The 62,465-nt window shown below is 39.0% G+C and overlaps 3 protein-coding genes and 1 pseudogene across 7 annotated transcripts in view; 3 read left to right on the top strand and 1 right to left on the bottom strand.

The window, feature by feature from the left end:
• Window positions 1-3,763: 3,763 nt before the first annotated feature.
• LOC113634231 lies at window positions 3,764-23,462 on the top strand (annotated as a pseudogene).
• A 1,485-nt stretch (window positions 23,463-24,947) lies between these two features.
• LOC113634203 (ferritin, heavy subunit-like) lies at window positions 24,948-25,862 on the top strand. Its single transcript, XM_027132994.2, has one exon. The coding sequence runs from the start codon at window positions 25,149-25,151 to the stop codon at window positions 25,677-25,679; it is 531 nt and encodes a 176-aa protein (XP_026988795.1). The 5' UTR covers window positions 24,948-25,148; the 3' UTR covers window positions 25,680-25,862.
• Window positions 25,863-29,168: 3,306 nt separating this feature from the next.
• Window positions 29,169-32,439, top strand: snai3 (snail family zinc finger 3). Its single transcript, XM_027133074.2, has 3 exons — window positions 29,169-29,354; window positions 31,202-31,792; window positions 32,035-32,439. The coding sequence occupies exons 1-3, from the start codon at window positions 29,276-29,278 to the stop codon at window positions 32,214-32,216; spliced, it is 852 nt and encodes a 283-aa protein (XP_026988875.1). The 5' UTR covers window positions 29,169-29,275; the 3' UTR covers window positions 32,217-32,439.
• An 11,706-nt stretch (window positions 32,440-44,145) lies between these two features.
• LOC113634210 (E3 ubiquitin-protein ligase RNF166) overlaps window positions 44,146-62,465 on the bottom strand; it is a 30,050-nt gene continuing 11,730 nt past the window's right edge. For all 5 annotated transcript variants that reach the window (XM_027133009.2, XM_027133010.2, XM_027133008.2 and 2 more), the window contains 5 exons: window positions 54,609-54,765; window positions 53,495-53,607; window positions 49,881-49,995; window positions 49,423-49,530; window positions 44,146-49,225 (listed from right to left, as the gene is read on the bottom strand). In XM_027133009.2, the coding sequence (XP_026988810.1) occupies window positions 49,160-49,225; window positions 49,423-49,530; window positions 49,881-49,995; window positions 53,495-53,607; window positions 54,609-54,765 (559 nt within the window). In that variant the 3' untranslated portion in view covers window positions 44,146-49,159. The remainder of the gene's footprint in view (window positions 49,226-49,422; window positions 49,531-49,880; window positions 49,996-53,494; window positions 53,608-54,608; window positions 54,766-62,465) is intronic.

The raw sequence follows: 62,465 nt of genomic DNA, 5'->3' as shown, positions 1-62,465 counted from the left end.
GCCTCGGACTTGGAGGTGCTGATTCTCATCCCCGCCGCTTCACACTCGGCTGCAAACCGTCCAAGTGCATGCTGAAGGTCCCGATTTGAAGAAGCCAACAGGACAACATCATCTGCAAAAAGCAGAGATGAAATCCTGTGGTCCCCAAACCTGACTCTCTCTGGCCCCCGACTGCACCTAGAAATCCTGTCCATATAAATAATGAACACGACCAGTGACAAAGGGCAGCCCTGCCGGAGTCCAACATGCACCGGGAACAAGTCTGACTTACTGCCGGCAATGCAAACCAAGCTCCTGCTCCCGTTCATATAGGGACCGGACAGCCCTTAGCAGAGGGCCCCGAACCCCATACTCCCAGAGCACCCCCCACAGGTCACCACGAGGGACACAGTCAAATGCCTTCTCCAGATCCACAAAACACATGTGGACTGGTTGGGCAAACTCCCATGAACCCTCCAACAACCTGGTGAGGGTATAGAGATGGTCCAGTGTTCCACAACCAGGACGAAACCCGCATTGTTCCTCCTGAATCCAAGGTTCGACTATCGGCCGAATTCTCCTCTCCAGTACCCTGGCATACACTTTTCCGGGGAGGCTGAGGAGTGTGATCCCCCTGTATTTGGAACACACCCTCCAGTCCCCCTTCTTAAACAGAGGGACCACCACCCCAGTCTGCCAGTCCAGAGGCACTGTCCCCAACCGCCATGCGATGTTGCAGAGGCGTGTCAACCATGACAGCCCCACGACATCCAGAGACTTAAGGTACTCAGGGCGGATCTCATCCACCCCCGGTGCCTTGCCACAGAGGAGCTTCTCAACTACCTCAGTGACCTCAGCTTGGGGGATCGACGAGTCCACAACCAAGCCCTCCGCCTCTGCTTCCTGAATGGAAGACATGTTGGTGGGGTTGAGGAGATGCTCGAACTACTCCTTTCACCGTCCGAGGATGTCACCAGTCGAAGTCAGCAGATTCCCACTCCCACTTATAAACAGTCTGAGCAGCACCCCCCCCCCCCCCGGCGCCGGAGGGTTTGCCAGAATTTCTTCGAGGCCAACCGATAGTCCTTGTCCATGGCCTCACCGAACTCCTCACAGACCCGAGTTTTTGCCTCTGCAACCACCCCGGCTGAAGCTCGCTTGGCCCTCCGGTAACTATCAGCTGCCTCCGAAGTCCCCCGAGCCAACCAGGCTCGATAGGACTCCTTCTTCAGCTTGACGGCATCCCTTACATCTGGGGTCCACCACCGGGTTCGGGGATTGCCACCACGACAGGCACCGGAGACCTTACGGCCACAGCTCCGTGCAGCTGCATCGACAATGGAGGTGGAGAACATGGTTCACTCGGACTCAATGTCTCCAACCTCCCTCGGGATCTGGTTGAAGCTCTGCCGGAGGTGAGAGTTGAAGATCTCTCTGACAGGAGACTCTGCCAAACGTTCCCAGCGGACCCTCACAGTACGTTTGGGTCTGCCAAGTCTGTCCAACTTCCTCCCCTGCTATCGGACCCAACTCACCACCAGGTGGTGATCAGTTGACAGCTCCACCCCTCTCTTTACCCGAGTGTCCAAGACATACGGCCGAAGGTCAGATGAACCAACCACAAAGTCGATCATCGACTTCCGACCTAGGGTGTCCTGGTGCCATGTGTACTGATGGACACCCTTATGCTTGAACATGGTGTTCGTTATGGACAAACTGTGACTAGCACAGAAGTCCAATAACAGAACACCACTCGGGTTCAGTTTGGGGGGCCGTTCCTCCCAATCACGCCCCTCCAGGTGTTACTGTTGCTGCCCACGTGAGCGTTGAAGTCCCCCAGTAGAACGACGGAGTCCCCGGTCAGGGCACTTTCTAACACCCCTCCTAGAGACGCCAAGAAGGTTGGGTACTCTACACTGCCATTTGGCCCATAAGCACAAATAACAGTGAGCGACCTCTCCCCGACCCGAGGGCACAGGGAAACGACCGTCTCGTTCACCGGGGTGAACTCCAACACATGGCTGCTGAGCTGGGGGGCTATGAGCAAGCCCACACCAGCCCGCCGCCTCTCACTGCGGGCAACTCCAGAGTAGTAGAGAGTCCAGCCTCTCTCGAGGAGTTGGGTTCCAGAGCCCAAGCTGTGCGTGGAGGCGAGCCCAACTATCTCTAGTCGGTATCTCTCAACCTCCCGCACCAGCTCAGGCTCCTTCCCCCCCAGCGAGGTGACATTCCATGTCCCTAGAGTCAGATTCCGTGTCCGGAGTTTGGGTCGCCAAGGCTCCCGCCTTCGACTGCCACCCAATCCACATTGCACCAACCCCTTACGGTTTCTCCTGCAGGTGGTGGGCCCACAGGAGATCAGCCCCACGTCGCTCCTTCGGGCTGAGCCCGGCCGGGCTCCGTGGGGAAAGACCTGGCCACCAGGCGCTCGCATACGAGCCCCAACCCCAGGCCTGGCTCCAGGGTGAGGCCCCGGTTGCGCCATACCAGGCGACGTAGGTCAAAGGTGGGTCAAAGGAAGAGCAAATTGCATTAATTTTTAATAAACGTTTGATATTTTGCTTTCAGTTGAGGATTTTTTTATGTTTTGCCATTTATCTGTGTGGAAAAAAGTAAGATCCCCTTTTCTATTAATAGTGATAAATAAACTGTGTGTGTGTGTGTGTGTGTGTGTGTGTGTGTGTGTGTGTGTGTGTGTGTGTGTGTGTGTGTGTGTGTGTGTGTGTGTGTGTGTGTGATCACATTGAAAATTCATGATCAAACTGGAGGAAAACAGCAGTATGTTTCATTGCTATTAAAAAGATCTTTTGCAAGATTTAATGTTTGTTTACTTGCCAATGTTACTAGTAATGAAGATTAAAACACAGTGACAAATTCATTATTTGCAATAAATCTTACAATGTAAATAAATTGGCGAAATATGTACATAGGTAGAACATGACCAAAGTACAAAGCTGTCTATTAGATCCATTTTTCCCAGCCAGCGGTAAAAGCAGCCCATAAACTCTACTGCATTATTAATACATGTCTAACCAGTCGAAGATGATGAGTAGGAAAGGAATCATGAGTAAGCTGCCTGTTAAGATTTTGTAATAACGTTTGCTGGGAACTCATCTCCCACTCGTTTTAAACTTACAAATATTATGTGTGTATGTATCTGTGTGTATGTATGTGTGTGTGTGTATGTATGTATTTACAGAGCTCAGATGAAGGTTCTTTAAATAATTGCAGTAAAACATTTAACACATTTAAAACAAATGAGTAGTAAGACCAAGAGACTTGCTGAAGTATTTAGAAAGGCATTTCATTTCATCAGTTTGAACATTTTTTTAATGCCATAACCTTATAACCTTCTACTTCTTGTTCCTTCACAACAGTGTCTGCACAGCACAGTGCCATAGAATTAGAACCATTTACTTGTTTACATAATATACATATATATATATAACTTGTTGTACATATGTTTACATATATATCTATATTACATGCTGTACATATGCTACATATTTATCTGCACTTGTCTATTTGCGCAATTGTTACTTTTTGCACTTCTGGTGGATGCCAAACTGCATTTCATTGATGTGTGTGTATCTATCTATATATATATATATATATATATATATATATATATATATATATATATATATATATATATATATATATATATATGCTTCATTAAGCGTATACGCCTCTTTCATCTCCACTCCCCCTTGAACCTTACAGGCTGTAGCTCTTTCACATGTGAGCAGTGTGTTTCACTGCAGTAACACTAGGAAGCATAAATGCACTAACAGTCTGTAAGGAGGGTGATCATCTGGAAACTTCAGACAGGAATATTTATTCCGTGCGTGCGAGTCACGATGCTTCTATTTTAGTATCATTATCAGTGCTTTTGTTTATTTAACTAATTATTACAGTTGCTTTTTTTTTGAGGTGCTTGAAGGTTTACCTGGCCGGTGGGCGGAGCTTCTCTCGGCAGAAGTGTCCATATTTGGTGTGCGCACTAGCGGAAAGGCGCGGTTACACTGCCGAAACTACCTGCTGAAGCTCATTTCCTCAAATCGCACCGACAAGTTAAAAAATCTCCAGTCGGCCTCGGCGCATTTTAGTCTCTCAAACTCTCAAAAAGGATTATATTTTGGACTTTCATTCCGCGGTGAATGGCGATTAAATTGGACACACGGTTGGGAGTTTTGATCGTTTTACTACAGGTGAATATTTTTACCTGTTTTTTCCTCTTGGCTTCATGCCACGTTTGTTCTTGTTAGAATTTGAACGTGTCGCTTTGACCAAGAAGTTTAGAAATGAGTCAAACTATTTCAAAAATGTTTTTCCTCCTCTTTAACATATAAAGAAGTTAATGAACTATTTCCACTTTGATCTCCCTTCGTTCCTCAGGTCCTCTGCGGTGTGGAGGCGACGCCATGTTCCCCAGGCTTTACTTCAGATGTGTTTGTCCTCACAGTTCACAGGTCTCACCTGCAGAGGGGCACAAGAATCGGTGCAGGTAACACTATCATCTCAAATATCACACCTATGAAGGGCTTTTTCAAAACTATTAGTTGTAGTGAACCAGGTTTAATTACAGAGTACGTCTTGGTCCTTAAGTTTAGTGAAGTTTAAAAACCGTGTGTGTGTGTGTGTGTGTGTGTGTGAGAGAGAGATTTACTTTCAGTTGCTTTGTTTAATTAGGGTTGTTTTTGGTTTCACGTATTGTGTTTAAACACCCAGCAGCTCATCAAGTACTGATTCAAGTATTTTACTTGTATTACTATGTATTTTACTTGAATAAGTGGTGCTTTTTCCTTTAACTACCTGAAAATGCTGGGTTTTGTTCATCACCTTCGAGGTGCTAGATGATTTGAATTAGAATGGCTGAAGAGCTACTGCAGTGTTCTGTGTCATTAGGCCATTGCATGTGTTCATGTGTGTATGCTTGGTCAGATACATGAGCTCATATCTGTGCTTTCACTCTTGAGTTTCTGTGGGTGTTGAAATACAAGTTTGAACAAGACTTTACTTCCTCAAAGCTTATATAGTGACTGGTCAAATCTCAAATATGTTATGGTTATATTTATGTATGGTACTTTCCACAGAGGATTGTGGTGGGGTTTTTTTTTGTTTGTTTTGTTTTCTCTACCCTCTCTCTCTCTCTCTCTCTCTCTCGCATCAGACTAAAATCATCCATCAAGGCCACATTATTGCGCCATTACTATATTGAACTGACCAGCCAAATAGACTGATTAGTTATTTTAATGAATATACAAGATCATGTTAATAATATCATTATTATATTTATATAATATATTTGTTTATTTTATTTTATGGTGGCTTTTTTGTGTGTGTGTGATTGTGACTGCTGGATTTAGCTACATTATTATTACATGAAATGCCATGTAGAAATCCTCAGTTCAACCCGTTCCGGTGCTGGCTGACTGATAGCAATTTCATTTTGATTTCACATTGATTTAGTTCTCGTTCCTCACTACAGAAATTTCTAATATTCTTGACACCTAATGTGGTTTACATTGCTTATGACTTTGCAGTCCTCATCAAATCCTGGTGTTTTATGCAAAACGTTGTCGTTTTGTTTTTGTAGGGCATAGACAAAGTACATGATGGTCCATATCATTTGTTTTTATGCATGAATATTTTAGCTATTCAACTATAAGCTTATAACTCTATTCTTGGATTGACTGCAATTTGTACAGCCATTGTTTTTAAAAAAGTTCAGTGCCAAAGTCATTATTAATACTTGTTTCTATGAATTCTTTAGTTGTTTTCAACGACTGCAGCGGAAGGACACAGTCCATCTTTGACACTGCTGATAAGCGGTTTCATGTAGATTCAGATGGCACAGTGAAGCTGAAGAGACAGGTCACTCTCCATAATGGCCATAAGGGCTTCTCTGTCCACGCGTGGGACTCCAAGGGAAAGAAACACACTGCATTGGTGAGAGTGGAACATGAGGATAGTGCTAACCGCCATAAGGAGCAGCAGGAAGATGTTGAGGCATCTGAGCTTGAGCAGGTACACGTCTTATTCTGACACCTGCTGGACAAACTACAGAAATTTGTCTTCTGTGCTTCCACAGTATTCTTTCCTCTATAAATGTGTAATCCATGAAGGGTGAGCAATATAGCAGGCATAATTCGGATTGATCAAAGATATTTTATAATAGTTTTGTTAGCAAAATTATGGATCCAATTCACTTCAAAGTAAACTTGAAACTTTCATATGACGGGTATTTAAACGTCCTTGTATAAGCACACATTTAAATTCACATATGTGTACATTTGTGAGTTTCAACAGATCTGTTTCTAAACAAGAAATTAAGAGATGGAATAATTGCCATTTTATGTATAGCATGACCAAAAATTTGTTTTTCTTCAAATTATTCCCAAAGAAGTTACAGCTGTGTAAAGTAGTATCAGTAAAGTAGTAATACTTCTTAGCTAGTGCTTTGTTGAAGCACCCTTTGCTTGTAATATAGCACTTATACCAAAAAAAGAAGTAGGTAGACTTTAATTTGCAATTTTTTCTACTCTTCTGTAGAAATTATTTTTTAACATCTGTAAAATTAAAAGGATATAAGTTACACAAACATCCAGTCAAAAATGTCTTGTTCACTTGGATTTCTGTCACTTTGGTCCTGGAAAGGCTTTTTTTATTATTATTTTTGTTTCAAACTCATAAAGGTGGTTAAATATCTGATCTATCTGGGTTTTATTCATTTTATGTCCTGTAATTTATGGATCTTTAGCCATTCCTAATTCTATCTTATCCAAGAATGCCAGTTTCTCATTAATATATAAAGTATTTTATCTTGATATTACAGCTGGATGAGTATCAGTGCTCTTAAACATGTTATTGAGTAACATTCCTCCAATTTGTGTGACACAGCACTATTCAGACTGGATTAGTTCTACGTGGGTACGTGGAGTAATGCAATTTTACCTCAGGACGTCTGTAATATTAATTGGCCAATTTGCACGGGACAAGACATCTCAGTAAAACTAGCAGAAGTGGGAGGGGTAACTCGCTTTACGCACCACAGTAACCTCCTACTTTAAACGCGCCAAAAACTACTTTTAAATAGGAAATGACGGAATTTTACCGTACATATTTACAGCGGTCGATTCGGACGGGATTAGTATTACCTGAGGTAATTTTTCTGGACCTTTTTACAGAAGGTAAAAGTCACCATAATCTTTACTGACGTTGTCCATTACGGAGATGGCACATTCGGACGGGACTAAAGTCACAGAGAAGCTCTGGTAATAATTACATTACCCCCATGTCCCCACATAGAACTAATCCCGTCCGAATAGTGCTTTATAAACCAAAGGTAAATAAAAACCATTAGCTTAAACCTCTTTTGTTTATTGCTTTTCTATAGCTTCAATCTCCCTCGATTCCGATTCTGGAGTTTCCAAAATCAAACGGGTTGCGGAGGAGAAAAAGAGAGTGGGTCATTCCACCGATCAGAATCTTGGAGAATGACCGAGGTCCTTTCCCTAGTAAGCTTGTGCGGGTATGTAGCGCTAATCTTAATCTGAGGCATATTTTCCCTGTGCATCTTTTTATATCAAGTTCTCACATTTTGTGCACAGATTAAATCCAGTCATGAAAAAGAAACCAAGATGGTGTACAGAATCACTGGTGTTGGTGCAAACCTGCCTCCAGTGGGACTGTTTACAATAGACAGAAACAACGGTCAGATGTTTGTGGGGAGGCCTCTTGACCGAGAAGAACAAGATAAATATGTGGTGAGTCCTTTCAGTTTGTTGGTATCTGCTTTGAAGTTTGTTGGCAAACAGTAGCATCTATTGTTGGTTGATTTTTTTTAAAAATAAAAACTTCTGCTCATGTTTCAGGATTTGCACATTTTAGTAATTTAACCTGTTTCTGTTAACTCTAGCTGCAAGCCCATGCTGAGTCACTTACTGATGCTGTTGTAGAACCTGAAATGGAGGTTATAATTGAAGTGCTGGATGCTAATGATAACCTTCCTATCTTCACCCAAGATCCATTCATTGGCAGTGTACCAGAAGCTTCAAAACCAGGTAGTTTTGTTAAATCCTTTATGATCCAAAATCAGTCCATTTATTGTAATGCCATACTTCTGAATGCAAGTGCATGTTGTATGGGTGGCATGGGCAGATGTACACTTAATTTTGAACATGTTTACCAATTCTCTGAGTCACACAGTGCTCATGTCTTCCTCCCTCTTTGAAGGCTTTGAGTTCATGACAGTCAGTGCCACTGATGCAGATGATCCAAACACTGACAATGCTGATATTAGGTACTCCATTGTTGAGCAGATTCCACCAGAACCCCATCCTAACATGTTTGCGATTAACCCTATGAGTGGAGCAATCCGAGTGAATGTTGATGGACTAGACAGAGAGGTAAGTGCACAAATCAGCTTTTTCTACTGGCTATAGTTGAATCCAGCCTACTTGTCACTAGTCTGTACAAGTGTGTGTGCAATGGCTTCTTTTATTTAAATTAAAAATCTCTGCACAGGGAAGGGTGTATTGTTCTGAGAGATTTCTGACCAAGAGATGCCAAAATGAGTTTTGATGCTGTAATGTTTAAATTGATGTGTGTACGTATATGATGTAAATGTATAAATCTTGCAAACTTTTTGGCTTATTCACACTTACACAAAACTTTAGGGTTCATAACTAATGTTGCTCACTGCATTCATTTGAAATATTGCATTCTTGTCAACTGTTTAATATTGGGGTGTGTGTAAACTGTAAATGTTCCATTTTGGATGAACACTTGCACTTGAATGTGGTTCTAAAGTTATGATGTGTTTTCTTTTAAAGAAATATAGAGAATATACCTTGAAAATTGATGCAGCAGATATGAAAGGGGAAGGCCGCGCAGTTCCTGGAACAGTTGTTATTACGGTCACAGACAGCAATGACAATGCACCTAAATTTGCCAAGAACTTGGTAAGGCAATATTTAATATAGATTAGTTTAATATTTGTAGGATTTTCACTTGCTTTAGAAATGAATGTCTGCTCCAAATCTTTTTAAAAAAAAAATTTCAAGCTATTACAATTTTTAATAAAATAAATTCACTATTCTTAATGCAAACATTTCCCCTGCCAGTTCAATGTTACTGTCCCAGAGGATAAAGTGGGAGTTACTGTGGTAAAACTGCCAGTGACTGATGAAGATGAACCACAATCATCTGCCTGGGCAGCAAAGTTTAGGATTGTTAGTGGTGACCCAAGTGGGTTTTTCAACATTAGCACAGGACCAAGCAAACTGGAGGGCATCATTACCACGATCAAGGTACAGCACCAACCCTGTTGAAGTGTTGTCAGTTACATGTCCCTGATATGAAATTGTACTTCTCATTTTAACATACTTGTTTTCACAGGGGTTGGACTATGAGAACAACAACAAATTCACACTGCTGGTAGTTGTGGAAAATGAGGTTCCATTTGCTAAAGCTTTGCCTACCTCCACTGCTACTGTTATTGTAAATGTTCTTGATGTGAACGAGGCTCCAGTGTTCGATCCCAAGGAGATGATTGTTTCCAAACCTGAAGGTCTAGCAATTAATAGTGAACTGACCGTGTACACTGCCACTGATCCGGACACATACCGGAACCAGAAATTGACGTAAGTGGATGCCTCAGTGTTGGATGTTTTGGGGGTTTTTTCCCCTGGCACTGTTATAGTAACTTTGTATTATTCTGTGTTTCAGGTATCGTTTAGGCAATGATCCTGCTGGCTGGCTGACTGTTATCCCAGACACTGGACTAATTAAAGTCAAGAGTCCTATGGACAGAGAATCAACTTTTGTGAAAGATGGCAAATACAGAGCCCTAATTCTAGCGATAGATGATGGTAAACAGCTCCCTTTTCTTCTTTTCTCTTGTTTGTCTTGGATTTTTTTACATCATCTTACCAGTATCTCCATGTGTTTGCAGATGCCCTTCCAGCAACTGGAACTGGCACACTTATTATTGAGCTGGAGGATGTGAATGATAACGTTCCAACAATTGAGGAGCGGGAAATCGACATGTGTAATAAGGATTCCGCTCCAAGGACCCTGACTGTGGTTGATCAGGATGGACCTGGCTTTGCTGCTCCTTTCACTGTAGAGCTGCAAGGAGATGGCAAGAACAATTGGACTGCTAGGATGAATGATTCAAGTAGGCTTCAATTTTTTGTTTCTGAATCTTTATTCCCTGCTTGCTGCTTTTCTCAAAGTTTTTAAAACGAAAGTTCTAAGGACTCTGCAATGACATGGTTACTGCTAGGAGCTTAAGAACCATATAGTCAAAAGTGACTGCATTCAAGTTACTTACATTTCTACTAACTTGATTTATCTCAACCCTCACCATTTCAGCCTAAACTTTCCAACAACGCTATAATGGCTGATTTGGCTTGCATGCAGTTCTGTATAGTTTGGATACTTTAAACCCCACCCCCACCCCTTTGTTTTTTTTCTGTTATAGAAACAGGGATCATACTTTCACTTAAGATGCCACTCCACCAGGGAACTTACAATGTTGTTATGAGGGTGTATGACAACCAGCACCAATCGCAAGTCAACACTGTGCTGGTCAGTGTATGTGACTGCACAGGAGAGGACTTTAAATGCAAAGACCTGCGTGCAGCAGACTTTGGCCTTCCTGGGGTGCTCGGAATTCTGGGGGCTATTTTGGCTCTGCTGTGTAAGATGTTGTTCTCGTATTCTAGTTTTGTCTAATAGAATAAAACCTGAAGAATAATTTCTAGTGTTAATACTCTCTCACAACCAATATTAGTAATATGAATTAAGTGTTGAATGACATGATGTGATCTCTCTATGCAGTGCTGCTCTTGCTACTGCTTCTGTTCCTTAAAAGGAAAGGCACTAAGAAAGAGCAGCCCCTTATCAACGATGATGATATCCGTGACAATGTTTACTATTATGATGAAGAGGGTGGTGGAGAGGATGATCAGGTTTGTTTCACTTGTCTTAAACTTTTTTTTATATATAGAAATTGTATGTAAACCTGTTTTGGGGTTTCTCAGATTTACAACACTGGACTATTGCTTTTTAACAGGATTATGATCTGAGCGTTTTGCACAGAGGCCTTGACAACCGCCCTGATGTGTTCCGCAATGATGTGGTTCCCACCTTTATGCCTGCTCCACAATATCGGTCGCGGCCTGCAAACCCAGAGGAGATCGGCACCTTCATTGATGATGTAAGATGTGTGTATGCTGTGAAATGTGGCTTTTTTTTTTTTTTTTTTTTTTTAAAGGGTTCTGACTACTTACTTGCTCACTCTGAACATCACAAATGTTCCGTCCTGCCACAGAATGCTATCTTTCTACTGTCTGGATTTTAGTCTAACCTTCCTTTAGCTGATCATCTGCCTTTGTTATCAAGTAAACATGACATGACTTTTTATTGAACTGGAATTTAGAGCAAATGGTGTATCACTATAGTGAACAATTAGTGGCATATGATAAATGTGTTTTTTAACTTGTAACATGCAGACAGAAAGGCCAGATTAGACCCTGCTATTAAACATCTAAAACAGAATTCCAAGTTGCAAGCTGCTTTGAATAGATGAAACCAAGATGAGCTTGTAGAAGAATGATGGGAAGAGAAGAGTATAGAGATGGAAGGGAAGGACTCATGATCCAAAGCATAAACCACATCTGTCCAACATGGTGGAGGCAGTGTTCTGGCATGAGCTGTTATAGAACTGGCTTACAAGTGTCTATTGATGTGATGTTAGGTACCAGTATGAATTGCTTCTCAGGTTCCGTCATGCTAAACTGCTAGAACTTCACAACAGAGAGTCAAGTTAATGCTGGATAAAGAGACATACTGCAAAAGGATCCAAAAGCTTCCTAAGCTTCTGAAGGCAACTGCAGCAGTAGGCTGTTTAACTAAATTTCCTCCCTCAAGATGCTTTATGTCCATTGGTTTTAAAATTTAGTGAAAGGATGCAAGTCCATCTGATAATGCATTGTTTGAATTAAAATTCACTGTCAATACTTTTGTACTTGACTCAGTGTCTGGATGGAAAGAACTGTGCAAAAATCTTAATGTACAAGTAATACAAACACCATTTTATTTTCAAATGTTACTTTTCCACCAGAACATTTGTGTGTATACTGTATATCGCCCATTGGATTGGGAGTGAATTCTCATTTTACATAATCCGAACAATGAAGTCTGTACAATTGTTATGCCATTTACATCAGTGTTTCTGTTTAATTTGCTGTAGAACCTGAATGCGGCTGATAACGACCCCACAGCTCCCCCCTATGACTCTCTGCTGGTGTTTGATTATGAAGGTGGTGGATCAGAGGCAGGATCCCTCAGCTCCCTGAACTCCTCCAGCTCAGGAGATCAGGACTACGATCGTATTGGTGAGTGGGGACCGCGCTTCAAGAAACTAGCTGACATGTATGGAGGAGGAGAGGACTGAGAACTGTGTACAAGAGGAGATCTTTCAGAAAAATCTGGTCAGGCATGAAGCACAAAGATGGATGTAAATACTGGACAGTTTGTTTATTGGAACAGCGCTGTCTGAAATGGAAACGGGCCAGCCTTGCTAAATAAATTGCTATTTTTTGTGTGGCTCAGTTATGTTAATGGATGACCTTTCTGCATGGTTTTCAAAGCACTGAGGTACAATTTTTAACACACAAAGTTTTATGACTCGTTTGTACCCCATTTCTGTTAAAGATTTTTACATTTGTCTGTTTTTTTGTTTTTTTTAATTCAACCGACTGTATAGCTGTTTATACTTTTTATATATATTTATATAAATTGTTGTAGCTTTATTTCCTGAATGTATGGTTACTGATATTGGCTGTACGATTAAATGTTCTTTTAGAGGCAGCCAACAAAAGGTTGAGTTTGAATTCTTTAAAGAATAAACTACACCTGATATGTATGACAGGTATTTGATTTCCTGTCCCAAGGTTGACTAATGCCTTCTAAATGTAATGTTAAAACATGACAGGAAAGATTAAGCACAATTTAATGAATAAAATGACCTAACCTTTGGAATAAAGGTTTTTTTCTATGCAACTTTAAATGTACAAACAAATTGTTCTTGTTTGAGAAGTATACTGTGGTACAACAACGGTGTGTCGGGATGGTGAAATACAAGCTGTCCCCTGTATTTTGACTAAACAGAGAATAAAAGATCCAGCTGATTTATTTTTATTTAAGGACCAAGCCGTTTTTCTACATGAGTAGAATTGGCGAAAAATTCCTACATGATGGTAACACTGATCTGCTCTGTATTACTATACTGCAAATGGTGTACAACATGGTTATTTATATTTGTGTGTGTTACTCTGTACTGAATATGCGTGATACATGGGCATAACTTCATCAATATGGATCAGAATTTCAAAGGAATATGTTTTGAGGCAGTTTTGATAGCGGATGGAGATCTACCTATGGTTATAGTGTTTCTTAATAAACTTGAAAATGTAGCCTATAAGTACAGGTAGATGGTGTATTTGCAGGTGTCTAGTTTTTTTTTTTTTTTTTTTTTTAAATCTCTTACTACTGTAAAACATTGTTTTAGAGAAGACTATACAAAGAGCTTTCTAGTCAGTTTTTGGTCTTTTATTTTATATAAATGAATATACAAATATTTTAATCTTTATGGCACATTAACTGCAAGAAATAATTAACACATGGTTTCTGAAAGGTGAGTTATAAGCCAAGGCTCATATGTAAATGAAGTGTTGTATGATCTGAATACATTTCGAGTGTAAGGTGAAAAAGGCCCAATAGATGGTGCAATTGAGTTTTAGTTTGAAAATTCCAGAAACTCCCATAGTCTTGAATGGGCAATTAAAATTCCTCTGCGCAGAGCTCATGCACGGCTTCTCTTCTGTTCTCCTATAGTCACTGTAGATGTAAAGGAGACTCTCAATACATGTAACTATCAACTCCAAACTATCAATCCAATGATTCCAAAAGTATTGACCCCCCAGTCAATACATTTACCACACATCTATCTATCTATCTATTCATTCAACATTAAGAATTGCATGTACTGTTCTATGTAATATAAGTAGAATCCCATAATGACTGCAGTATTGACATGAAATGTCTAAACCCTCAGAAGCCACTTTTCTCCAAAAGTATCGGCACCCCACCGGGTATTCTGGTGACGGCACGTGTAGCCTCGCCCCCAAAATAAGCAAAATCAGAAATTAGCACAGTATGGACGTGTCATATATCAAAACAGCCCAATGAGGGAACTGCCTCGCGTGTATTCTGATCAGGTCACGTGGCGCCACGTGAAAATAAACAATTAGCACTACATAGACATGTGACATATCAAAACACTCAGCCCAATGTAGGGAACTTCCTCAAGTGTATTCGGGTGACGTCACATGCTGGTCTCCACTTGCCTCCTAATGTTTGGGCACCCTAACGTTCTGTCCACTTGCCTCAAAAAGTAACACATACCCTTATGCCCAGTCGCCTCCAAAAAGCACCGGCCTTTGCGAATACTTGCTTCGTCAAAGCCAACATCAAAGTTTGTCGCGACAAATCTAGTTAAAGTTTACCTGGCTGGTGGGCGGAGCTTCTCGGCATAAGTGTCCATATTTGGTGCGCTCACAAGCGGAAGGGCGCAGTCACCTGGTCACCGAAACTACCTTCTAAAGCTCATTTCCTTAAATCGCACCGACAAGTTAAAAATCTCTACGCAGTTTCAGCGTACTTTAGTCACTCAAACTAAAAGGATTATATTTTGGACTTTCATTCCGCGCCGAATGGAGATTAAATTGGACACAGGGTTGGGAGTTTTGATCGTTTTACTACAGGTGAATATTTTTACCTGTTTTTTCCTCTTGGCTTCATGCCACGTTTGTTCTTGTTAGAATTTGAACGTGTCGCTTTGACCAAGAAGTTTAGAAATGAGTCAAACTATTTCAAAAATGTTTTTCCTCCTCTTTAACATATAAAGAAGTTAATGAACTGTTTCCACTTTGATCTCCCTTCGTTCCTCAGGTCCTCTGCGGTGTGGAGGCGACGCCATGTTCCCCAGGCTTTACTTCAGATGTGTTTGTCCTCACAGTTCACAGGTCTCACCTGCAGAGGGGCACAAGGATCGGTGCAGGTAACACTATCATCTCAAATATCACACCTATGAAGGGCTTTTTCAAAACTATTAGTTGTAGTGAACTAGGTTTAATTATAGAGTATATATTGGTCCTTAAGTTTAGTGAAGATTAAAACCGTGTGTGTGTGTGTGTGTGTGTGTGAGAGAGAGATTTACTTTCAGTTGCTTTGTTTAATTAGGGTTGTTTTTGGTTTCACGTATTGTGTTTAAACACCCAGCAGCTCATCAAGTACTGATTCAAGTATTTTACTTGTATTACTATGTATTTTACTTGAATAAGTGGTGCTTTTTCCTTTAACTACCTGAAAATGCTGGGTTTTGTTCATCACCTTCGAGGTGCTAGATGATTTGAATTAGAATGGCTGAAGAGCTACTGCAGTGTTCTGTGTCATTAGGCCATTGCATGTGTTCATGTGTGTATGCTTGGTCAGATACATGAGCTCATATCTGTGCTTTCACTCTTGAGTTTCTGTGGGTGTTGAAATACAAGTTTGAACAAGACTTTACTTCCTCAAAGCTTATATAGTGACTGGTCAAATCTCAAATATGTTATGGTTATATTTATGTATGGTACTTTCCACAGAGGATTGTGGTGGGGTTTTTTTTGTTTGTTTTGTTTTCTCTACCCCCTCTCTCTCTCTCTCTCTCTCTCTCTCTCGCATCAGACTAAAATCATCCATCAAGGCCACATTATTGCGCCATTACTATATTGAACTGACCAGCCAAATAGACTGATTAGTTATTTTAATGAATATACAAGATCATGTTAATAATATCATTATTATATTTATATAATATATTTGTTTATTTTATTTTATGGTGGCTTTTTTGTGTGTGTGTGATTGTGACTGCTGGATTTAGCTACATTATTATTACATGAAATGCCATGTAGAAATCCTCAGTTCAACCCGTTCCGGTGCTGGCTGACTGATAGCAATTTCATTTTGATTTCACATTGATTTAGTTCTCGTTCCTCACTACAGAAATTTCTAATATTCTTGACACCTAATGTGGTTTACATTGCTTATGACTTTGCAGTCCTCATCAAATCCTGGTGTTTTATGCAAAACGTTGTCGTTTTGTTTTTGTAGGGCATAGACAAAGTACATGATGGTCCATATCATTTGTTTTTATGCATGAATATTTTAGCTATTCAACTATAAGCTTATAACTCTATTCTTGGATTGACTGCAATTTGTACAGCCATTGTTTTTAAAAAAGTTCAGTGCCAAAGTCATTATTAATACTTGTTTCTATGAATTCTTTAGTTGTTTTCAACGACTGCAGCGGAAGGACACAGTCCATCTTTGACACTGCTGATAAGCGGTTTCATGTAGATTCAGATGGCACAGTGAAGCTGAAGAGACAGGTCACTCTCCATAATGGCCATAAGGGCTTCTCTGTCCACGCGTGGGACTCCAAGGGAAAGAAACACACTGCATTGGTGAGAGTGGAACATGAGGATAGTGCTAACCGCCATAAGGAGCAGCAGGAAGATGTTGAGGCATCTGAGCTTGAGCAGGTACACGTCTTATTCTGACACCTGCTGGACAAACTACAGAAATTTGTCTTCTGTGCTTCCACAGTATTCTTTCCTCTATAAATGTGTAATCCATGAAGGGTGAGCAATATAGCAGGCATAATTCGGATTGATCAAAGATATTTTATAATAGTTTTGTTAGCAAAATTATGGATCCAATTCACTTCAAAGTAATCTTGAAACTTTCATATGACGGGTATTTAAACGTCCTTGTATAAGCACACATTTAAATTCACATATGTGTACATTTGTGAGTTTCAACAGATCTGTTTCTAAACAAGAAATTAAGAGATGGAATAATTGCCATTTTATGTATAGCATGACCAAAAATTTGTTTTTCTTCAAATTATTCCCAAAGAAGTTACAGCTGGGTAAAGTAGTATCAGTAAAGTAGTAATACTTCTTAGCTAGTGCTTTGTTGAAGCACCCTTTGCTTGTAATATAGCACTTATACCAAAAAAGAAAAGTCAGAAGTAGGTAGACTTTAATTTGCAATTTTTTCTACTCTTCTGTAGAAATTATTTTTTAACATCTGTAAAATTAAAAGGATATAAGTTACACAAACATCCAGTCAAAAATGTCTTGTTCACTTGGATTTCTGTCACTTTGGTCCTGGAAAGGCTTTTTTTATTATTATTTTTGTTTCAAACTCATAAAGGTGGTTAAATATCTGATCTATCTGGGTTTTATTCATTTTATGTCCTGTAATTTATGGATCTTTAGCCATTCCTAATTCTATCTTATCCAAGAATGCCAGTTTCTCATTAATATATAAAGTATTTTATCTTGGTATTACAGCTGGATGAGTATCAGTGCTCTTAAACATGTTATTGAGTAACATTCCTCCAATTTGTGTGACACAGCACTATTCAGACTGGATTAGTTCTACGTGGGGACGCGGAGTAATGCAATTTTACCTCAGGACGTCTGTAATATTAATTGGCCAATTTGCACGGGACAAGACATCTCAGTAACTCGCTTTACGCACCACAGTAACCTCCTACTTTAAACGCGCCAAAAACTACTTTTAAATACGAAATGACGGAATTTTACCGTACATATTTACAGCGGGTCGATTCGGACGGGATTAGTATTACCTGAGGTAATTTTTCTGGACCTTTTTACAGAAGGTAAAAGTCACCGTAATCTTTACTGACATTGTCCATTACGGAGATGGCACATTCGGACGGGACTAAAGTCCCCGAGAAGCTCTGGTAATAATTACATTACCCCCATGTCCCCACATAGAACTAATCCCGTCCGAATAGTGCTTTATAAACCAAAGGTAAATAAAAACCATTAGCTTAAACCTCTTTTGTTTATTGCTTTTCTATAGCTTCAATCTCCCTCGATTCCAATTCTGGAGTTTCCAAAATCAAACGGGTTGCGGAGGAGAAAAAGAGAGTGGGTCATTCCACCGATCAGAATCTTGGAGAATGACCGAGGTCCTTTCCCTAGTAAGCTTGTGCGGGTATGTAGCGCTAATCTTAATCTGAGGCATATTTTCCCTGTGCATCTTTTTATATCAAGTTCTCACATTTTGTGCACAGATTAAATCCAGTCATGAAAAAGAAACCAAGATGGTGTACAGAATCACTGGTGTTGGTGCAAACCTGCCTCCAGTGGGACTGTTTACAATAGACAGAAACAACGGTCAGATGTTTGTGGGGAGGCCTCTTGACCGAGAAGAACAAGATAAATATGTGGTGAGTCCTTTCAGTTTGTTGGTATCTGCTTTGAAGTTTGTTGGCAAACAGTAGCATCTATTGTTGGTTGATTTTTTTTTTAAAAATAAAAACTTCTGCTCATGTTTCAGGATTTGCACATTTTAGTAATTTAACCTGTTTCTGTTAACTCTAGCTGCAAGCCCATGCTGAGTCACTTACTGATGCTGTTGTAGAACCTGAAATGGAGGTTATAATTGAAGTGCTGGATGCTAATGATAACCTTCCTATCTTCACCCAAGATCCATTCATTGGCAGTGTACCAGAAGCTTCAAAAATAGGTAGATCTGTTAAATCCTTTATGATCCAAAATCAGTCCATTTATTGTAATGCCATACTTCTGAATGCAAGTGCATGTTGTATGGGTGGCATGGGCAGATGTACACTTAATTTTGAACATGTTTACCAATTCTCTGAGTCACACAGTGCTCATGTCTTCCTCCCTCTTTGAAGGCTTTGAGTTCATGACAGTCAGTGCCACTGATGCAGATGATCCAAACACTGACAATGCTGATATTAGGTACTCCATTGTTGAGCAGATTCCACCAGAACCCCATCCTAACATGTTTGCGATTAACCCTGTGAGTGGAGCAATCCGAGTGAATGTTGATGGACTAGACAGAGAGGTATGTGCACAAATCAGCTTTTTCTACTGGCTATAGTTGAATCCAGCCTACTTGTCACTAGTCTGTACAAGTGTGTGTGCAATGGCTTCTTTTATTTAAATTAAAAATCTCTGCACAGGGAAGGGTGTATTGTTCTGAGAGATTTCTGACCAAGAGATGCCAAAATGAGTTTTGATGCTGTAATGTTTAAATTGATGTGTGTACGTATATGATGTAAATGTATAAATCTTGCTAACTTTTTGGCTTATTCACACTTACACAAAACTTTAGGGTTCATAACTAATGTTGCTCACTGCATTCATTTGAAATATTGCATTCTTGTCAACTGTTTAATATTGGGGTGTGTGTAAACTGTAAATGTTCCATTTTGGATGAACACTTGCACTTGAATGGGGTTCTAAAGTTATGATGTGTTTTCTTTTAAAGAAATATAGAGAATATACCTTGAAAATTAATGCAGCAGATATGAAGGGGGAAGGCCGCGCAGTTCCTGGAACAGTTGTTATTACGGTCACAGACAGCAATGACAATGCACCTAAATTTGCCAAGAACTTGGTAAGGCAATATTTAATATAGATTAGTTTAATATTTGTAGGATTTTCACTTGCTTTAGAAATGAATGTCTGCTCAATCTTTTTAAAAAAAAATTTCAAGCTATTACAATTTTTAATAAAATAAATTCACTATTCTTAATGCAAACATTTCCCCTGCCAGTTCAATGTTACTGTCCCAGAGGATAAAGTGGGAGTTACTGTGGTAAAACTGCCAGTGACTGATGAAGATGAACCACAATCATCTGCCTGGGCAGCAAAGTTTAGGATTGTTAGTGGTGACCCAAGTGGGTTTTTCAACATTAGCACAGGACCAAGCAAACTGGAGGGCATCATTACCACGATCAAGGTACAGCACCAACCCTGTTGAAGTGTTGTCAGTTACATGTCCCTGATATGAAATTGTACTTCTCATTTTAACATACTTGTTTTCACAGGGGTTGGACTATGAGAACAACAACAAATTCACACTGCTGGTAGTTGTGGAAAATGAGGTTCCATTTGCTAAAGCTTTGCCTACCTCCACTGCTACTGTTATTGTAAATGTTCTTGATGTGAACGAGGCTCCAGTGTTCGATCCCAAGGAGATGATTGTTTCCAAACCTGAAGGTCTAGCAATTAATAGTGAACTGACCGTGTACACTGCCACTGATCCGGACACATACCGGAACCAGAAATTGACGTAAGTGGATGCCTCAGTGTTGGATGTTTTGGGGGGTTTTTTCCCCTGGCACTGTTATAGTAACTTTGTATTATTCTGTGTTTCAGGTATCGTTTAGGCAATGATCCTGCTGGCTGGCTGACTGTTATCCCAGACACTGGACTAATTAAAGTCAAGAGTCCTATGGACAGAGAATCAACTTTTGTGAAAGATGGCAAATACAGAGCCCTAATTCTAGCGATAGATGATGGTAAACAGCTCCCTTTTCTTCTTTTCTCTTGTTTGTCTTGGATTTTTTTACATCATCTTACCAGTATCTCCATGTGTTTGCAGATGCCCTTCCAGCAACTGGAACTGGCACACTTATTATTGAGCTGGAGGATGTGAATGATAACGTTCCAACAATTGAGGAGCGGGAAATCGACATGTGTAATAAGGATTCCGCTCCAAGGACCCTGACTGTGGTTGATCAGGATGGACCTGGCTTTGCTGCTCCTTTCACTGTAGAGCTGCAAGGAGATGGCAAGAACAATTGGACTGCTAGGATGAATGATTCAAGTAGGCTTCAATTTTTTGTTTCTGAATCTTTATTCCCTGCTTGCTGCTTTTCTCAAAGTTTTTAAAACGAAAGTTCTAAGGACTCTGCAATGACATGGTTACTGCTAGGAGCTTAAGAACCATATAGTCAAAAGTGACTGCATTCAAGTTACTTACATTTCTACTAACTTGATTTATCTCAACCCTCACCATTTCAGCCTAAACTTTCCAACAACGCTATAATGGCTGATTTGGCTTGCATGCAGTTCTGTATAGTTTGTATACTTAAACACCCCCCCCCTTGTTTTTTTGTTTTGTTTTTTCCTTCTGTTATAGAAACAGGGATCATACTTTCACTTAAGATGCCACTCCAACAGGGAACTTACAATGTTGTTATGAGGGTGTATGACAACCAGCACCAATCGCAAGTCAACACTGTGCTGGTCAGTGTATGTGACTGCACAGGAGAGGACTTTAAATGCAAAGACCTGCGTGCAGCAGACTTTGGCCTTCCTGGGGTGCTCGGAATTCTGGGGGCTATTTTGGCTCTGCTGTGTAAGATGTTGTTCTCGTATTCTAGTTTTGTCTAATAGAATAAAACCTGAAGAATAATTTCTAGTGTTAATACTCTCTCACAACCAATATTAGTAATATGAATTAAGTGTTGAATGACATGATGTGATCTCTCTATGCAGTGCTGCTCTTGCTGCTGCTTCTGTTCCTTAAAAGGAAAGGCACTAAGAAAGAGCAGCCCCTTATCAACGATGATGATATCCGTGACGATGTTTACCATTATGATGAAGAGGGTGGTGGAGAGGATGATCAGGTTTGTTTCACCTTTTTTTTTTTTTTAAATATTAATTGTTAAACCTGTTTTGGGGTTTCTCAGATTTACAACACTGGACTATTGCTTTTTAACAGGATTATGATCTGAGCGTTTTGCACAGAGGCCTTGACAACCGCCCTGATGTGTTCCGCAATGATGTGGTTCCCACCTTTATGCCTGCTCCACAATATCGGTCGCGGCCTGCAAACCCAGAGGAGATCGGCACCTTCATTGATGATGTAAGATTTGTGTGTGAGAGAGGGATCTGAATTCTTACTTGCTCACTCTGAACATCACAAATGTTCCGTCCTGCCACAGAATGCTATCTTTCTACTGTCTGGATTTTAGTCTAACATTCCTTTAGCTGATCATCTGCCTTTGTTATCAAGTAAACATGACATGACTTTTTATTGAACTGGAATTTAGAGCAAATGGTGTATCACTATAGTGAACAATTAGTGGCATATGATAAATGTGTTTTTTAACTTGTAACATGCAGACAGAAAGGCCAGATTAGACCCTGCTATTAAACATCTAAAACAGAATTCCAAGTTGCAAGCTGCTTTGAATAGATGAAACCAAGATGAGCTTGTAGAAGAATGATGGGAAGAGAAGAGTATAGAGATGGAAGGGAAGGACTCATGATCCAAAGCATAAACCACATCTGTCCAACATGGTGGAGGCAGTGTTCTGGCATGAGCACCTATGAGCTGTTATAGAACTGGCTTACAAGTGTCTATTGATGTGATGTTAGGTACCAGTATGAATTGCTTCTCAGGTTCCGTCATGCTAAACTGCTAAAACTTCACAACAGAGAGTCAAGTTAATGCTGGATAAAGAGACATACTGCAAAAGGATCCAAAAGCTTCCTAAGCTTCTGAAGGCAACTGCAGCAGTAGGCTGTTAACTAAATTTCCTCCCTCAAGATGCTTTATGTCCATTGGTTTTAAAATTTAGTGAAAGGATGCAAGTCCATCTGATAATGCATTGTTTGAATTAAAATTCACTGTCAATACTTTTGTACTTGACTCAGTGTCTGGATGGAAAGAACTGTGCAAAAATCTTAATGTACAAGTAATACAAACACCATTTTATTTTCAGATGTTTTCCACCAAAAACTTTGTGTGTATACTGTATATCACCCATTGGATTGGGAGTGAATTCTCATTTTACATAATCCGAACAATGAAGTCTGTACAATTGTTATGCCATTTACATCAGTGTTTCTGTTTAATTTGCTGTAGAACCTGAATGCGGCTGATAACGACCCCACAGCTCCCCCCTATGACTCTCTGCTGGTGTTTGATTATGAAGGTGGTGGATCAGAGGCAGGATCCCTCAGCTCCCTGAACTCCTCCAGCTCAGGAGATCAGGACTACGATCGTATTGGTGAGTGGGGACCGCGCTTCAAGAAACTAGCTGACATGTATGGAGGAGGAGAGGACTGAGAACTGTGTATGAGAGGAGATCTTTCAGAAAAATCTGGTCAGGCAGGCATGAAACACAAGGATGGATGTAAATACAGGACTGTTTAAGTTTCTTTGTTGGCTTATTAATATTGGAACAGTGCTGTCTGAAATGGAAACGGGCCAGCCTTGCTAAATAAATTGCTATTTTTTGTGTGGCTCAGTTGTGTTAATGGATGACCTTTCTGCATGGTTTTCAAAGCACTGAGGTACAATGTTTAACCAACAATAAAGTTTTATGACTCATTTGTACCCCATTTCTGTTAAAGATTTTTACATGTCTTTTTTTTTTTTTTTTTAATTCAACAGACTCTATAGCTGTTTTATAGCATATATACACACAAATTGTTGTAGCTTTTTTCTTTTTTGTATGGTTATTGATATTGGCTGTACGATTAAATGTTCTTTTAGAGCCAGCCATCAAAGTTGTGTTTGAATTATTTGAAGTGTAACTGTCCATGTGTATGTTACACCTAAACTGTACACAATTAACTGGGGCACCACTCCCTAATACAAGTACTCTACCAGGAAACAGACAGACACACCACCAATATAAACAAATCAATCTGTATTATACAAAATGTTCTATTTACACACACTATATATATATATATATATATATAATAATTTTACACACAAAAATACCTCAAAACCCAATAAGTGAAGTGTCCTTTAAGTATTCAATGAGTGAAATGTCCTTATTTGGCACAATGTCATCGGATGTAGTGACGTGTTAGGAAGTCATGATCTCCTGTTTTAATGTTACAACAAATTCACAACTTGTTTGACACAATGACATTTTGACTGCTGGTAGAGAAAGTGTCCCAGACAATCAGCATCAGTTCTTCATCAGTGTCTGTAACTTGGCCAACAGTTTTACAGCCTGTTCACTGACAACACCTGCTTAGAACAAGTAGTCCAGGCCAGTGATTCTCAAACTGGGGGCCCTGAGATTGTGCCAGTGGGCTCGGTTCACTGACATTTTATAAAATAATTTATTGTAAATTAAATCTCAGAAAAATAAGGCTACTAACCACCAGCACCACATTGTATAATTTAATGTATTGTTTAATTCAAGTATTAAGATTTGGACTGTTTTATTTCATACATTTTCTGAGGGGGGCTAGACTTATTTAAATTATGTATTTTGCCTGTCTTCAAAACTTGAGAGCCCTGCTGATTGAGAGGCAAAACGACATGGCAGAGAAGGTAAAGCCTAGAGTGGCTGCACAACAATCTAGACACGCTAGATACTACAATGTTCGACGGAAGAAGCGCAGTTCCAGCCGGGCGATCTAGTCTGGATTAGAACGCACCCACACTCTTCGGCCTCTAACGAATTCTCTGCTAAGATAGTAGGAAGGGACCAGCTGAAATTAATAAAAGAATAAGTTACACAGTTTGTTTCAACAATTCAAACAATCGGGGCTGTGGTAGCTCAGTGGTTAAGGTGTTCAACTACTGTTCGGAAGGTCATTGGTTCGAATCTCAGGTCCACCAAGTTGCCACTGCAGGGGCCCTGAGCAAGGCCTTTAACCCTCAATTGCTCAGGTGTATAAACTGAAAAAAAAAAATGTAAGTCACTCTGGATAAGAGTGTCTGCTAAATGCTGTAAATGTAAAAAAAAAAAAAAAAACAATTCTGTTGCTGGTTCTTGTCATTTCCCTGTGTGTGCTATTTTACTCCTAAAGTTCAATCCAACAAACAAATTGCTGGAAAAAAACTATGTAGCAGAGCCACATGTGACTGTATGAAGGCATAACCATTGCTTAATTGTGTACACCTGTAATTTGTTCCGTTTCGTTTGAGTTGCCCCGTTTCTCGCTCTCGCGTAAACCACGCCGATGACGTCACTCGACATTGCTTCACTTCCGGTTTTTTTCCCCATATAAGGAAGCAAACCGAACATCGTTCCCGGACAAACCGAAGGTTCTCCGCTTCAACAGTGCTTGGACGGAAACCTCAGCTTCTGTCATCGCCGTTAGTTATTTTAAATCATTAAATCTCTAACGTATTTCTCTTTAATCGCTGAATAAAGCCGCAGATCCTCCGCTCGAAGCCGTTCATCATAACTACATTACAAACCTAAACAACGAAGCAACATGAGCTCTCAGGTGAGACACAATTTCCACCAGGACTGTGAGGCTGCCATCAACCGGCAAATCAACCTGGAGTTGTACACATCCTACGTCTACCTGTCTATGTCATACTACTTTGACAGAGACGACCAGGCTCTACACAACTTTGCCAAGTTTTTCCGCAAGCAGTCGCATGAGGAGCGCGAGCATGCAGAGAAACTGATGAAACTCCAGAACCGGAGGGGAGGAAGAATCTTCCTGCAGGACATCAGGAAACCAGAGCGTGACGAGTGGGGCAGCGGTGTGGAGGCTCTGGAGTGTGCACTACAGCTGGAGAAGAACGTCAACCAATCCTTGCTGGACATGCACAAGGTGGCATCTGATCACAATGACCCTCAGATGTGTGACTTCATTGAGACGCACTACCTGGACGAACAGGTGAAGTCCATTAAGGAGCTTGCTGATTGGATCGCTAACCTGCGCCGTATGGGAGCGCCACAGAACGGCATGGCTGAATATCTGTTTGATAAACACACACTGGGCAGTGAGAGCTAAACCCCCTTCACACCGGGATAAACCATCCTACCATCTGATTTTTTTGGTGTAATTAATTGCTCTCGTTTGCGTTTTGAATTAATTGCTTTCTCCTGCTTCAACAATTCTGTTGCTGGTTCTTGTCATTTTCCTGTGTGCTATTTTACTCCTAACGTTCAATCAAATAAACAAATTGTCGGAAAATTGTTGTTTATAGTGTGTGTGTGTGTGTGTGTGTGTGTTTCCTGGTAGAGTACTTGTATTAGGGAGTGGTGCCCCAGTGAATAGTCTACGGTTTAGGTGTAACATACACATGGACCGTTACAAAAGAATAACCTACATCTGATAGTCATATATGACAGGTATTTGAGTAATGCGAAAGAAGCCTTTTCTGCACACATGCCAAAAACGGAGTCGCAAATGCAAACCTAACTGAACTGGAGATGTTTTGTAAGGAGGAATGGTCCAAAATGCATTCATCCAGAATCCAGACACTCATTACAGGCTATAGGAAGTGTCTAGAGGCTGTTATTTCTGCTAAAGGAGGCTCTACTAAATATTGATGTGATTTTTTGGGGGGTGCCCAAATTTATGCACCTGTCTAATTTTGTTTTGATGCATATTGCACATTTTCTGTTAATCCAATAAAAAATTTCACTACTGAAATATTACTTATTTGATAGATCAAAATGAAATTGCTGATCCAAACACTCAAATATTTCTAAATGAAAATCATGGAAATTGTCAGGGGTTCCAAAACTTTTGCAAACAACTGTATGTAAAAGAAGTGTTTTCTGATCTGAATACATTTCGAGTGTAAGGTGAAAAAGGCCCAATAGATGGTGCAATTGAGTTTTAGTTTGACCTGCAGTCTTGTAGGCATTTTATGCATAGAAAATACAAAACAATTGTGTGTAGAACGGTAAAAAATACAACTGCAAAACATTCATTTACTCTGTTGGAGATCATAGTGTAATGTTATGTTCGACTGTGAAGAAGAGAATTGCATATGATGTCCATTATTTTTTGTCATCTTCAGCCGGTACAAGTGAGCTTTCTTACCCTGTGAATGAGGCAGATATAATCACTTAAAGTTTTGCCCCACTGAAATGTTAAATGTGCATTTGTCTTTGTGATGGCTATTAACCCTTTAGTGTAACGTTATTGTTGGACTGTTTGTACTGCCAGTGATCTCACCGATATTTCAGTCACCTGAAGGAGAGTTGCTCTTCTGTTTCTTCCTTTCATAATGCCCTTAGGCTACTGCATTATTGATGTCGTTCCCATAGATCTAACTGTGGATGTCACTTTCTCCTGAAATGACACACAAATAATGAAGCCTCTTTTAAAGTCTCACATCCTTTCCTCTTTCCAAGTTGAACCAATATTAATATTAATATTATTGCCTGTATGTGTAAAGTGTTGAATTGTACTAAATTGAATTGAGATAACACTGAAGTTCATAGAGCTGATTGGACATGTCGCTCTCTCTAAATTGTTTGGCAGGAGTGGATCCTGAGGCATCCTGGGAATACTGGGGGTTAGGTGGGAATACATCTTGTAAGAGATACCGGTCCATCACAGGACATCATGCACACACATGTACACACACATTCACGACTAGGGGCAAGTTATCTTAGCCAAGCCACATCCCCATAATTGCAGGTTTACAGAAGGCTGAAGGAAACTGGAAACTGAAGGAAACCCACAGGAAGAATATGAACAAAAAACTCCACACACTGACACTAACCTGAGCTCAGGATCGAGTCCAGGACTCTGGAGCTGTGAGGAATAATAATAATAATAATAATAATAATAATAATAATAATAATAATAATAATATATTTAATTTGATCTAAACTTTAACTTTCATAGAAAAAAAAACACTACAACAAATTGTAATTTTTTTACTACTAATATTTGTACTGGAATTATTGTAATCTATGGGTTAGTCTAACAGCCTGAGCAATATTTTAAAAAGTTACTTTAGTACTAAAATAATACTTTAACTTTATTAACTTAATTAACTCAACTATTCAGATGTAAATGCTTTGAGTTTCACTTCACGTTTTGTTAACTCAATCCTACAGCACCAACGCTGCCCTTTTCACACACATCTCTGAACAGCTCCTTCTAACAATAAGATCTGTTTTCTATGAACCCAAAGAGGTGCATGTGGTGCGAAAATAATGAGAGAAGGAAAAGTGTGTGTGTGTGTGTGTGTGTGTGTGTGTGTGTGTGTGTGTGTGTGTGTGTGTGTGAAACCACTTCACATCAGCTAAAACATAAACTATGTAAAACCAGCAGTAGTGTGTACACAACACAACACAACACTACATGGTACAAACTGCCACAGGTTTAATATAAACTGAACACTAAAATGAAAACATAATGCACACTTTCAGTCATTTTAAAAATTCCTTTCAATCATCCCAAATGATGTTGATTACTTCCAAACCCTTTGTCTGTAAAAAAAGCAGACTGTGTTATTACATAATCTAAAACATTGCACTGTGGGATGCAGTATTTTCTTCAATTAACAAAGAAAACCATTGCTGATAATAGAAATAAAGGAAAAGAGGCATGACTGGAAGACTGGAAGAAGGTTTGATGGACCAACAAATCAAATTGAATCACTGTCTTTAGTTAATCACACGGTTCTTGTAAGCCATTGCGTAGGTGAAAGGCTAGTTGCTCAGTGTGTGACACCAACTGGCATGGAGGATGAAGAAGAGAGCCACCACAGTGCCATTCATCAGGGTTCATCCTATAGCTAGACAAATGAGTCAGAGAATATCTTCACTCTAGGTTAAAACTACATGAAGAACAAGACAGTAAGCTACATGATGGAAGAAGCAGCGCAGTCTCCAGACTTTGAACTCATCAAGCCGGTTTGAAATGTACTGAATAGAAAAGCAAAGCAGAAAAAAACTACAAGATCAACACAAAGGTGAGAACATCTTCAGTACTATCAGAGTCAACAGTTTGTGTGATATTCAACAGTATAATTTCCCGAACAATGTTTCATTTCCAAAATAGAAAGAATACTTTCAGTGTGTTTAGCTGTAATATCAACATAAACATCATTGAACAAAATCTACAAAATTGTGCTGAACAAAATTATTTCTAAAGAATTTACAATTACTTCTATATCACAAATTTTAGTTTAGTGGCCAAAACCTCAATACCAGAAAATTCATAAACAATATATCCACTGAAATATGTAAATATCTTTAGCAAGCTATGAAACATTAAAACCTCAAAAGTCTTAATGGCCCGATTGTAAACTACCCTAACATGCTGCCACACGTGGCTGTGTTTTGCTATTTTGATCCCACAGGCCCACATGCACCTGTTTTGTTGGGGTATGCGGCTCAAAATATGACTCCGCCCCTTCCACTTGTTCTTTAATTCTCATTGGCTGTCTGGGATGTTTATGCTAATTAGCCCCCTGCACCTGACTCCCTGTGAGACGGCCCTCAAGCATCAGCTAGACTTATTTAAACCTGCCATCTCTAACCCTGGGCATAAACTCTGATTCTTCTCATACTGGCATGCTGACAAAGAAGTCGCAGCTACTTTAAAAAAAAGTTTCTAAAAACTTCTAGGATATTAAGATGCCTCGATCTTTCCTGGTGAAAAAACACCTCAGTCACAAGAAGCCAGATTATGGCACATTGGATTCACAGAGTGGTGGTGAGTTATTTTTACATTTCTGTCACAGATTTAGACTGAAAAAATGCAGAAAATCTGATTTATGAGCTTTGCAGACTAGAGCTGGGTCACTGGAGCACAGTTTGGTGAATCCCTGCTAATTAAGTGGGACGTTGAATCAGTTATTTAGGAAGAAACTCACCTAAAAAGTCCTAAACTCTGAGCCTAAGGAACAGGAATTTGTTACCACTGCTTTAACTCTATTATTGACTTTGTCTTTATTTTTTTACTCTGTAAAATCGGTTTTGAAACACTTCAGCCAAACTGTTTAGTTTGTACGTACAGCCTGTAAGATTTATGAGCTGATGGGTTGGTGATGCTCTGCATCAGAGACGACTCGGCCGTGACAGAAGTGAAGTAAACCTTTGCAACAGATCCAACAAACCCAGTTGGAGTTTAGCAGGTGCAGGATTTCTCCCAAAAGAGGAGCTTTTATTGTCAGCCCTTGTTTTGGACATCTGAAGAGTCCCATTAAACATGGTGAAGGGGGCTTGCTAGAGCATGATTTGCCTGAAATCGTTGGGTTTTGTTCACAGCTTTTCTCTTAAGCAAACAAGCCCCTTAACCTCCTCTGAGAAAAGGACATGCTTAACTATTCAGCAATGAACTTATCTGCAATTAAGCAGCTGGGCCAAGAAAAAAATAGTTGGGAAGGTCTCTGTTTTCTCTGATCGTGTCCCTGTTCCATACTGACTGAGTAAAATAACTAGACTGCTGTTCGGTCAAATTATTTTACAGGTTTAAGACTTTCACCTAAAACAAGAAGTCACTTGATATATATTTTAGTAGAATGTATTTCTCATTAAAGGGGAGGTTAAGCTCCAAAATCTGTTCAGAAAATATATGTCCTATACCACATCCGGGTTCTTCAGTGATGAGACCTATAAAAATTAGCAGAATGTCATGGTGTAGCTTGAACACTGTGATATAAACCACCATAACCTTCTTGGTCATTTAATATCATTCCATACCTCTGGTCTTGCCTCTAACAACTTAAAAGTGAAATTGCACTGAAAATCTGAAACTCTACAAGTTATTTAAGTGAAATTATAATCATGCTCTTAACTAAAATGTGTACAATTATTGTATAATATAAATGTATGCAAATAGATTTTTGCAGATGGAAGAGATGCACATCCTTAAATTTAATGATACAAAAAATCCCTTAGATGATGTTTTATGCTGAACACTTTTTGCAAACTCTTCTGTAATTTATGTCTAATAAGTTATATTATTTAACTTTGTTTTATTATATTTTTACTGATTAAGGACCAGTGTTATAAATCTAGAAAAACTCTATAGATAGTTGTTTAATCACATGTATTCATGTACAACTTATACACCAACCCGAGCATAGAGCTGAGGGTGACGGTAAAAGATCCTTCTGGCCCCAAAGCGGATCTCTCGTGGTTCTGGATCTTATAACTCTGATGTGAATTATTCATAACCACAATCAATGCCCTTATGAAAAAAAAACCCTAGATGACTGTCCTTCCTAAATAAACACGTGATGCAGGTGAAATTTAGACATTTTCACCCATTTTCACATGCTTGTAGCTTTCATGTCACTATTCCAATGATTTATTTATTTATGAATGTGATTTATTTATTTTCATGATTGCACGATTTTAAGCAATTAGATTCTTTTCTGAAGTGCATTACTTGAGTCCACGTGCAGTTTCAGTGCACAAGATATAAATGTGATCACAATCACCTCTGAAAAACACAGTCATGTGATTTTTCATGAATATCTTCAAATATCTGATTGACCAACAAATATTATTTAAAACACAAAACCTGTCACTGAGAACTTGTTGTTAATGTTACAGATCCTCACACACAAATGATCCCTGTGCTGTCTTCGAGCTCTGAACTCACCTCTTCTTATCCTGATGAAAGTTTTATTCCTGGGCCATGCCTATTGAACCAAGCCATAAGGTCAGCGTCACAGACGAGCTCCATTTGTGCCGTGATTGAACCGCAGCCTTTACAGACCTCCAGACTGCTTTCAGAAGGACACGCTTGCATCCGACCTGTGAATCCAAGCCCTCTGCGAGCCTGTGAGCCCGCGGCACCACAGCGTGATCAGAACAACAGAGCATTGCTGGACAGGGTGGTGTCTGATGTTACCATTTCCCTGTTAGGTCTTGCTTCAAAGGGCAACATCCAGGAGCACTTTGAGTGTTTTGACTGTCATAAAACCTACTTCACCTTCTCTGGCCTGGCCAAACACAGACAGCTTCAGTGTGAGTGGCCGTGTCAGAAATACTTCAGCTGCAAGTACTGCGACAAGGAGTATGTGAGTCTTGGCGCTCTGAAGATGCACATCCGCACACATACACTGCCATGTGTGTGTAAGCTGTGTGGCAAAGCCTTCTCCAGGCCCTGGCTGCTTCAGGGACACATACGCACACACACAGGTACAAACACACATATAGGTATAGACACAAACAGATATATATACAGTCACAGAACTCAGAGTCTCTTCAACTATTCATGTGTTGAAATAAATTATCTCAGTCTATCTATCTATCTATCTATCTATCTATCTATCTATCTATCTATCTATCTATCTATCTATCTATCTATCTATCTATCTATCTATCTATCTATCTTGTCTATAAAGCATGTGTTAATTTAGTACTGTACTCTGTTATTTCAGGTGAGAAGCCATTCTCATGTCCTCACTGCAGCCGAGCATTTGCTGATCGCTCGAACCTGCGCGCTCACCTGCAGACACACTCCGAAGTTAAGAAGTATCAGTGTAGGACCTGCTCAAAGACATTCTCCAGAATCTCACTTCTGTCCAAACACGAAGAGGCTGGCTGTTGCCTGACATCCTGAAGGTCAAGCATTACCTTCTATCATCACACCATGACACTTGAGGCCCTGGTTTCTCTCAGGTTACCTGAGCACTGTGATGTTTATATATGAGAGGAAACTGGGAGTCTGCACTGTTCTAACTCATTTTGGAAACACTGTTTCTTTAAGGTTTGTATATTTGTAAGTGTTTATGTTAAGCAACTTGCATGAACTGCAGGGATCTTCTGTTCAAGATTTTCTATAGCAATGGTTTTAAAATAAAAATTATTTTCTTCATTTGTCTGATGCTTTATACCAAAAGAAAATCACAACTGACACAACTGACTCTCCTGTCCCACACACATGCTCATGATAGCCTCCATTCCTCCATTCAACGTATGATGTTCTTTAAGGGGCAAAATGACAAATGGACATTGTTGAGCTGTTTTGTCCTTCCGGTCATCTTGTTGTTTATGAGCTTGTTTTTAGGTGTCAACCTTTCACCCGGCTGTGTTGTTTACATGTGGTGGTAATATCTTAACTTGTCAATGACACCAAACAAAATACCAGTTGGAGAAATCGTGGCAAAATTTTCATTCTGTTAGTTGGTAATTACCGTAAGAACCATACAGCATGCAGTACAGCTCAAAGAATAACTGACAGATTGCAAGATGCCTTTGAGGACTTAGCAGATCATATAAGAAACTCACATATGGCAAACATCTCACATACCTCACACTCTCAAGCTACATTCACAGTCTCCAGCCATTGGCCTATGAAGTCATCAGTAGGCGGTCCTACTACTGGTTGCCATAGTAAGATAAGTGAGATAAATGTAAGTCGATCTAGATTAGGGAAATAATTAGAGAACTTTTAGAGATCGGTTTGTATATAAAACATATCATATTTGATGAAACAGTGTGTGTTCTACTGTCTTCACTCCCATAGGTAGCTGCTGCAAGTGCTGCTAAGTTCAACTTTGTCACATTGCTGGACACAAATGCATCTATTAACCAACTCTAGCTGTCACTCATGTCACTGTAAGTCAGCAGTGTTTCTCTGAAGGTAGCGTTACACTCACCTAAACAAACCTCAAACTACAATTTGCACTGAAATGTTAGCAATATGAGAAGAAAGGTTTACAGGTGTACTCTAATGACCACTGGCTGTTAAGGACAACTGAGGAAACTAGTTTAAAAAAACAAGAAACCAAGTCAATTATAACTAAAGAGTAGATTTCACCTCTAAACCATTGAAAGATTAATCTCTGTTATTGATCCAGAGATTCTCCTGTTTAAGGTACGGGTGAAATAAATACTTCTACAGTAGGTAGTCTCTAACAGGAATAGGATCTACACTATATGGGCAAATGTATGTGGTCCTGAGTATGAAAAATCCTACTCCTTATTCATGGGCATTAATATTGAGCTGTTCCTCAAGGACACTTGAGTTCTTCCACTTCAATCTTGGTGAACTTCAGGTCTTCATGGAGCAAGCTTTGTGCACAGGATATATTGCTATGCTGGAATAGGTTCCGGCCTCTTGAAGGGAAATACTAATTCTATAGCATACAGTGTCATCTTAGACAGTTTGGTTTAAAGATGAACTGCAAAAGGGTGTGAAGTTCAGGAGTCCACGAACTTCAATCCAATAAATATTTCCAAAAAAGTTTTACTGTATTATACAGAGAACAGAATACTGTTTTATTGACTTGGATTGTTATGCTGTGAATTTTCCAGCTGTTGTTTCAGCTCTAATTAAGAGATTTAAGCTGCTTGTTGTTGAGGCGCTGAACACATCATTTCTTCATTCAAACACCACAGCACAATAGACAGAAGAGTCAGGTCCGTGTGACCCCACTTGCCATTAACCAGGGCTGTACTTTACAGCTCTCTTTTTTCTATTGCTAATTAATATGTCTATTTGGAGGACAGCTGTGCACAGGGAGAATTTTACAAGTCTAAATAAAACCCCACAATGCTTCCCATTAGTAATGGAGCATGGAAAATTCCTCATATATATGAGTGTTTATTGGCAGGTGGATGTGGGCCAACTGCATGCTGAAGTGGCTCTGTGCCAGGGCCGAGGGGGTTTGAGGGTCAGAGAGAGAAGAGAAGAAGGGGGAGAGAGAGAGAGAGAGAGAGAGAGAGAGAGAGAGAGAGAGAGAGAGAGAGAGAGAGAGAGAGAGAGAGAGAGACAGAGACAGAGACAGAGACAGAGACAGAGACAGAGAGAGAGAGACAGAGAGAGAGACAGAGAGAGAGACAGAGAGATGGGTGATCAAAAATAGTGAAAGAGAGAGATGGACAGAAAGATCATTTTAAAAAGATGAAAAGAAAAGAAAGAAAAAGACCAAGAAAAAAGACAAAAGACACAACAAAGCAAGGCAAAGACACAAAGAAAGATCAACATAAAGAAAAAGTGCAAACAAAACAGACATTAGAGAAGAAAGAGAAAAAGAGGAATAAGGAAAGACAGAGATCTAGAGAGATGGAGGTGTCACTCACTCCTAACAGAAATGCCCTTTTCTCCTGCAGAATGTCAGTCATGGCTGAAATGCAGGTTGGAGCCACTGAGCCGACTAATTTAGTTCATACAGACAGAGCAGCGGAGCCACCGAGTGTTAAACACACAAACATACAGCAGTCACACACACTGCTGGACCGACTCAGCCACCTGTCACAGCAAACACACTCGTCCTACAGTTACAAGCTGATCTGTTTAAAAAAGTTTCTGTAGCATTTCTAGGATTTTCCTCCCTTTTACACTGTCAGTTCTGTCAGTTACAAAATTATACTAGAATTATATTATAATTATAAAATATATAACATGTATATACACAAAAGTTTTATAATAAATATAATTAATATATAATGTATAAAAAAAAACAATAATTCATATTTTTCACAATTTTCAAGAATCTTGTTAAGTAATAGCATTTTCTCTTAATAGATATAGGGCACAATTATTGAATATCCATAAATACTCTATGGTTTACTAAATAATGATAATTAATAATTTTTATTATTATTATTATTATTATTATTATTATTATTATTATTATTATTATTATTATTATTATTATTATTATTATTATTATCCCCCCCATACAAATAAATAAATAAATGAATACATAAAATAAAAATCATCATATAAAAAAGAACTTTTCAACAAAAGTGACAAATGATTGTTGACTGTTGCCACTCATTAAATAATGCACAGTATTATACATAACAGGTTTATTAGTCGTTTATTAATAAATAGTTTGTATAATAAACAGGTTTTAACGGTCTGTATCAGACCAAGTGTCTCCAACTGTTTTTGTACATAAAAAAGAGGCACAATGCTGCTATTCTTTCCTTTAACTTAACTTTAATAATCATTAATTGTGGAGGTGAAAATTACAATACACTACTGAAGAAAATGTAAAATAAAACCAATATTCCATTAGTTTGTATTATATGGATTTAGGTATTCAGGTTCGTTACGGGTCTGTTTTTTTATGTTTTAATTATGGCAATAATAGTGCATAGTGTGCATTTTCTGACATGTGAAACTTTTATGCGATTCATGCCAAACTTTTGTCTCATTCTGTGTTTTGTCTCATTCCGTGTTTTGTCTCATTCCGTGTTTTGTCTCATTCCGTGTTTTGTCTAGTGTTTATCACCTCATATTTCTACAGTAATTCATGATCGACTGATCAAAAGTCACTAATTTCTAACATAAACATTAAATAGAAATTAAATAGAAATGTATGTTATGTAAATCAGATCCTAGGATCACTGTACATGATGGTAACACTTGAAGGTGGCTTTGCAGTCCAGTCTCCATCAGTGAACAGGTGATAACTGCATTTAATGACCATATAGTAAACAGTTATAGAAGGGAAGTGCTTTCTAATCATACTATCTGGTGTCATCCAGATGTGGACAGCTTCAGTCTTGAGTCAGGAAAAAATCTTGCTCTTGTCTCTTTTGTGCTCATCATCATCACCTCTGGCTTGGTTGTTAGGAATAAAAATGCAATCCTGAATTTATATATTTCATATATAAGGCCGCTTTGTGCAATGTCTGTTGTTACTATTATTATACAAATAAAGTTACATTTTCTAGAAATGGGAATAGGGGGGCACGGTGGCTTAGCACTCCGTCCAGGGTGTATCCTGCCTTGATGCCTGATGACGCCTGAGATATGCACAGGCTCCCGGTGACAAGAGAATTTCGGATAAGCGGTAGAAAATGAGTGGGTGAGTGAAATGAGAATTGTTTTCGTTCCAATTTGTTTATATGAGTTTTTCGAGTGCCAGAAAATGTAACACCAGTAATTATCTTTTTTTTTTGTTTTTGCAGGTCATTGTGTAAAACACCTCAGCTTAAGATCACACACATTGGATGGCTGTGTTCTAGTTTAAGTGCTTAACGTCTTATCTAAGAACATTTCCATGTTTTTCAGCTGAATCCTATAAACTGAGTAAAATCCTATAACTGAGCCAAGTTTTAAGAAAGCGAAGAATCCTTAACTTTTCAAAGTACCATCTGAAGAGCCATAAGTCTGTATGTTTGAGCAGCTCATATCCTTTAAAGGGTTAGCATTGTGCACAAAAAGACAGGTCTGGGGGGTCAGAGACCTGGGGTTAGGGGTCAGGCTCCGTCTGCGAGGCTCCCTGCAATTTTACTAGAGCTGTGATACTGCAGGCACCAGCCAGCCAGATTCCTTGGCAAACCCTGCCTGGAGCATCCTTCACCTCTGAGACTCTGAACTTACACCAACGGCATTCTTCTAAATTCCAGCTAGAACTCAGTGAGACTCCATCACCTGTGATCTGGTGGCCAGACAGGATCAACCCAGGAATCTGTCTTACTGGTGCCTGCAGTGTCACGTATACACGTCCTTTTATGAGTGAGGTTGCTGCCACCTGGCCGCTGAGTTTGAGTTTGAAGCTGAAGAATGCGTTAAACATGAGCACTACTGGATATGCTCATGATCTCCCATCACTGAGCTCTGATATTTTTGCATCAGCTGATGTCCTAGGCTCCTATCTATAGCCACTGTGACTTCACAAAAGAGTGAAATAGGCCTAAAAATATGCAATAGTCAGCCTGAGACAGGCATGAACCCTCACCCCAAACTCCACGCTGAGTCAAAAATAGAGGCTGGAAGGCTATTTCTGAACAAGAGCAATGCAGGAGCAGCACTTGGGACTTCCATCTCTCACTTGCTCTGGCACAGAGGAGTGGAACTCAGTTTCCACTGAGGCGAGTCAGTTAGTGGCCTCTGATTCCATTGTGGACATCTGTGCTTTTTTTACTTTAGATAACAATCCTGGAGCATTTATTGCTGACTGTTTCTTCCATCTTTAAACTTAGAGCACCCAAAACATCTCTCAGACTATCTCACATTGTCATTTCTACATTGTTATTTCTATTGGTTAGAGTTTGTCCTCAAGGCCACTGAGTTCACTGAGTTCACTACTTACTGGAAAGAGTTTTTTTAATGACAGTATGATCATCAGGGATCTGTCCAAATGTACTTTCTTCCAAAAAAAAAGTACAGTAATTTGTAATGTTGAACAAATGCTCTGTGGTTCATGTGCTTTCTCAGGATACTCCAGTTTCCTCCACTAGTTCAAAGACATGAGTTGTAGGTAGATTAATATCTCTAAATTGACTATAGTGTGTGAATGGGTGTGAGAGTGCACAATGGTATTCTGGGGTTGACTCCAGGTTGCTTGTGACCCTGTGTAAGGGTAAGCGGTACAGAAAATGAATGAATGTGATAGAGAAGAATTCTGGAGAGAGTTCTGCAGAGCTGTTGTACTAATACTGTTATATAAAATGTTATAAATATCTCAGCAGCAGGCATAATGTAGTAGCTAATTCCTCACATAGATCATCTTGTGGTTTGAGAGATGGAAAGGTAAGACATGGAAAAGGTGGGGAAAAAACACTTGATCCTAATTATTAGGCCTTTTGTCATCTGGTCAAATCAAAATGTAGATTTATGCCTAATGACTGCTGCTTTCTTCATCAAGACATGCTGTGCTCATCCCAGGACACTTAGTGAGCAATGTCTACATCTAAATATCAGCCAATATCTGCTGTTAAAAATGCTACACCTCAACTTAATAGTAGTATTCATAGGACATAATGATAACTGCCAAAATTAAAAATCAATAATCATTAAGGTGACACAGAACAGATCTTTATTATTAAAAATAAAATAAATCAAATAAATAAACATCAGTCTGATGACAGTGGACACTTATCAGAATAAGGATTACGGTTTAATCCAGTTGGCATGAAGGTTTATAATATGGTTTATTGTAAGTGACGAATGTTTATTGTAAACGAGTGTATCTAATGAAAAAATATAGTAGAAATCTTCCTGATCTCAAATCTCTACCAATCTCACCTCAACCAGTTCAAAGTAAAGTTGGGATTTTGTGTTTTCTGAAACAATGACACATTAAAAAACACAAATAAAGAACAATGGCAATGGAAAAGCAGAATAAAGTGAGTTACCGCTAAAAACATTTCTTAGCATTATGTTCAAGATTCTGATTAGCTTGTAGCTCAATACTGATTTTATTTTCTACCAGTGAACTTATAATTAATCTTAAAAAAAGATTATCACAGGACAAGGATACCAAAGCATGTGATGAGACATGAGATGTACAGAAATAATCAATGGGCTTCATAAGATATCCAGTGCCATTTCTGGGATATTAATACAGTCTTGTCAGTCTATAAATACAGAGTGGTGTATTTATAATAAGAGAACCATTGCATCTCCATTGCGTCGTGGCAAACTATTACGATCCAGTTGCCACTTTTAGCCCAGTGAAGACAAAGTTGGTCTATATTTAGGCCACCCGGCGGATGCTAAACGACCTAAGGGGGATATTTCGGTGGTTGTCCTTGGAGCTGGTGGAATATTTTCCACAGTGAGTGCTGGCTCCGTATAAATATCGAGCTCGGCAGCTTGCTGACACACACTTCATGAACGCAATGCATTGCACTTGTTACCCAAACCATGCCACCAGGGGTGAGGAAGGGGAAGGGGGTCTGCTGCTTATATCTGTCCACTTGTTGTGGAAAAAAGCCTCTGAACAGGTGCAGCGTGCTAACATTTCAGGGCCAGTTCCAGTTCCATCCACCCCACCCTGTTTTTCCACCTTACTTTGTGAAATCTGTTTTCCATAGCTGCCTGGCTTCAGCCTGCTGCCTGCACTTTGCTTTCCATGGCGCGGCCTATAACCCCAAAGGTCAAACAGCGGCACCGCTCCGGAGTAGGCGCCTGTAGTGTTGACCTGGCTCATCAAACACTCAGCTCACTTTCCCTTGAAGCGTAAATCTCAGCTTCTATCACTCAGCACTGAGTTCTAGGACATTTTTACAGTATCATGAATAGAAGTAAAGTATTACGCTTTGTTGAGCATGTTTAATACGCTTTAATCAGAATAAAAAAATAATTATCCATCCCTGACATTATGCCAGTGTCATTTCACATGAATCCTTTGATTGTTTAAACTTTAAAGCATGGTTACATCCAGGGGTGTGTGGGTCAGTGAGAATGTTGCACCACCCTCTAGTGGGACAAGGTGAATATGACGTTAAACATACATATTTTTTGTATTATTCCTTTTTGCTACTTAATCAATACTCATTAAAGGTATATCTGAACCAGACATAAAAAGTGCAATTCACTGTTTTTAGTTCATTATTCAGTGGGGGGAAACATCAGAGAATAAAGATTAGGAGCACACAATACACAATAACGCAGCAATGGTTATTGGTTCATTGTCTACGCTGCACACTATACATTCTTAATAATTAAGTGTATATAAGAGCCTTTGTCTCTGGCTTGCTCGTTAGGAATAAATTTAAAACTTCTATATTTTTATTCAGCTGCTTTGTGACATATTCTTAGAAATTATGCTGACCTATTACAGTAGTTCCTCAGGAGCTCTTGGATGCTTAATTCCACTCAATTGTTGTAGAAAGGAATTTATTTACACTTACATTATTTCCTGTTCATTATCACCCAAATGAGGATGAGGTTCCCTTCTGAGTCTGGTTCCTCTCAAGGTTTCTTCCTCATGTCATCTCGGGGAGTTTTTGCTTTCCACCCTGACCTTAGGCTTGTTCATTAGGGACAGATGTTAGATGTTATGACAGATGTTATGTCCACAATTCTGGAGTAAAATTCAAATAAAATTAGAAACCATATTTGTGTACTCTGTGTGTAAGAGTCCTAGGAGTTTATACTAGGATTGATAAATAATGTTTGACACTCACTCACACCAGGCAAATTAAATCTGACTCAGAAGTTGCTGTTTATTATCTTATTGACTTATCTGGATTAAGAATAAACCTTCATCAGATCTAATTCTGAAAGCTTCTGTTTGAAAGGGATTCGATAAAAGGGAATGTAGATACTTTTAGACATATTTGTTCTTATTTTTTTGCCACTTTTTGAGCTTGGTCAAAGAGTCATTACCTAAAAAAATGTATGCTTGCATCTACTCTGGCACAGGAGCTGAAAGTTTGTTGTTTTTTTTTCTGTGTGAGTTTCTGTCCATCTGTAATAGTTAATGTATTTTAATAATTGTGATCTGTGTTACATTTTACATTGTATTTACTCTTAGAAACCAATAAACTGTACTGTAAAAAAAAATAACAATGCAAAAATTAATAGATTTCAAAATTGGTGAAAAAAATGAATTATCGGTTTTTAACATTCAACATTTTATAAAACGTAACATGCAAGTGAAATGATGCAAGTTAGAAATTCATAAGCTTGATGATAATTGGATGCAAAGCAAAAGGAGGCAGATTGTGTGTGTACATGTTATTTAATGCTCCATTATTATTATTATTATTATTATTATTATTATTATTATTATTATTATTACTACTACTACTACTACTACTACTACAACTACCACTACTACTTGTATTCTTCCATTTTGAACAGAGTGGCATATTTTTAAAAAAAAATGATCTGTTTACCCTCTAATTCAATTGTGTATCTTTTTTTTTTTTTTTGCTGAGGTATTCAGCATTTAAAAAGAAGAATTTCTTCCACCTGTTCCTCTTAGTATGCTGTAACACACTTCAAGCCCTTGTGTGGAAAGTGCCTATAGCGTGTGTGTGTGTGTGTGTGTGTGTGTGTGTGTGTGTGTGTGTGTGTGTGTGTGTGTGTGTGTGTGTGTGCAGCGAGTGCTTCAGGTCAGTGTATTGAAGAAGAGGCGATCTTTAATTAAACCAAACCAGTCAGGTGCTTACCTCTGAAGAGTTTTACACAAAAAGAATTGAATAGAATGAAAATTAGGAAAAGCTGGCACAGATGGAATTTATTCACATTTAATAAACTAAAATGAAATAAAACTAAAAAAGTCTAGTCCAGTCTATCACAAGACACCAATAACGTGCATAAAGAATGTATTTCAGTATCAAGGCTGGATTTATTAATCATCTCAGAATGGATAAATGACATGCAAAAAATGTCTGCAGTACGAAATGTTGTATATATTAACTGTGAACAGATTCTTATTCACACATTCATGGCTATAAAATGTAAATATATTACATGGCCAAAAGGTTGCAGACATCTGACAATCACACTCGTATGTGTGTGTGTGTGTGTATATATGTGTGTGTGTGTGTGTGTGTGTTTTGAACATTAGTGTCCACTCATCTGAGAAGGCTTTCCACTAGAGTTTAGAGTGTTGCTCTGAGGGTTTACTCATTCATCTACAAGAGCGTTAGTGAGGTCAGGAGGTCCAGTTCATGCCAATGGTGTTTAGTGGGTTTGAGGTCAGGACTCTGTGAAGGACACTCAAGATCTTAAACTACAATCTCCAAACCCTGTCCTCATGGAGCTGGGGAAGTTTGGGGAAGAACCACTAATGAGTGTGATGGTCAACTTTGATGTCCAACTTTTAGTATTGTCGAGGAGACCTCAGAGAAGTTTGGGACACTGTGTAATTAAAGGATAAAGATTCTTCCATTGATAGAACGTTAAGTTATACCATAGAAGTTACCTTTAAACACCAAACATATTGTGGTTGATCAGCTACATTTAGAGTAAGTGAAAGACTCCGGAAGTAATCATGTACAGAAGATAAAAATGCAACAGGCCATAAAATCTTATAGACATGTTTACTGCAAATAAACACTGGAGTCTTGAAGAACTGGTATGCATCCTTGCAATGTACTACAGGGCCAGCAAACTCTCCTATACACACTCGCACATACAAAATTTATGTCCAACACAAAGGCCTGGCTTGATAAAGTACAGAATCCCAGGCTTTCCCATTTACAAACTAATGCATGCTTCATGGTTATCACTTGCGGCCGTTTGTTTGCCGCACCGCACTGTGTGTGTCACGGTGCAGTAACTCAGCTCCTCTGCCACCTGCGGCTGCTGGAGGACACGTTCAGACCTGATGTTGCCAGCATGCGGAATCAGGACCGTCTGCATGTTTCTGTGCAGGCTGAGATCTCCCAGGAGGTTGTGTATTTTCTCAGACACCCTTGTCGGCTTCCAGCTCTAGCATCTCTAAAGCCAGTTATTGCCCAGGCAACCAGCAATTGTGTCCAGGCTCTCCTGGCCCCTAGCAGGGCTACTGTGCCCCCCATTCTCCTCAGCAAAAGAGTCTCCCCACTTTAGTAGATTGTCAGGAGCGTATTCAGCAGCTGTAATTAAGCCGCACTAAAGAACGAGCACCCTGAAACCATGCACTTCTCTGCTTTATCCCTTGTTCCCTACACATACACAGGAATAGGGGCAGAGACTCTCTGCAATTATCACTGACTTAAGCATACAGGAATTGCTGCAATTAATTTATTAACAAACCTCAGCAGTTTGTATAGTCTTATATGTTTTCCTGTATGTAGGAATCATTTGTTTTTGGAATGTTTTCTTGCTTATTTTTGTGTTCAGATGTTCGGACACTAGCTATTTAGAAAAACAGGAACAAAAGACAGACAGACAGACAGACAGACAGACATAGATTTTAGATGTTTTCTCCATGTTTGGTGTTTTTGTTTCTGCAGATCATCTTCATCTTAACATGCATGCTCTTAATGCTACTGTGTAAGAGTTTAAATTCTAATACTAGTACCTACTTATCATGCTTATGTGAGTGCTTTCAGAGTTTTTGGGGTTTTATGAAGTGACAGGCATGAAAAAAGTCCATAAGTAGTCTTATAGGGGATTTTTTTATTGGTGAGGGAAACAAAAGCTATGTTTTGTTCTTTTTCAAATCTTTACTCTGCACATGCTCAGTAGCACCCCCTGTCTGTCTGCAAAGAAAGTGCAATAGATGCAAAGATGCAGCTCATAAACCCAAGCAGATCAGCTGCTCTTCATGGGCACTGGCACATTTATACACCCACTTAATTTTAATAAATAAAAACGCTTTTTCAGATTCATTGTACAATTACATCAATTCTTTGTTATGTAATAAACAAATCTGCAAATTTATGTCAAATTTCACCCGAGTTTAAAGAATTGTGAAATGGGTCTGATTTAATTTTATATATCTTCTTTATATTTGTTTATTATGAATAGACAAATGTGTTTATTGTGTCAAAATCCTTGAGCTGTATAATATTTTACTAATAAGATTTACAACAAAAAAAAAAAGACATTTACAGCTGATCCCAGTCTCAGTTATTTAGTAACATGACTAACACAGCTATTTGTTTTCACCATATGGCCTTTTTAGCTTGGGATCATGTCCTGAGTTTCGAAAATAACGCTATTAATACTGGTCAAAAAAATCTATTTCTTATAACTCTTATAATACTATCTAATCTCTTTTCTCAAAGTTATAATTGATGTAATGAAAAACACACATTAGCTTAGAGTCTATTGAGACAGTTTCACAATTAGCAAGATTAGCGCTGTAGATGACCGTCTCTCATGTATTAACTCAGACTTTAATCAAACCACCAAGTGAAAGTAAGATGGGTCTGTGGTTTTATTGAGGGGGGGAAAAACTGCTACAAATACATCATATAAGTAAACTATTAAACCTCAAACAGCATTACAGCTTCAAAACTCCACACTGGTGTTAGCATCATCATTATTACTGTTATCATTATTATGTCATGAATGCATATTTCCATTGAGACAGCTCACGCGCACACCCGTATACACACCCGGGAACACAGGCACAGCTTGCAGTCACTGGATCAGTGATGGATCTGCCAAGTTGTGAGATGTCCTTCTGTTTGTCTCCGCAAGCAAGCTCCTACTAACAGCTACAGGAAAACAATGAGTCTCTGCTGAGCAAGAAGCCATTTTTCCTCATAGATCCATAAGAATCCACATAGTCCTTATTTCTCCACGTCGAGCCCCACATTGAGATGCTGAGTGATTCATTTCTCCAGCTCATGCTTGGGCCCACAATGCGGGAGACGCACACGTATGGAAATGATCCGCTTTGTATCGTTCTCAAAGGGAGCCAGTGGGGAAGAAAAAAATGCCATATATAAAAAAGTTTAAAAACCTACGTGTTATGCTACAGCAGTGAACATGAAGATTATTTGCATGTGGTATATTACAAACACTTAGAAAATAGCATTGATAGTAAATAAGTAAAAAAATTCAGGGAAATGGTTGACGCAGTCGCAGGTCGTTGCTGAGTTTGAACAGCGAAAGAAACGTCCGAGGTTTTCTGACATTTTCAGTCCAGATACTCTCTTTTCTCTGTGTTTAATTATGAGATCATGATACATCTCATACAACAGTCAGACCACCTGCAGCTTTAAAAAGCCTTACAATCCTTATTAACACCCTTAAAAAGCCAAAGAAACACATTACTGAACACAGATACACCAAATACAGCTGCTGTTGTTGGCATTATTATTATTATTATTATTATTATTAGCCATTATTCGTCATCTAGAAATGTCACAAAAAATATCATTCTCCAAAATGTAATCTTTTGTGACCGTTACAAAGTACACTTGGCAGTAGGCATGTGCCGATGTGATGTTTTCATTCCCATAACTGCTTCACCACTTCCCATAACCTCTTACTGTATTATAGAAAGATTATAAACGTGACTAAATTAAAGCTTACTAGCTTATCGATGGACGTCCACACACCCGTGCAACAGTGGTAGGGCTTTATGATGGAAAAGAAAAAAGGAAAGGGATGTGTGTTGGTCAGAGAGAAAAAAGCAAACAAACAAACAAACAAACAAAAAAAAAACCCAGCAAGCTGGTTACATAAGTATACACACCCCATAACTAATTCTTTGTTAAAGCATCTTGTAATACCAACATAGCACATCTGAATCTGTCCATTATATTCCTCTCTTTCTTTTTAAAAATGCCCTGTACATTTTTCTTAAACTGTCTAAAAGAGACCTGCAGATTTTGTGATAAAATAGATGATTTCCTTTATCTTGGCCGATGCACCAGTCCTAGCTGAAAAGAAGCAGACCATTAGTATGATGCTGACACCACCATGCTTCACTGTGGCATTCTTTTGTTTTTGTGCTAAACAAATCTTTTAGAATGATGGCCATAAAGTTCTACTTTGGTCTCATTAGACAGTTAAATGTTTTTTCCCCCAGCAGTTAGAGCTTCCATCTACTCATAACCCAGACATGTAAAAAAAATAGACGAGACTCCTGCCACACTAAGAGAGTGACCATTACTCCTTTAATGTTGTTGTAAGTCGTTTAGCATGTTTTCTGCTTGTTATTTCACCTGTTTTCGAGGGATGTCTTGTTCTGGGTGATGTTTCTGTAGAGCCCCATCAGTTCAATGGACCCCAGTCCTGGTCGATACCTTTCTATAAGGAGATCCCGTACATGCTCTATTTAAGCGCAGACCATGGCTTCAGCATTCAGATGAAGACAACATAATGTCAAGAATGTCTATCTGGTTTCAATCAGAATCAGTTTATTAATTAGTAGCTGAACGATATTTAAGTCATCACTTTAATTAAAGTTATTGTTAATACTGAGCACAGTCACATGCCTTATTTTAAGAGTGTGCATACTTTTGCAATTTTTTTTTCTTTTGTTTCCACATTTGTTTTTTCACTCGATTTTATTTTTGTAGCCATATCATCCTTATTTTGCAGTTTTAACAGGGGTGTGTTGACTTATTATATCCACGTTACTTCTATACAAGTCATGCAGTCGTAATCAGGTTGATTTATTGCAGCATTGCAGATATTTTCCAACATTTTCCAAACTTTCGGAGCAAGCATAGTTACGTCATTCGGGGCACATTTATTCTGCATGAATGAGATATTCTGCAAATGTAACAGCATCTATATTAATGCTCACTGCTTTTTCTGTCACTAAACACTTTAGCATCATGACCACTAAGGAAACATTCTCTCAAGTGTGTAAATGCTGCTTTAAACTGCTTCCTACTTCAGGAGTTTCCTTTCATACAGAACACATGAGCAGTGACAAGATTTCCTATTTATTTAAAGTGCTCCCGCAACTACACTACAGTATATTGATCGGCACATGCCTACTTTACAGTACAAAGGCAAATCATAATACTAGGATAAAATCCCTAGTGATTAGAACCAGTGCAACATTTTAACTTTGCTGGATCTGTTACGATGATTTCACATGAATCAGGGTTTAAACCCAGCGACAATAACGAGGTAAACACTCACAATCTGACTATTAAAATGTACAAGTTTCAATTCTTTCCGTTAAACCGCCTCTTAAAAGCAGTTCTGCTTATACAAAGACTCCAGCACATGAAGACAGGCGTATTTTTCCCATGTGTTTTGTTGCACAACTTCATATTACACACATTAGGAGTAATTGACACACAAGATGGAGGACAAGGAGACATCAAGGAGAATCATCTAATCAAGCGTTTCCTTTTTTTTTTTTAAAGAAACTTTACAAAAGAAAATAACCATGATTATGCACATAATGATGGGAAAGTGTTTGTAAGAAATCAAATCTAAAACTGAATCTCGTCACCCGGCGTTCACTGCCAGTGTTTGGCGTCACCTTCTCAGTGAGTCACTCTTATTCTCTCTGCATGCAGCCAGGCTGCCAAAATAGTCAAGGAAAAAAACCTGATTTCAGATCTTCACTATCAAAAGATACAAACAATACAAAATGATTGTGATGAACGCTCAGGATAAAAGGTTTGAACAATCAAAAGTAAATGAAATATATTACAGATATAAGACAAAAAAATCTGATGAGACACAGCGACTGCCAGTGACAGATTTTTTTCTTCCGTGCCCATGTTAGCTTCACTGACAGTCTGAGAAAACGGTGTCGTTCATTTCAGTTGAACTATTTTTTAAGCAAATTTGCCTTCAGGCAGTTTTTAATTTGTCTTTCCCCATAGAAGCAGTATGGGAAAGTGGTAGCTTACCAAAAAACGTTCAAAGCAAAGTGAGCCACAGCTGGGCTTCTGAATTGAGTCTTTTAACCATCAACTGCACTGTGTTTGGATTACGGTCTGCTTCCATCTGCTGAAGGAGTGAATGTCAGAACTGCCATAGACAATACCTCGCTGCCTCACTCAATTCAACATAATATCCATCATTATGAGAGTAACATACTCATACAATATATTGTATCTCAGTCTGATATCCAGAGCCACATGATGACTCTCTGCTAGTCAGAAACCTTGGGCATGAAATCTACTACACAACATCATCCAAGTGTGGCATGAAACTGGGGTCAGAATGACTATGGTTCATGCCACCAGCCTTCCCATGGAACTAACACATGGCGCCACCTAGTGGTCAAGCTTTGTGATCTATTCCCCAACCTCCTATATATATATATATATATATATATATATATATATATATATATATATATATATATATATATATATATATATATATATATGAAGAAGTTCAAACGAGTCGGCACAAGTTTCACTTTCCACTTTCTCAGTATTAGCTGATTTTAAAGGAAACATTTTTCCAAAAATAGATATTCTTCTGATCTGATGCTTTGTAAAAAATATTATTTTAGCAAGGTAAACCATTAAAGAACAGGGTGAAAATAAAAGCAGTACTAGCATCCCATCAGAGAACTATAAAAGAACATTAGAACTAGACTTCTGTCATGTAGAAAATCGTGAGTGTTCACTTACAAAATAAAAAAAAGAAAGAAAAAGAAATAGAAATAAAGGGGATGTTTTTAGCGATGGTCAAGTCGTGATAGCAGTGATGGTGTGAACACTGGATCATTTCTCTCTGCTGTATGAGTATTGCCTAAAGCTGAGTCATTCCCACAAGGTAGGTACTATCATCATTCATCTCAGCTTCCTTCTGCTTACAGTAAAGTAATGGAGCTCTCTCTCTCTCTCTCTCTTTCTTGCTCTCTCTCATATTTACCCAACAGGAGACTCTGTTTCTGAGGTGTCCATCATTTACACAGTCACCATGGCAATAATGGGGTAGACACAAGGACTTTCATCATTCAAGCCTGAAATAATGCTCTCATACATTCCACTGTGGTCTGTATGATGGCTTTTCCTACTTACTCTGCCATCTGTCCATGTTTGAAGAAGAGAGAAAGAGAGAGAAAAACAGAACTGATGGAAAAAAATCTGATGGTGAAATGCAGTTTCGTTCTTTCCCTCTCGAATGTCGATCGAAGCTTGCAGTGTTATTCACCATAGATACGAGATACACCAAGAATGCTGTTGTTATTGATTGCAGCAGTTATAAATGATTGTGTGCTCCACCTCCATCAGTGAAGGAAGCGTGGAATTGTGGGCAGAAAAGTGTGGTGGTCTTGTGTCTGTAACACCAGGTGCAGAACCAGCCGTGCAGCTACCTGGTGAAGTGTGGAGTGGGAAAAACTAGGATGGAAATGACACTCCTTTATGTTCCTGTCTGCAGCATGAAGGAGTTAGAGAGACAACTGATTGGATAAAGCGGTTGGGCTGAGTGATGGTGATTGATTATGGTGGTTGGAGGTGGTGAAAAGTGAAGGCTACTTGGATGAACTCTTAATTCTCAGAGAGAGAGAGGGCCAGTGCTGCCTGCAGTGCGGCCTCCTCATCAATGCTGTAGTCCTGTGTACAGTGCACACACACAAACACACACAAGCACACAATGAGCAAAGAAAAACAAGCAATATAGTAGGAGTATACCAAGTCATACCTGTCAATCAAACTGCAAATCAAAAATCTGTAGTACTGTGTGTGTGTGTGTGTGTGTGTGTGTGTGTGTGTGTGTGTGTGTGTGTGTGTGTGCGCGCTTCAGTGCTCACCACAAATGTGTCATAGGAAAACTTGTGCCGGTGCAGGAGGTGCTGCAAGAAGTTGGAGCTCTTGTAGCTGGGGTCACCCCAGGGCATGGCTGAACACACGGGACACACCTGGGGACAGAATCAGCCAATCAAATAACACACACACACACACACACACACACACACACACACACACACACACACACACACACACACTTACAGATGAGTGTTACCTCTAGTCACACAGGGTGGCTGGATTACCCTGCTGGGACTCATATAAAACCCTCTCACAGCAGGATGGAAACCTGAATCTCTGACTTGTACTTATTATAACATGTTAAACAGCTCTGTGCTTTGTTGAGATTAGAATTTGTCTCTTGTAATTTGCTTTGAGTAAATGTGATACATTTGTGGTACAGACGGTGAAGGAGGCTTTATCCGCAGCTGACTTAGAAGACCAGGGATGTACTAACACTCACCACTTTGTTGGGGTCGTTGCGGTGGTTTTCCATACAGTGTTTAACCAACTCTTGTTGGTCCAGATTTCGAGCTCCACAATACGGGCACACAAATGTGGATCGGTTTGGAATATTGCTGCAAGCAAGGAAAAAATGTCAGCTTTTATTTCAACAGTTCCCAGACCTAGATAAAAAAAAAACACTTCCTCCATCTGGAAAGAAAGTGAGAGTAGGTCTCTGTGTGATTACCACCACAGAAAATTCAGCTTAGCACAACACAACCAAAGCGAAAAATTGTTGCTGCTGTTTTAACTCGCTTGATTAAATCACGCTCATCATCACCAAAAGACACAAAGTTTCTCTCACGTCTAGCATATGAGAAATAATAATAAAGTTAGTAGCAGATCCATAATGGACCTCATCTTTATAACACACTCTTAATGTGACGTTTACGTGGATAAGCGAAAAGCTCTTAATCAAAAAAGCACCAAGAACCAAGCATCATTTCAGCTAAAAACAACTGCATATTAGCAACGTCTAAAAACATACGCATCAGCAATCTCCCTGGCAAAAAATGACTGAAAACACTTTTGTTCTATTTTCATTAAATAATAAAAAACAACAGTTGAGTTTGTCAGGAGGCAAAACAATCCCATCCATTTATTCCCCCCTACACAATGTGAAGGTTGGTGAGGGTAGGTTAAAAATAATACATTTAATAAGCAACACAGGAAATAGGAAAAAGAAGCATATATTTAGGTTATATTTCAGGATATGTGAAAAATAACCACTGTTATTTAGCTGTTATGGAGGAACGAAAGAGAAGTTAAATTACCTTTTTTTTTTTTTTTATTAAACCAGACTTTTTTATTTATTTATTTAAAACTTTATTAAATAAATGTAAATATCCCAAGCATTGAAGGTTCTATGGTGCATTATTAAATATTAAAAAATATTAAGAATATGGCACAGTTATGATTGTGTAGAAGAGATTGTGCTCCAAAAGGCATTGAGCAGGTAAGTAAGGCATTAGTCAGAGAAGTAGTCAAGAGTAACTCTGAAGGAGCTGGAGAAATCCACAGCTCAGATGGAAGAAGCCGGACAGTCAGCTGGGCTCATGGAGGAGGGACATGTACAAAACATGTGTGAAATCTTATCCTGAGCTTGGCAAACGACATGATGACACAGCAAACTTGGGAAAATGTTTATTGGTATAAAGCAATGACTCTAGAGTCTCCTCCAAAAGTATTGAGAGGCCAGCTGTTTTGTCTTTACTATACACCGAATGCAAGACAATTGGGACTGAGATCAGTAATGAATGTGACACGATTTGAGAATCCTAGACTCCTAGAACAAGGCACCTTTTGTTTTAACCCACATATTTTTCCAAAAATACACGTGACTGGTGTTCCTTGCTGCCCAGGTTTGTCCTGTTAGATTGATTGTTTTAAGCAATTAATATCTATGAAACTCTATGGTTGGTTTTGAGTGCTAGGTTTCACCTGTAAAGACTGCGTTTGTTATTAAAAAAGATAAAACTACATGGGGAAGAGAGCTGTTTATAGGAGACATGCAAACAGTCAGAAAAAGTCAGAGCCTTTGCACAAGCATTGAGCATAACCATTACAATGATTTTTGGAATAGTGTTTACTACAAGTTCAGCTGAATTTAATACCTTCCTCAATATTTTAACTTACGATGAATGCTGTCTCTGATCTGCCTCTGAGTAACATGGGAATATACAGGGTTAAAATAAGCCACTAGAGGGCCTCAGAGACATTTTGGCTTCACTTAGGTCTCCCTGTCATCATGGCTACTCATATACACGTCACTGTTCTGAAGAGATAAACGCTGAACTGTTTAATTATTTCTACATTTAGTAGAACCTCAGCAGTGCTATCCCTGAGAACACCGCCTCCACAATGAAGCATGGTGGTGGTAGCATCATGCATTTAGAGTTAAATACTGGACAGTCCTAGAAGAAAATGTATTTGGCCATGTATTGATTCAGCACAGTGCATACGTATGCAACCAAAATGCATAATTAAACCTATGTGTAGAAGAAAATATCGTGGATTGAGATATTATGCAAATCAAATAGTAAAATTCCAAATTAGTTGATTTCAACATTTTTTGTATGCCTTATTGCTTAGGTTTGTGGATGCTGCTGGAATCTGGGAATTTCCCACTGGGATGAATAGTCTGTCTGTCTGTCTGTCTTCTAGTGTTACAATATGGTACTGAAAATTTCAAGTAGAGTAAATGCTAATGCAAGACACTGCAGTTCAAACTGTTCCTATACAATTATTGTCCTTTAAATAAAGGTACAGCATACAAACATTTGAAGGTAGCAGGCCAATTACAACCATCCTTACCCTAAAAAGCCAACTTTCAGTAGTATATCATGCTGAGAATGTTCATGATAATATCTGGCTGTAACATTCAGCCACAGTCAAAGCAATTCAGTGTTGCCATAAAATACAAACTATTGCTTAATAACACTGTCGAACTTTGCTTAAAAATTCCTGACTTAGAGGATACATGATTAAAATGTGAAAGGTTTTCAGCAGGAAATCACTCTTCACATTGAAATATTGAATCACTTATAGGGATTATACGATCAACAGTATAGATAAGTATCAAAAGAACAGTTTTAAGCATGAAGCTGCACTACTCAGAGCTTTAAATTGCACTGTCAAGGTACAATAATAGATGCAGTGGGCGTCTGAGTGTGAATTTATAGTCTTATGCTAAAATGAGTTGTGTGTGAAGCTCCAGGAGCTTCAACGCTGTGGGCAGTCTGTTAGTGATTGCATTGTCCACTTACTACATCCAGACAGAAAACCTAATTACCCCTTTTCTCTTTGTTTTTCCCAGTTACTTGATCAAAGTTAACACACAAGGCTCCAGAGTGGTAGAACACAAAACTATTGGCCCTATTACCCAGGGAACAACAAAGTCAAATCCGAGTGCTGCCGTAGCCAGGAGTCGAGACAGCAAAATTGTCTGATTGAGAGAGTTACGTAGTGTGAAAGACCAAATTGGAGACAAAATCCTGGAAATGAAAATGCACAGGATTTCCATTAAGTGGTTATTAGAGGCCCATTTTATCCAGATTCTACCCCATGTGTTGTAATGCTGTCTTTGGCACACGTTAGAGTGTCACAGGAAAAGTGGTGTACAAACTTTTCAGCAGATACGCAGACGTCGAAAGTAGTTGCAAGGTTACTGAGGTTATACAAATCTGACATTGTTGCTTCACAACAGTGATGTTTATCTGCAGCACTAGGGCTCTGGGGCCGAGCTCCCTCTCCTCTCAGTGCAAAGCAGTGTAGGAGCAGTTGTGGTTTAAGTGGTTAAAGCTCTGGGTTGTTTGGAGTTCAAGCCCCAAAACTGCCAAGCTGCCACAACTTGAACAAGGCCCCTAAACCTCCCTGTTCCAGTGGTGCTGTATCATGTCTGACCCTGCACTCTGGCCACAACCTCCAAAATTGCGATACATGAAGAAACAATTTCACTGTGCTGTAATGTCTGTGACATCATAAAGTCTTCTTCTCTTTTCTAAAGCAGTTTTAGAGGCACATGGAGACAGAACACACACTCCAATACAAAGTGTGTACCTGTATTGCTCTTACCTGGGTATGGGCTGTGATGTGGGAACCACAGGCATGAACTTTGGGCAGTTGGCCATCTGTTCCTGCACCTTTGTGCAAGATGAGATGTGTGACCTCATTTTGACCAGTGTGATCTAGCGTTCAATAAAGAAAAAAAAGATAGAGTTAATATAAGAGTTAAAATAGTTCGCAGAGAGAACTGAGGATAATACAGGAATATTAAACAGAAAATCAAGGGGAAAAAATAAAATATAGTTCACCCTCTACTCGGTGGTTATCTGGGATTCATAGAAGTAATTTGAATTACATATGTAATTAGACTTAATATAAAAGGATTTTACTAAACAGAAAGGGATTTAACCCTTTATTAGATACTGCCCACATCTGAGTCACTTTAGAGTAAAATATATTTTAAAAAATTTCCCAGCCCACAATGAACAACAATTCTTAAATAAGAATTCTTTTAAGTTTTTTAATTATTTATATTAATATAATATGTCTATTGTATTATATATGTATATTTTGTTTGAAAAAAATTTTTTTCTATCTTTTGGACCCCAACATTAAATATTTTAGACCTGAATGTTAATGATTTTTGTTTATGAATTATTATTTTCTTTTTTATAATTTTTTAACTTTTACTCATTGTAATCCTACACATGGATGATCCAATTACATTTAATATAAGTGATGCTTAGAAAAGGTTCACAGGATCTAGACTGTTCTAGAATGTTCTGCATGTAGGGGTTGAAAGAAAGAAAATTGCCTTTTAGTTACAAAGTTACAAAGTATAAGAACATTAAAAAAAATACTTAACATTGAAAAGGTTTCAAAGTAAAAAGTGAATTTTAAAAGAAACGTGAGGTGTACATTCCAAATAGTAAAGAAAAACGAATCTCCTGGTCAAACATAAGGGTTTAGAGTGTGTGTGTGTGTGTGTGTGTGTGTGTGTGTGTGTGTGTGTGTGTGTGTGTGCATGTTAAAAGGAACTCACTTTATTACGTTAGAGTAATTTCTAAGTGTTTGAAAAGAGCAGTGCAAAACCGTAAGCATTTGTGTGTGTGTGTGTGTGTGTGTGTGTGTGTGTGTGTGTGTGTGTGTGTGTGTGTGTGTGTGTGTGTTAGAAGGAACTCACTTTTTTGCTGCATCCTCTACATGGTGCTTTATAAGAGGAGAGCTGTTTCTCCACACTGGACGATTTGTCCACTTTCTTGGGGTCGAAGGGCATACGGCACAGGGGACAGAGGGGAGACGTCACCTGCAGACACGGCTGAAGGCAATCTCCACAGAACCTACACACACACACATAAGAATTCTCAAAAAATACTGTCTGTTTTCAGTGCACTGATGCTGCACAGTAAAAAAAAAAGTGAGCGTCATAACTTTGCTCTGTTTCAGCTGATTTAATATTTAGCTAATCAGCTACTTGGCAGCAAGCAATATGACTTGGCACTAGCAGTCTGCCAGGTCTGACAGCCTAGTTAATCACTACAGATAATCAAACTACCGTAACTTCAGATGTTATTCCACAACACTCCTTGATGAGTTGGATGTTTTCTAAAATGGTTCATCTTCCGATTAGAACAAAGTTTACAGATTAACAAAGTGCTTTACACATGCAGCTGATTTTCTGCAGATCATCTGCAAAGCCAAAGGTCATGAGAGTATGTAGAACTTGGGTTAGGACTCAGAGGAGGAGGGGTACCAGGAAGAAGAGAATAGGCCGGATGCCCTTTTTCGCTCTCTGACAGATGAGTCTGGGGTTTATGAGATTGCAAAAGCAGAGATTTATTCCAGGTTTTATGTGCGTGTTCGCTCTGGAGCTCCCACTGGACACAGCCCCCTCAATCACTGTCTTCAAAGAAATATCTAAACATTCATTATGCAGCATCCAATAAAAAGAAAGGAAGATGAGAGGAATGAAGAAGGGGAAGAAAGTCAGGAGAGTGAGACAGAAAGAAAGACAACATATGAGCAGAATCCACCAGATCTTCAAGCAGAAAACACTATTAAAATACATTTTTTTTTGTGATTGGTCATTATACGGTTTCCTTACTAAATATTATACTGTTACTGTTATTATTCTGACTGTGGCACAAACATTATGTAATGTGGGGAGTGCACGCATTAATTTCACACAATCTCTGCGAGACAATCAAGGCTGTGTCCCAAATTGCACAACACACAGCAACACCAATGACACAATATGCAGAAGGTATATTAAAATGACGGCTGCTTTATATTACAGCAGTGTTATGAGAATAATCGTTTTATCATGACCGTCACTAGTACCAGTGGAAAGAAGAGTTAGCTCTTCTGTTATCCAGCAGCGGTGCTTGTGTATCATTACCTGTTCAGTTAGAAACAAAAGCTAAAAACTCAATGTTCTTCTCACAGAGTAATATCAGACTCCACGCTCCAACTCCTATTTGCTTTGCTGACACTCGTTCGCTTGTTCCTACCCTCTCATTGTCTCTCTCTCTATATCTCTGCCAATCACAGTGTAGCAGGACTTCATTGTGCCTGACATTGGGGCATGATGACAATTGGCATTTATCAGACATGGCTCTGACTGTACACGCCTATTCCAGCACTGACAAGCCGATTCACAGCAACTCGGAAACACCGTGTTATCATCCTTTGCACTGTAGCTTTAAGTGGCTAATCATAACCAATCCACTGGGCTTCCTTTTTGTTTTTCTTGCCACTCTCCTTATCCACTAAGGGCGACACCTGAGCTGAACCCATAATAAGACTGGACGATGTGCAAACAATAAAAAATAGTGCTACTCCTGCTGCTGAATGCAAAAGCACAGACATGGGAATTGGGAATGGTGTGTGTGTGTGTGTGTGTGTGTGTGTGTGTGTGTGTGTGTGTGTGTGTGTGTGTGTTCATTTCTTTCCATCAGGAAATATGCAATGTTAGCTGGTGATACTTTTTAGAAAAGTGATACTTTTCTGGCACTGGATACTTGGCCTCTCTCTTCTGATATAGGAATTATAGAACTTTTAGAGATATTGGAACTGTCTTTGGCTCTCTGAGGTATTTTTTAGTATTATGTTGTTATTATCTAGGCTGGGTGTTTTATCTTAGTTTACAATCCAGTCTGTCCAACTGTTCATTCACCTTACGACAGCCGATACAGCATTTACTGCTTTTATTTAGCTATGGCTTGTAGCATCCCTTGTGTATATATCTGTAAGGGATATGTGTAAGCAGATAAGCACACCCTAAAATTTAAAAATAACAAATAATAATAATAACAATAGACATCTCACTGGAATACATGGAGATACATGGCACTGCTGTGGATTCTACCACATGGAGACCATGGCGGTGGCTTTGAACCACTGTTGCTGCAGTCGGTTTTACTCTCAGATCTCTGTCACTAAATACTTAAATTTGCTCAAAAGCTTCTGGTAATACAACTGCACTTGTCTATATATAGTTGTAGAAAGGAAATTTTAAATCCCACTTTCCGATGTCACCCAGATGAGAATGGCCTCCCTTTTGAGTCTGGTTCCTCTTAAGGTTTCTTCCTAACGGCCTCTCAGGGAGATTTTCCTCACCACGGTCACCTCTGGCTTGCTCAATAGGGATAAATATCTAATTAAATGTAAAACCTTTTATTCAGAATTTTTATATTTCTGTAAAGCGGCTTTGAGTTTAGATTTAGTTTTACGTTTAGGTGAACAACTAATCCTAGGAAATATCCCCAATGTGATACTTGTGGTTCATCAAATGTAGGGCCAAGATAGACAGAACAATAATCTTCAAACCAGACACATTCTAAAGGTCTCAAGAAGTCAAAGTCAAAATGAGACCAGTCAAAAGTATTGAACATAATGATACAAAGAGTATGCAAATGAAGCCAGAGCAGTGTGAGAGTTAAAGCCCACAATCAATTTCACACTAACATGGCTCACACGGCCACAGCGGAGAAATAACTACAGACCGCTGAGGACGTGTCTAGCGGTAATCAGGCAAATGAACAGTAATAGTAATAGAAATTTAGTCTGGTAAGGTTATTTCTGTCTCGCTCTCACATATATCATTTAAACAGCCTCCAGTTCGATACTTCAATAAGAGCCGCTGTCACTACGCGCGGCAAAGTCTTTTCTTTGTTAAATGATTGTCCAAATTTATTCACATAGGTGATGTGCTTAATTGTACAGGTGAAGCATTAGGAGATATGAGAATCGTGTCAAAATCACACAATTACAAGCAGAATTGCTAAGCCAAAGTTATACTGAAATATGTTTGAGGTTTATCTAATTATATATTCAAACATCTCACAACATGCACTGCACCCTTCTCCAACATGCAGACGAATCTCACAGCCGTGTTTGCCAAGACGGCAAGAATTCCAGGCCCTGTTCCAAACATCAAGCTGAACATTAAGCACTATGCGTAAATAAGGACACCAAATGTGTACTTGCACAGTGTTTAATTCAATTAAATGTTAGATGTAAATCACATCAGACATAGAGTTCAATTCCAAAGCTAAACTAAGGTAAGATAATGAAAGGAAATTTAGTGTGGCAACTCTTCGACATTTAAACATAAGGCTTATTTTAAATGAAGGAGTCAAAAAAGAAGAATAAAGAGTAACTAAATTTAGCACATTGTAAAATATATATAAGACATTAGTGTCACACCTTGATTATTGGACTGTACATTGAGATGGATACATACTGCACATAGTATAAAACCATTGTACATTGCACATTGTATGACAGTGTATACAGTGTAGTGTTTATTGTATAGAGTGTAGTGTAGTGTATAGGCTGTGTGGTGTAGCAAATACACTACATTGTATAGTGTAGTGTATACAGTGTAGTGTAATGTATACAGTGTAGTGTAGCTTAGTGTATACAGTGTAGTGTAGTGTATACAGTGTAGTGTATACAGTGTAGTGTATACAATGTAGTGTATACAGTGTAGTGTAATGTATACAGTGCAGTGTAGCTTAGTGTATACAGTGTAGTGTATACAGTGTAGTGTAATGTATACAGTGCAGTGTAGCTTAGTGTATACAGTGTAGTGTATACAGTGTAGTGTAATGTATACAGTGCAGTGTAGCTTAGTGTATACAGTGTAGTGTATACAGTGTAGTGTATACAGTGTAGTATAATGTATACAGTGTAGTGTATACAGTGTAGTGTAATGTATACAGTGTAGTGTAGCTTAGTGCATACAGTGTAGTGTAGTGTATACAGTGTAGTGTATACAGTGTAGTGTATACAGTGTAGTGTAGCTTAGTGTATACAGTGTAGTGTAGTGTATACAGTGTAGTATAATGTATACAGTGTAGTGTAGCTTAGTGTATACAGTGTAGTGTATACAGTGTAGTGTAGTGTATACAGTGTAGTGTATACAGTGTAGTGTATACAATGTAGTGTATACAGTGTAGTGTAATGTATACAGTGCAGTGTAGCTTAGTGTATACAGTGTAGTGTATACAGTGTAGTGTAATGTATACAGTGCAGTGTAGCTTAGTGTATACAGTGTAGTGTATACAGTGTAGTGTAATGTATACAGTGCAGTGTAGCTTAGTGTATACAGTGTAGTGTATACAGTGTAGTGTATACAGTGTAGTATAATGTATACAGTGTAGTGTATACAGTGTAGTGTAATGTATACAGTGTAGTGTAGCTTAGTGCATACAGTGTAGTGTAGTGTATACAGTGTAGTGTATACAGTGTAGTGTATACAGTGTAGTGTAGCTTAGTGTATACAGTGTAGTGTAGTGTATACAGTGTAGTATAATGTATACAGTGTAGTGTAGCTTAGTGTATACAGTGTAGTGTATACAGTGTAGTGTAATGTATACAGTGTAGTGTAGCTTAGTGTATACATTGTAGCACTGGTGTAGTCTACGTGATACGCAGGTATACGCCGTATACCCACTAGGAAAGGCCAAGGATTTCCATACACCCACTTAAAAAGTGTGAGGATACGTAACAATATCTTATTGTGACAGAACTTTCATTCATAAATTCATCCCGTCTGTGTTGCGAACACAGACTGTGGTTGCGATTGCGAATCACTAACGTTTTTGGACCATTGGGGCTTCGTGGCCTGTGACCTGATCTGACGTAACCTACCAAGGAGGAAAATCAGTTGCTTGGCGGTCTTTTTTGGCGCAAATTTGAAATTAACTAAGTAATGTAAAAGAAGATCTGAAACGAAAGCAGACTCAAACTACACTCTTTGAGTGTTTTCGGAAGCCTGCGCCTAAAGATACAGCAGCTTCGGGTGACATTTCACCCACAGCCCAAGTACAAATGTATTTGGAAAGCTTTGTAAACTACCAGTTCATTCAGTTCATAATATTCTGCAATGAACAAATGTTTTTTGTTCACTATGAAATGTACATTGAAAATTGACAGCTGATAAAACCTGTGCTCCAGGTCCCATATTCATATAACATTTAAGGCTAAATGTAGCTCTTAAAGGTGTAGTTCACCCAAAAATGAAAATTGTATTTCTTCACCCTCAGTTTGTTACAAAACTGTATGAGTTTCTTCTGTTTAACATAAAAGATGATATTTTGAAAAATGTTGGTAATCAGACAGTTGTAGCTGTCTTTTGTTGCTTATAATAAATTGGAATGTTGATAACACATAAGCAGTCTTTAATAATGCTCTCACTTACACGTAGATGCATATTTTATGCATTAGTGAGTGTGGTGGTGCCTATGGGGTGTCGCTCTAGAATGGGTGTGTATGAGGCTGGGGGGGGGGGGGGGTGTCACAGTATACTCACTACAAAAAACTAGACTACACCACTGCATTGTAGAGTACACAGTGTAGTGTATACAGTGTAGTGTAGTGTATACAGTGTGGTGTATACAGGGTAGTGTAGTGTATACAGTGTAGTGTATACAGTGTAGTGTAGCTTAGTGTATACAGTGTAGTGTAGTGTAGTGTATACAGAGTGGTGTATATAGTGTAGTGTAGTGTATACAGTGTAGTGTATACAGTGTAGTGTAATGTATACAGTGTAGTGTATACAGTGTAGTGTAGACAGTGTAGTGTAGACAGTGTAGTGTAGACAGTGTAGTGTAGACAGTGTAGTGTAATGTATACAGTGTAGTGTATACAGTGTAGTGTATACAGTGTAGTGTAGTGTAGTGTATACAGTGTAGTGTATACAGTGTAGTGTAGTGTATACAGTGTAGTGTATACAGTGTAGTGTAGTGTATACAGTGTAGTGTATACAGTGTAGTGTAGTGTATACAGTGTAGTGTATACAGTGTAGTGTAGTGTATACAGTGTGGTGTATATAGTGTAGTGTATACAGTGTAGTGTATACAGTGTAGTGTAGCTTAGTGTATACAGTGTAGTGTAGTATAGTGTATACAGTGTGGTGTATATAGTGTAGTGTAGTGTATACAGTGTAGTGTATACAGTGTAATGTATACAGTGTAGTGTATACAGTGTAGTGTAGTGTATACAGTGTAGTGTATACAGTGTAGTGTAGTGTATACAGTGTAGTGTAGTGTATACAATGTAGCATATACAGTGTAGAGTAGTGTAGTGTATACAGTGTAGTGTAGTGTATACAGTGTAGTGTATACAGTGTAGAGTAGTGTAGTGTAATGTATACACAGTGTAGTGTAGCGTATACAATGTAGCGTATACAGTGTAGAGTAGTGTAGTGTAATGTATACACAGTGTAGTGTAGCATAGTGTATACACAGAGTAGTGTAACGTAGTGTATACACAGTGTAGTGTAGCGTAGTGTATGCACAGTGTAGTGCAGCATAGCGTATACACAGTGTAGTTTAGCGTAGTGTATACACATAGTAGTGTAGCGTAGCGTATACACAGTGTAGCATGTTCACAGTGTAGTTTAGCATAGTGTATACACAGTTTAGTGTAGCGTAGCATATATACACAGTGTAGTATAGCATAGTGTAAACACAGTGTAGTGCAGCGTATACACATTATAGTGTAGCGTAGTGTATACACGGTGTAGTGTAGTGTATACACAGTGTAGTGCAGCGTATACAGTGTAGTTTTGCGTACATACAGTGTAGTGTGGCGTATACAGTGTACTGTAGTGTATAGACAGTGTAGCGTAGTGTATACACAGTGTAGCATATACAGTGTATTGTGTAGTGTAGTGTATACACAGTGTAGCATATACATAGTGTAGTGTAGCATATACAGTGTAGCGTAGCGTACACACAGTGTAGTGTAATGTATACACAGTGTAGTATAGCGCATACAAAGTGTAGTGTAGCGTATACACAGTGTACAGCGTAGTGTATACACAGTGTACAGTGTAGTGTAGACAAAGTGTACAGTGTAGTGTATACACAGTGTACAGTGTAGTGTATACACAGTGTACACTGTGTATACACTACACAGTGTACAGTGTAGTGTATACACAGTGTACAGTGTAGTGTATACACAGTGTACAACCTAGTGTATACACAGTGTACAGTGTAGTGTAGTGTATACACAGTGTACAACCTAGTGTATACAGTACAGTGTAGTGTAGTGTATACACTAGGTTGTACACAGTGTATACACAGTGTACAACCTAGTGTATACACAGTGTACAGTGTAGTGTAGTGTATACACAGTGTAGTGTAGCGTATACACAGTGTACAGTGTAGCGTAGACACAGTGTAGTGTAGACACAGTGTAAAGTGTAGTGTAGACACAGTGTACAACCTAGTGTATACGCAGTGTACAGTGTAGTGTAGCGTATACACAGTGTACAGTGTAGTGTAGACACAGTGTACAGCGTAGTGTATACACAGTGTACAGCGTAGTGTAGACACAGTGTACAGCGTAGTGTATACACAGTGCGCAGTGTAGTGTATACACAGTGTACAGTGTAGTGTAGACACAGTGTACAGCGTAGTGTATACACAGTGTACAGCGTAGTGTATACACAGTGTACAGTGTAGTGTAGACACATTGTACTGTGTAGTGTAGTGTATACACAGTGTACAGTGTAGTGTATACACATTGT

Source organism: Tachysurus fulvidraco, chromosome 1, assembly GCF_022655615.1.
Source record: "Tachysurus fulvidraco isolate hzauxx_2018 chromosome 1, HZAU_PFXX_2.0, whole genome shotgun sequence".
NCBI lineage: Eukaryota > Metazoa > Chordata > Actinopteri > Siluriformes > Bagridae > Tachysurus > Tachysurus fulvidraco.
The sequence above is the reverse complement of the archived record's forward strand: the minus strand, read 5'-3'. Positions and strand labels throughout refer to the sequence as shown.

Bases quoted from the DNA above. Each gene is read 5' to 3' on its own strand.
- LOC113634203 (XM_027132994.2), top strand. From the start codon at position 25,149: ATGAGCTCTCAGGTGAGACACAATTTCCACCAGGACTGTGAGGCTGCC.
- snai3 (XM_027133074.2), top strand. From the start codon at position 29,276: ATGCCTCGATCTTTCCTGGTGAAAAAACACCTCAGTCACAAGAAGCCA. The intron at 29,355-31,201 runs GTGAGTTATTTT...TTAATGTTACAG, and splicing joins ATTGGATTCACAGAGTGGTG to ATCCTCACACACAAATGATC. The intron at 31,793-32,034 runs GTACAAACACAC...CTGTTATTTCAG, and splicing joins ACACATACGCACACACACAG to GTGAGAAGCCATTCTCATGT.